Genomic DNA, 69,720 nt, shown 5'->3' with positions numbered 1-69,720 from the left:
GCAACAAAGTGAGACTCTGTCTCAAACAAAAAAATTATTTGTAATCAGCTATAGTCCAAAATTGCTTTTCATGGAAAATAATAAGTATTATTGAACAAAGACATTCTGATAACTTTAAGATCCAAATAAAAGATTAGCTAAATAAAAATTTCCAGAATTCTCATTAAAAAAACTGATGGATTCATAAAACTGTTACTGAAGATCAAATGGAACAATTTATTGTATGAAAACAATTAATTTCTAAAGATGTTTTATGACTTTAATTTAAAACATTGTTGTTTCTTCACTTAAAGTTTTATAATTTAAGAAAATATTTCTAGATTTAAGAATAATTTTTCCTAAGCTATCTATAGTTTACAATAATTTAGTAAAGATACTTTTATAAACGAAAGTGGAAATATTTGCTTTTTTCTCCCTAGTTGATTCGTCCAAAATTTGGAAACTATTCATGAGCATTCTTTTTTTCTGAGACAGAGTCTCAAGGTGTCACCCTTGGTAGAGTGCCATGGCATCACAGCTCACAGAAACCTCAAACTCTTGGGCTCAAGTGATTCTCTTGCCTCAGCCTCCCAAGTAGCTGGGACTACAGGCGCCTGCCACAATGCCCAGCTATTTTGATGTTGTAGTTGTCATTGTTGTGTGGCAGGCCTGGGCTGGTTTTGAACCCACCAGCTCTGGTGTATTGGCTGGTGCCCTAGCCGCTGAGCTACAGGGGCCAAGCTGAGAATTCTTATTTTTTATGACAATAAAATTATTTACATAAGTGTAGGAAAAATATATTCTCTCTTTATAAGCAGAGTATAATTAGAAACATTGGTTGTATTACAAAAGCTTTGAGTGAAATGTCATATTTGAGAATGTGCATTAATTCCCTGGCTTTTAGAGTTCCCAACCTTATAGTGAGTAGTGAGTGAGTAAAAACTATCTTTTATTGGCAGACCCAGGAGCACTAAGACAATAAGTAAAAATCTAAAGTCTGCTTTGGTTTGACTTCCTAACCTCAAAAGGTTTCTAAATTTGAGATTCCTAAGTGATCAATATGGAGAGAAAAAAGATTTCTAAAGAAAGACTATAATGCACCTGTTATTGGACTATGCATTGTTTTCAAGTTCTTATTATCTACCTGTAGACTAGACTAGATCCTGAATTCTTCTAATTTCCTATAACTCACCAACTAAAAGCACAATCTGTTTTGTTTCTATAGCCCTATAAGGTGAAACCAGATGAATTTTATTTATTTTTATTATTATTATTTTTTTTTGAGACAGAGTCTCATTTTGTCACCCTTGGTAGAGTGCTGTGACATCATAGCTCACAGCAACCTCGAACTCTTGGGCTCAAGTGATCCTCTTGCTTCAGCCTCCCGAGTAGCTGGGACTACAGGTGCCTGCCACAGCACCCAGCTATTTTGAGAGATGGGGGTCTTACTCTGGCTCTGCTGGTCTCGAACCTGTGAGCTGAGGGCCAGGTCTGAGCCTGGGCCTCACCGGCTTCGGCCTCCCAGAGTGCTAGGATTACAGGCGTGAGCCATCCTGCCCAGCCCCAGATGAATTTTAAAAAACAAGTCTTGTTGGGTGGCGCCTGTGGCTCAAAGGGGTAGGGCGTCGGCCCCATATGCCGGAGGTGGTGGGTTCAAACCCAGCCCCGGCCAAAAAAAAAAAACAAGCCTTGTAGCTGCTGTATGAGCCACACGTAAAGCTTACCAAAGTGCTAGATGCCAGGATCAGAGACATTCAAAAGAAGTTCACATTTTCATACTGTACATAGCTTTGCTCAAGACACTGGAACAAGTATCAATATCATAATGACTCTCTTACCCCCACAGTAAATGATGTAATTGAAATTTCACAATCAGTAGTTTCTGCTAATAAGAAATACTGAGAAATCCTTTAGTATCCTTTGGTTTAGTAATAAAATGTCTGTGCTATTGCTAATATTACGTTTCACCTAGATGTATTCTTCTGGAAAAGTTGAGACCCATATATACAAAATAAGGAAACAGTCCACATGGGCAGAGCATGGTGGCTCATACCTATAATCCTAGCACTTTGGAAGACCAGTGCAAGAGGATCTCTTGAGCCCAGGCTGTGCCCAGAGCTTCTTCTGACCCCTCCTCAAACCATCAGGACGGAGCAGTCTGAGTCGGCTGTCCCTGTGACCATGTTTTGTAAGATACTATTAAACATGCAGTATTTTTGTAGCCAATCACATTAAATAACTGTTTTAAAAAAAAAATTAACACCTATTAAGAGCTGCGTTGTGTGCTAGGAATTTGCTGGTATTTATAGTATTTATTTATAATCTATGTTTCCCTCACTCCCCCACTGTCACATGCTCACATACACATATACATGAGCTGTGTGACTTTGGGCATGCTACCGCCTTTCTTTAGGCTTACTATTATCATCTGTCAATGTGTGAGTCAAACAAGACAATCTCTGAAAGGTCCCTTGACTCCAGACCCTGAGGACACTCCAGCACCAGGAGAGAGGACAGAGATGGCCGATGTTTCAGGTCTTGAAAACATGGGTCTTGGGGCATGGATCTAGGGTGAGACAGTTCCACAGTCACTGCTCATTCTGGCGGCCTTACCCCAGGAAATGCCTCCTCACCACTGTGACCACATCCCCTCAGGTTGCCTTGGAAATAAACACTCCATGGGGGCAGGGGAGTTGGGGTGCAGTTGCCCAGCAACAGGTGGAGCCCTCCCATCCGCCCTCACCGAGGCCAGGCCTCTCTGTCTGAACCTTTCAGGCTACCCAGCGCCCTCCCGATCTGATCTGCGCAGGGGACAGTGGCTCTGGGAGGAAGAGGAGCCGGGACTGACCCCAGGTGAGGTGAAGGGTGAAGCAGTCCCTTGTAGAAGGGAGTCTGGGGACAGAGAGAGGTGGGCAAAGACAAACAAGGGTGACAGAGAGGGGCCACAGACCAGGCCATGTTGGCGAGCTTGGGCAGGTACAGAGGTGGCGCCTGAGACCTGGCCAGAAGCAGATTCATGGAGCCTAAGAGAGCAAGACCAAGTCCAAGGAGAGTGTCGAGGGGGCAAACAGAGCCAGGGTGGGGCGGTGAGGGGGGGCAGGAGGGGGTCACACAGGCGGAAAGGGACTGTAGGGGAGTTTATTTCCTCACCACCACTTCCTCTCTAGGCAGAGCAAGACCTTCCAGCCAGGGGAGAAGCCCTTGGGGCCCTGACGTTCTTGTCTGAGGCACCCTGGGGTCTGGGAGGGAATAGGGCTTCTGGAAAGGGCTGGAGAGCCTGGCACGAGGGCCTGGCTCCAGCCTACGGTAGGCTTTGCAGTTTTCTGGTACCACCTGTCCGTTTTTGCCCTTCCTGGGTCCCCTTTGCTTTGTCCCCCAAGCCCTACACAGAGTCCTGCAGGCCTCTGGCTCTCGCGGGCTCTTGGACGCTTCCTTGCCTCAGTCTCCATCGCGTCCCCTCTGCCTCACTGAGCTCCTCTCCCTGCCCTGTGTCTCCCAGATGCCTGCGACTCCAGAGCAGCCAGCTGGGCAGGCCGAGGGGCCCCCAGCGTCGGAATCGGCCGCGTGGCCCCCACTGCCCTGCGGGCCCTGCATCCCCATCATGGTGGGCCTGGCCTCGCTGGCCGCCCTCTTCATCCTGACCACAGCCGTGCTGGCAGAGCGCCTGTTCCGCCGCGTGCTCCGCCCGGACCCGGGTCGCTGCGCCCCCACGCTGGTCTGGCGCCCTGGAGGCGAGCTGTGGATCGAGCCCGTAGGCACCCCGCGGGAGCGATCGGAGGACTGGTACGGCTCCGCGGTGCCCCTGCTGACCGACCGGGCGCTGGAGCCCCCCACCCCCGGCGGCACACTGGAGGCCCGAGCAACCGCCCCGCCAGCCCCCTCAATTCCACGCTCCGCTCCCAGCTCCCTGGGCCCCCTGACCCCGCAGTTGGCCCCAGTCCGCAGCACCTTCTGGGGGCCCCATCCCTGGGAGGGGAGGCCCCCAGCCACCGGTCTGGTGAGCTGGGCCGAGCCGGAGCAGAGCCCCGAGGCTGAGTCCCGCACGCAGTTTGGGAGCCCTCAGTCCCCGAGGCTGCGGGCTGGGAGCCCTGAGCCTGACTGGAGCCTCCAGCCTCGGGTCACCCTGGAGCAGATTTCAGCTTTCTGGAGACGTGAAGGCCGGACCAGCGTGGGGTTCTGAATCCCCAGTCCCTGGAGGACTAGCCCCACAGAGACCCCTGAGGAAGAGCCTGCGCAAAGGGACTGCAAGTCTGAGCCGATCCTAAGGCTGACCCTCCCCGGCCTTTTAAGTCTAGGTTTCAGTTCCCCTGGGTGTAAGCAGTGGGTAGGCTGAGTGAGCGCAGAGCCTGGGCGGAGGCCGCTCCGCAGTGCCTCTGCTCGGCTGTAGAGGCTGTGGCTCAGAGAAGCAGAGGCGGGGTTGACTCTGAGCCAGAAACCTTCAAGATCTTATCCGGATTAAGAACTCAAGGTACCAGACTGGCAGGAAATAGCATCAATCCAGCCCTTGCATCTTCCTACAGTGCTTACCTAAGATGCCAAGATCAATCTTGTGGATGCCTTGGTGTGATGACAAGTGACAGTTGTGGGTAGCAAGAGATGGCAGGACTCTAGTTTCCCATAGCCACAAATCTTATTCCTCCTCAGCCATCCTTAGTTCTCCGGGAAAATACACAAAGAGCATTTGATCACAAACGAACTGTGGCTTTCACCCCCAAGTGGCAAGAAAAAATTTGTTGAGCCAAGCTGGAGCAGCGGCCCTCTCTTGCCTGGGGTCCTGGGACCTAATGTCACAGAAGACTAACAGGCTCCTCAGCCCATCCTGTATAGCTGTACACTTCTTAGCCCTCCCAAACCTGCCACTTTATGGCAGGGAAGGCCTGAATCAAGGAGACCTGAGTTTGATACAATATGGAAAGAAGCATTATCCCAGGGCAAGGCAACTTCCAAAATGCAGCCTCTAGCCATCTCCTGTCCCAGCTTGCTGGAGTGGTCCCAGAGAGACAGATCTGCCACAAGACAGGGTTACGTATAGGGCTCACGCCTTTAATCCCAGCACTTTGGGAGATGGAGGTGGGAAGATTACTTGAGACCAGGAGTTTGAGACCAGCCTGGGCACAAAGTGAGATTTCATCTCTACCAAAAATTTAAAAATTAGCCAGTTATGGTGTCAAAATCCTATAGTCCTAACTACTTAGCAGGCTGAAGGGAGAAGATTACTTGGGCCCAGGAGTTTTAGGTTGTGTCAACTTGCTTGGTTTATCATTGTTGCTGGGAGGACTTCCTTTGTTTCCATCCATGCAAATTTTGTTTCTTGATTTTTGTGTTCCTCAAAGCTTTTGTAATGATCCATGAAGTGAGCTGTGATTGCACCATTGCCCTCCAGCCTGGGCAACAGAGAAAGACAGACTTACATAAACTGTTCCATCCCATAGAAATGAAGCCCCAAACACCTTTAGCCCTAATTCCTGTCTGTACTGACCTCCCCTTTAGGAGAGGAGCCAGGGTGGGGAAAGCCAATGGAGTTTCCATTTCCTAGGGATCTGATTGCCCAAACTCCAGACATGAATGTTAGGATTTTTGCCATATCCATTTACCGTCTGTACTGTAATTTACTTTATATTTTTCTTTAAATTAGTCCATTATTCACTTAATAAACTTATTTTAAAAGGAGTTTTTGTATCACTTCTGTAAATAGAAAAACCTTATCACTTGCCATAAATAGAAAGTAGAACATGTAAATAAATACAATGTCAGCTAAGCTGTTAGTTCTAAGTAATGCTCCCTGTGGGATGCATCGAGCCAAAACTCAGCTTTTTGTTGAAAGAAAAGGGGATAGATCAGCAATTCAGAAAAGTGTTAGAATAGTCTAGCACCAGACTGAGACTTTCCCCTGGAAGTTCTCAGGCACAGAGCTCTGCACAGAGGAGTTGTTTACTGCTGGCCAGCAATCTCCCAAGTTCATCTAACCCAGGCACACACTCTGCTCTTCCTGCTCAGGAGAGCTGAGGAGCACTTGGAGCCTCTCCTCCAATACCATAGAAGTTGAAGCAGCTGCCAGGGAATGAGACACTCTTAGACGGAGGGACCAAGAACCCACCTACTTATCTATCCCATGTCCTGAGCACCTTCTCTGAGCTAGGCACGGGTGGGAGACCTGGTCCTGGCCTCAAGGAGCTCACAGTGTCTCTAGTGGCAGGTATTGAGCCATAGAGGCAGGGGTGAGATAAGATGCGGACACAAAACTGATCCCAAGAAGCAATCCAGGCTCCTGGCCCATCTCTGTCACTCAGGAGCTGGATAACTGTTTCACTTCTCATTGTCATCATCAGCTGCCAAGACAGGGTTGTGAGGACTCTACCCACAAGGAATGAGCAGTCCACAGGGAAACAGAAAAGAGAGGCAGGTTAGATGCTTCCACACCAAGCGCTCAGGGGAGGCAGCGCAGTGCAGCAGGGACATTAGGAGAAAAGGCCTCTGGCTCTCCATCTGGCTCTGTCACCCACTTACTTAGAGACTTCAGAAAAGTGGTTTTTATATTATTGGGCCTCATGTTTTTCTCTCTGTGCAACAAGAGAACTACAAATTGAACAAGATGTTCTGTTGGGGTACATTTCTTTTTTTTTTATTAAATCATAACTTTGTACATTGATGGATTTATGACGTTCAGGGTACTGCTTCAATACACCATGTGAAATGCTTACATTGAACTAAGAAACACATGCATCACAATTATACTCATTTCTTTTTTCTTTTTTTTGAGACGGAGTCTCATTTTGTCACCCTCGGTAGAGTGCCGTGGCATCACAGCTCACAGCAACCTCCAGCTCCTGGGCTTAGGTGATTCTCTTGCCTCAGCCTCCCGAGGACTGGGACTGGAGGCACCTGCCACAACGTCCGGCTATTATTTTGTGCAGTTTGGCCAAGGCCAGGTTTGAAACCACCACCCTCAGTATATGAGTCCGGCACCCTACTCACTGAGCCACAGGTGCCACCCAAGATTTCCTTCTTAATCTCATCTTTGACCCAGCTATCATTAGTTTCCATGACTGTATTTGAGTATGAAGATTCCTGTTGCTGTTGAGTTCAACTTTTATTCCATGGTGGTCTGAGAAGATACAAGGAATAATTTCTATACTTTTAAATTTGCTGAAGTTAGACGTGTGTCCTAGGATATGATCTATTTTGGAGGATGACCTGTGGGCTGATCAGAAGAATATATATTCAGTTTTATTAGGGTGAAATGTTCTGTAGAGGTCTGTAAAGTCCATTTGTTCTAGGGTCAGGTTTAAGTCTAATATTTCTTTTTTTTTTGTTTTTTTTTGTAGAGACAGAGTCTCACTGTACCGCCCTGGGGTAGAGTGCCGCGGCGTCACATGGCTCATAGCAACCTCTAACTCTTGGGCTTACGCGATTCTCTTGCCTCAGCCTCCCAAGCAGCTGGGACTACAGGCGCCCGCCACAACACCCGGCTATTTTTCTGTTGCAGTTTGGCCAGGGCTGGGTTTGAACCCACCACCTTCGGCATATGGGGCCGGCGCCCTACTCACTGAGCCACAGGCGCCGCCCTAAGTCTAATATTTCTTTGTTTGGCTTCTTCTTGGAGAATCTATCCAAAACTGTCAAAGGGGTGTTAAAATCTCCAACTATTATAGTGCAGGAAGATATCAAGTTGTTCATATCCATTAGCATCTGCTTTATGAATTGAGGAGCATTCTGGTAGGATGCATAGATGTTAATTATCGAAATCTCTTCATGTTGGGTGTTTCCCTTGACAAATATGTAGTGCTTATCTTTCTTTATCTTTGTTGGTTTAAAGCCAATTGTATCTGCTACTAAAATTTCAACCCCTGCTTTTTCTGGTTTCCATTTGCCTGTAATATACAAGTCCATCTCTTCACCCTGAGTCTATTTTTATCCTTTAAGGTAAGGTGAGATTCTTGTATACAGCAGATATCTGGTCTGAGATTATGTATCCAGTCATAATTTTTTTTTTTTTTTTTTTTTGAGACAGAGCCTCAAGCTGTCACCCTGGGTAGAATGCTGTGGCATCACAGCTCACAGAAACCTCCAACTCCTGGACTCAAGCGATTCTCTTGCCTCAGCCTCCCAAGTAGCTGGGACTACAGGCGCCCCCCACAATGCCCAGCTATTTTTTTTTTTTTTTTTTGAGACAGAGCCTCAAGCTGTGGCCCTGGGTAGAGTGCTGTGGCATCACAGCTCACAGCAACCTCCAACTCCTGGGCTCAAGTGAGTCTCCTGCCTCCACCTCCCAAGTAACTGGGACTACAGGCACCTGCCACAATGGCTGGCTATTGTTTTGGTTGCAGCTGTCATTGTTGTTTGGCGGGCCCGGGCTGGATTCGAACCTGCCAGCTCAGGTGTATGTGGCTGGTGCCTTAGCCACTTGAGCTACAGCGCTGAGCCAATCTCTGCCTCTTTAGAGGACAATTTAAACCATTCACATTCATTAAGAGAATTGATAAGCCTGGTTGTGTTTTGGGTGTCATGATTTTCAGATGTCCAGTGCACATTTTTAATCCTGTCACTGCTGTGGAAGTTAGGTTTTGTTCAAAAATTTCTGGATGAGTTTACTTTGGAGGTAGAGCTTTGCACTGGTCATTTTGAAGGATGGTTCTGAGAACATCCTGGAGAGCTGGTTTAGTTACGGCAAATTTCTTCAACATGTGTATGTCATTAAAGTATTTGATTTCTCCATCACAAATTAAACTCAGTTTAGCTGGATTCAGGATCCTGGGCTGGAAGTTATTTTGTTTTAGGAGACTGAAGGTCGATGCTCATCTTCTGGCTTGAAACGTTTTGGCTGAGAGATCTGTAGTCATTTTGATACTTCTCCCTAAGTATAACTTTCTCCATAAGAAAAGGTGATGCTTTTCTTATGGCTGGCTGCTTGCAGAATTTCCTCCTTTGTCTTAACTTTGGCAAAGTCAATCACAATGTGTCTAGGAGATGCTTTATTTGGATTGAGTCTTGCTGGGGTTCTGAAACAGTCTGCTATCTGAAGTTTTGTATCTCTTGCAATGCTTGGGAAATTCTCCTCCAAAATCTCTTGGAGTAGAGCATCTGTACCTTTAGGGCCATCCTCTTCTCCTTTGGGAATTCTTATAAGATGAATGTTTGATCTCCTTTTTTTTTTTTTTTTGAATGTTTGATCTTTTGGAGCGATCCCACAACTCTCTCAGGGTATGATCAGTTTTTGCTCTCCATTTGTCTGCCTCTTTGAGTGTTTTGGAACATTCAAAAGCTTTGTCTTCAGTTTCAGAGATCCTTTCTTCTGCCTGGTCAACTCTATTACTGAGGAATTCTACTTATTTTGGAGCTCCTCAACTAACTTTTTCGTTTCCTTGAGCTCTGCAATCTCTTTTCTCATTATGTCCATATCTTTGCTGATTTTGTCTTTGAATTCATTAGTTTCTTGAGACAATCTTAGGAATTCAATTTCCATCTTTTCTTCCATTCTATTTATTTTATTCTGAATTCAGTTTCTGATATTGCTGTCAGTTGTCTATGCATGGCATCTTCAGTTGTATCTCTTTTGTCATTTCTTGGGGGGGGGGCATAGATCTACTCTGGTTATTTGTGTTGCCAGAGTTCTTCTGTTGGGTCTGCACCATGTTTATTTTCTACCGTTTGGTTATTAGAACTGGTAGGATGAGATTGAATTGGGGTTCCCAGGTAGTAGAGATAGCCCCTTACCAAAGCGCTAGACTTTGTAATTGTGGCTTATCTCCTACAACCTTACAAAGGCTCCTTTCAGAGTTTTGGCCAGAGACTCTGAGGACCTACTTGGTGAGACAGCACAAGCTAGCTCTGTTTTGATATCAGCCGACCTCTACCCTATCCTAACAAACCACAATATTAGGTTTAAATCTCGACTGTGAAGAGATACAAACAGCTGCGGCACCCAGCCCCCCACCCTTCAGTTCTTTTCCGCTACAGAACTTCGAAGGTCAACCTCAGAATGTCCCCGAGTGGACAGCCCCAGACATGGGTTCCAATTAAATTGTCTCAGGCAGTGCAAACCCTGCTCAACAGAGAGGGGTTCGAGGGTCTCCAACAGCACAATTGGAGCCAGGGAGCCACACTCCCGCCCACCAGACTCAGTCCGCACTGTTGTTCACTTCTCTGCTCACAGGCCCAGTTGGAGCCAGGAGCCATGCCCCTGCCCACCACTCTCAGTCCACACCCCGCTAACCTCTGCTTGCCAGACCAGCTGGAGTCAGAGGACCACACCCCCACCTGCCAGTCTCAGTCCACTGCCTGGCAAGCCTCTGTTCACTCTGTTAGAGTCAGGGCACCACACCCACCCGCAGGTCTCAGTCCTCACCTGGTAAGCCTCTGCTTACCAGCCCCGCTGGAGACAAGGGATCATGCCCTAGCCCTCAGGTCTTGGTTCACACCCAGCAAGTCACTGCTCGAGGGTTCTGTTGGAATCAGGGGACCACTCCCTTGCTCTCAGGTCTCAGTCCACACCTAGCAAGCCTTTGCTCACAGGGCAGCCACTCTCCTGCTGTGGGTGCCATCAGAGCCAGGGGTTCTGCACCCTATCCCACCAGACACAGCCTGAACTGAGAGTCAACACCACCACTGGCTGGACATAGTCATAACCAGGGGACTGCTCCTCCTCCCTCTAAGTGTCCCTTTCTTCCTTGTTAGTCACAGATTCCATCCTGATGGTTGGCAGTCCACACTATGCCCAGAGCTCTCAGGACAAGACCAAATACTCTGTGCTCTGCAGGGGGCAGAACTGAAGTGCCATGCAAGGGGGAAAGGGTAAACTGGGAGTTTGGACTTGTGGGGGAAAATATCTGTTCAATTTTATAAGCCTGGCACGATAGTGTCTAGGTTCATAAGTGGGATCTCCCTGGAGAAAGAGACCTGGAGTTTAGCAGCTCTCTCCTGCCAGGTAAAATGTTGTTCCCTGCTCATTCGCAGATAGCCTGCAGCAGGCCTTCTGCATGGGGGAGGGGTCTCCTGTCCTCTAATCAATAGGCTTTGTACCTGCAATTTGTTTTCTTGAATGTTCTTCCTTGGAGCTACAGCTTGCTGGACTTCTTTCTTGGCTCAGCTCCCCACCTTTGGCTTCATAGAGTCCAATTCCATCCAGTTTTTCTTCCTCTGCTCAGGAGCCTCTGCCGAGGGTTGCTATCAGTCAGGCATCTTCTCAGAATTCCTCTATCCCTCTCATTTTTAACACCATCTTATTATTTTCTCATGCTGATTCCTACTTTTATGTCTAAGTATTTAAAACATGCTTTCTGTATGGCCTTTTCCCCAATAATTCTATTTTCTGGAGTTCTAGGATGGGAGCTAATCCTGTTGTATGTTGTGTCTGCTTACTTTCATTCATGACAGATTGTTCCTTCTTATGTTTTATAATTGTGGACTGTAAACTCAAGTTCAGCAGGAACTTAGCAGTGGGAATCCACATGACCAGGTCTGAGGGTCTGTCTCTCTGGAGAGATTTTGTGTCTTCTCTGCCAAGAGTAATTCAGGGATATTACCAATCCTGGACCACATTATTTGTTAATTTTATTTGGGTCCCCCAGACCATGAAGATGGTGTAAATATCAACGTCAAGTCTAATTGAGGGCAAGTTTTTGGTTATAAATTAACAAGGGGTATCTTTTGTTGTCATCAGGTATCAGAGTGAGACAGACAAGTTTAGGCTACTTCCTAGGCTGAAGGCAAATTTTTTTTTTTATCTATTCTTTCACTGAGAGTATCATCCTTTAAAGGTCCACGCTTTCTTTTAGAGTCTCAGTTTTCAACCCCCCAGGCAAGGCCTCCCCTTCAGTCTCTAGGTGGGTGTAAGACTCAAGCCGTTTCAGTGCCAAGATTCACAGCCACCCAGCACCTCACAGAGCTCTGGTGTTCATTTCCTCTTCGTGCTTCCTGGGGATTCCCCTTACTTTCTTGCAACCCAGAACTTTTGTTTTTGAGGCCCTCATTTCAGGATGCCATTTTCTGAGCCCCATAATGTGTGTATGGATGGATAGGTGGGAGGATGGATATGTGTATGAGCTAATGGGTAGATAAATAAATGTGAGGATACATGCATGAATGTCTGTGAACTTCCTGAGGTAAGGTCCAACTTGCTATTCCAGAGTTATCTTGATATTCCCAGACCCAGACCATGATCTAAAACATAATAGGGACTGGGCAAGGTGGCTCATGCCTATAATCCTAGCACACTAGGAGGCCAAGGCAGGTGATTGCTTGAGCTCACGAGTTCAAGACCAGCCTGAGCAACAGCAAGACCCCCGTCTCTACTAAAAAATGAAAAAAACAACAACAATAATAAAAAACTGAGGCCAGAGGATTGCTTGAGCCTGAGTTGGAGGTTGCTTTGAGCTATGACACCACAGCACTCTCTCCGGGGCAACAGCTCGAGACTCTGTCTCATACTTGATCTTAGCCAAAAGGCCGAGAAGTGATGAAACTCTGTCTCAAAAAAATAAATAATAATAATAGTAATAGGAACCCAGTGAAGGGATAAGGTTTTTTTTTTTTTTATTTTTAAAAGACAGAGTCTCACTTCGTCACCCTCGGTAGAGTGCTATGACATCACAGCTCACAGCAACCTCCAGCTCTTGGGCTTAAGCGATTCTCTTGCCTCAGCCTCCCAAGTAGCTGGGACCACAGGCGCCCGCCACAATGCCTGGCTGTTTTTATTTTTATTGTGTTTTTTTTGTTTGTTTGTTTTTCTGTAGAGACAGGGTCTCACTTTATTGCCCTCGGTAGAGTTCTGTGGCATCACAGCTCACAGCAACCTCTAGCTCCTGGGCTTAGGCGATTCTCTTGCCTCATCCTCCTGAGTAGCTGGGACTACAGGCACCCAGCACAACACCCGGCTATTTTTTTGTTGTTGCAATTCAGCCAGGGCCAAGTTTGAACCTGCCACCCTCGGTATATGGGCCTGGCGCCCTACTCACTGAGCCACAGGCACTGCCCTGCCCAGCTATTTTTGGTTGCAGTTTGGCCGGGGCCAGAATCAAATCCCCCACCCTCAATGTATGGGGCCAACTCCCTACTCACTGAGTCACAGGTGCTGCCCCTGAATATTTTAATCAAAGGATACTCTTAAGCCTCCTGCAGGCAGCATTAGACATTTCTCTTCTCTAAACTTTGTCTTCCTGGGGCCTCTGTGACTCTGCGCAAGCCTGTTTCTTCCTCCCTCTCCCTGGCCATCCTCTCTGACTCTTCCTTTGTTGGCTGCCTTCTCAGAGGTCAGTTTTACCATCCCTCCAGACTCTTTCTGGGAAGTCTCACCCATGCCCCTGGCTCAATTGCTATCTCATATCCTGATGATCTCCATGTTGCTACCTTCACCTGTGGCAGATACAGTTTTCCTATACTATTCTCCTTTTTTTCTAATAGAGGATACATGCATGAATGTCTGTGAACTTCCTGAGGTAAGGTCCAACTTGCTATTCCAGAGTCGTCTTGATATTCCCAGACCCAGACCATGATCTAAAGCATAATAGGGACCAGACGAGGACCATTTTTAACTAGCCTTGGGGTTGCCCAGAAGACAGTTTGCATTTCCCAGGCTCCCTTGCAGCTAAGGGCATCCATGTAACTGGGTCTGGCCTCTCTTCTCACTCCTCTTTTTCTCTCCTGCTGGTTAGAATCCGGACATGATGGTGAGACACTGTGGATGAGGGCAAGATCCAAAGGATGGCTGAGCAATGAGACAGAAGGAGCCTGAGTCATGGGCTGTGCACGCCAGCCCCGAGCTACACACCTCAGCGTTATCACATGATAGAAAGCTAATACTTTCTTTTGTATAAACTACTGTCCTTCTGGGTCTCTGTGAAGCCAAACCTATTATATCTTAACTAAAACACCATGTCAGGTCTCTCCTGATTTCAAGACCTATCTATCTCTCTAACAGCTGCCTAATATTCCCCCCCAAGAATGTCTCAAAATGATCTTAAGATGTGTGACCACTCCTCACCAAGCCTGGTCTTCTCTCTCCTTCTTCCTTGACTCCTTCTTGCCCCCTCCCAAATGTCCCTGGGTTTGCCCACTTCTCTCCACACCTATTTTTACAATCTTGGTTCTGTTCCATTCACTACCCTTAAACTGTATCCAAGTGGTCTCCCTGTCTCCATTTACTTTTTCTTTTTTTTTTTTCTTTCTTTCTTTCATTTTTTTTTCTTTTTTGAGACGGAAAAAAAAAAATTATGTCGCCCTTGGTAGAGTGCCATGGCATCACAGCTCACAGCAACCTCAAACTCTTGGTCTTAAGCTATTCTCTTGCCTCAGCCTCAGTGATTCTCTTGCCTTAGCTGGGACTACAGGCACCCGCCACAACACTCAGCTATTTTTGTTGTTGTTGTAGTTGTCATTTGTTGTTTAGCTGGCCCAGGCCAGGTTTGAACCCACCAGCCCCAGTGTATGTGGCTGCACCCTAACCACAGAACTACTGATGCCAAGCCTCTTTTTTTTTTTTTTTTTTTTGAGACAGAGTCTCACTTTCTTGCCCTCAGTAGAGTGCAATGGTGTCATAGCTTACAGCAATATCAAACTCCTGGGCTTAAGTGATTCTCTTGCCTCAGCCTCCCAAGTAGCTGAAACAACAGGTGTCTGCCACAACTCCTGGCTATTTTTAGAGACAGGGTCTTGCTCTGGCTCAGGCTGGTTTTAAACTCCTGAGCTCAAGCAATCCACCCACCTTGGTCTCCCAAAGTGCTGAGATTACAGGCATGAGACACTGCTCCCAGCCTGAAACTGAACTTTTTAGGTGCCACTTGTAAATGTTACCTATACATCAGTATTTGGAAAATATTTCCTTTCTTAACCTATTAATATTAAGGAATAAAGTATGTAGCTGGGCATTGTGGTGAGTGCCTGTAGTCCCAGCTGCTCGGGAGGCTGAGGCAAAAGAATCACGTAAGCCCAAGAGCTGGAGGTTGCTGTGAGTCGTGTGACATCATGGCACTCTACTGAGGGTGGTAAAGTGAGACTCTGTCTCTATAAAAAAAAAAAAAAAGAGGAATAAAGTATGAAATATTAAACAAAAAGCCTCACTTTAATAAAAACTTAGATATTGCAAAAAATTCTATTAATAGAAACAAATATGGACATTTTAAGTAGAATAAGAATTTTTTTTTTATTTTTATACTAGCAAAATCTTTCATGGGTTTCTTTCTTTTTTTTTGCAGTTTTTGGCCAGGGCTGGGTTTGAACCCGCCACTTCCAGCATATGGGGCTGGCGCCCTACTCCTTTGAGCCACAGGCACTGCCCCAAGTTTCTTTCTTTTTTTCCTTTTTTTTGAGATAGGCTCTAGCTTTGTCACCCTGGCAGTATCATCATCATAGCTCAATGCAACCTCAGACTCCTGGGATCAAGTGATCCTCCTGCTTCAGCCTCTCAAAATGCGAGGATTACAGGCTTGAGCCACCACACCCAGCCCCTTTGATGACTTTCATAACTTCCTTTTCTCTGTACTCTCCCCCAACTATTGGGTTCCTCTGTTAAACAATGCTAGTTCTTCACTAAAGGACTACTGTCTCAAAGTGTTCTTTCCAAAGTTTTAAACTAGTTTTGATTTGGAAAGAGAACATTCTGTGGTAGATAGTGCTGAAAAATTAAAAAATCAAAATAATAAAGGACTTATTTTATGGGAAAACTTGCATTCACATTGTAAAGTTTTATATTAACTGTAACAGGATGTATAAGACCATTTATTAGCTAGTTTCTGAGATCAAACATTAGTACACTTTTCTAGAAGACAGAAAATGGGTGGCCATCATATTGGCAAAGAATGCTGGCCCAGAACATAGATAGGAGAAGGTGGGAGGCTTCACAAAGGAGATGCTGGCCTCAACGAGACCCATAGGAGAAAGAAGAGAAAACAAATGATTAATTAAGGGAGAATCTCTCCACTGCCATTCCTGGGTACGGTCAGCATTTGCTCCCAGGATAAAACTGGGAAGAAGAGGACGGTGCCTGTGGCTCAAAGGAGTAGGGCGCTGGCCCCATATGCCGGAAGTGGTGGGTTCAAACATAGGTGACATAGTGAGTGAAATGGACAAGGGGATGGAGGTGAAAAGAGACCAAAAGTCCAACTATAGGTGCGGCTGTTACTCAGCTCCACCATGTCCATTCATCTGGTCTTCCAGGAGAAGCTAAAAATCTGAATTTTGGGGTGAAATCAATCAAAATGTTGATAACCTATAAATATGCATAAATCTATCTATTTATAAAATCCAAATGAAATGAACCTGGGTCGGCTTGGCGCCTGTAGCTCAGCAGCTAGCGCACCAGCCACATACATTGGAGCTGGCTGGTTTGAATCCAGCCCAGGCCTGCCAAACAGCAATGACAACTACAACCAAAAAATAGCCTGTCATTGTGGCAGGAGCCTGTAGTCCCAGCTACTTGGGAGGCTGAGGCAAGAGACTCGCTTAAGCCCAAGAGTTGGAAGTTGCTGTGAGCTGTGATGCCATGGCACTCTACCCAGGGCGACATAGTGAGACTCTGTCTCAAAAAAACAAACAAAACAAAACAAGAAATGAGTCTGGGCCACATGTGGCTCATAAAACATCAACTGAAGTTTCTTCTAAACAAAACTGAGCAAGCCACCTGGGAATTTTCCTGAAGTGGTCTTTGGTGGTGAGAGAGTAATTCTTCATTGTGGGAGGCTTTCCTGTACATTGTATTATAGAATTTATTTAAGTATTTATAGACAAAATCTCACTCTGGCGCCCAGACTAGATTGCCATGGCATCATAGCTCACAGCAACCTCAAGTTCTTGGGCTCAAGCGATCCTCTTCCTCAGTTTTTCTATTTTTAGTAGGTGGGGGTTTCGCTATTACTCAGGCTGGTCTGGAACTCCTGAGCTCAATCAATCTACCTGCCTTGGTCTCCCAGGGTGCTAGGATTACAGGCATGAGCCACCGTGCCCAGCCATATTACAGAATATTCAGCAGCATCTATAACCTCTACCCACTAGGTGCCAGTAGCACCTCGCTGGTTATGGCAACCAAAAATGTCTCCAGACTTTCCTAAATGTCCCCTGGGTGGGGGAGAAGAGAACAAGAACTACTGATCTCAATGGGGCACTTTAACCAATTAACACATCTGCCTACAGAGCTTGCAACCTGTTCAGGAATGGATGTATTGGGGAACCAAAGCCACTCAGCTGCCATGGAGAACCATATGGCCCTCTTATTTTGGTGGCACCATAAAAGATTAAGATGAATAGACAGGCCAGGTGCAGTGGCTCTCACCTATAATCCTAGCATTTGGGGAGGCTGAGGCAGAAGGATCACTTGAGGCCAGGAGTTCAAGACCAGCCTGATCAAAATAGCAAGACCCCCATCTCTACAAAAAATATGAGTGTGGTGGTATGTGCCTGTAGTTTCAGCTACTTGAGAGACTGAAGCAGGAAGACTGCTTGAACCCAAGGGTTCAAGGCTGCAGGAAGCTATGATCACACCACTACACTGAAAAAAAAAAGATAGAAGAGAAAAACATGAGTAAGTAAAACAAGAAATACGTAAGGAAACAAATAAGTAAGATAGTACACCCATGTACCAAGAAGAGGCTTCTAGGAAGACATTGCAATTAGAGAGCAAGAAAAATTTCTGGAAATATAAATATGATTGCCCAAATTAAAACACCTCTCAGGCCACATACACCAAAGCTGGCGGGTTTGAGCCTAGCCTGGGCCTGCTAAACAACAATGACAACTGCAACCAAAAAATAGCTGGGCACTGTGGAGGGGGCCTGTAGTTCCAGCTACTCAGGAGGCTGGGGCAAGAGAATTGCTTAAGCCCAAGAGTTTGAGGTTGCTGTGAGCTGTGACGCTACGGCACTCTACCAAGGGCGACATAATGAGACTCTGTCTCAAAAAAAAAAAGTACTTTATATAATAAAACACCTCTCAAGATGTGGAGCAAAATGACAAAAAATTTCATTTAATTTAATTTAAAAAAAGGGAAAATATGAAAGAAAAGAGATAGAGGATCAATTCATTCAATATTTGCTTAATGGAAGTTCCAGAAAGAAAGAACAGAGAAAATGGAGCAGAGGAAATAATCCAATAAGATACTATTCTATTGAGAAAACATTTCCAACAGAGTAAAAGTTTGTGCAAGTGGTCCTCACTTCAGCTGCACACGGGAATCTCTGGGGGAGCTTTTAAAACACTGATGCTGAGGCTCCTGCTTCTGGCCAAGATGAGGGAGTGGAATCATCCTCCTGCTTGAAGCAATCACTACCATCTTCATCACAAGGCCAAAACAGCCCCAATACATGGAACAGTAGTGTTCAAAACACTGGACATGAAGCAATGACATTAATGAAAGCAATAAAATCCCAGAAGGAAGGAAAAGCCGGGTTTACAGGTAATGTCCTTTCAGGAATTTGCAGCTTAACACCTTTGAGAGAGTTTCCCAACAGTGGGGCAGGGACAGGGAAGTGAAGGGGGGCCCCAGACTTCCTGAGTTGAGGAAAAGAAACATGGAGTCCAAGGAAACCACCGCAGCTAGAGCTTACAGGCTAGAACACTGGAGAAGAGAGGGCTGCCAGAGAACCTCAGAGAACTCAGAGGGTCCCTCTCAAGTACTCTGCAAAGAATTAATCAGCACGTCTGTGAGGCAACCATCCAAGGCCAGGGAAAGAACCATCTGAAAGGATTAGAGGAACAGTGCCAGGACTCACACAAGGCTAGGGCCAGGGCCTTTTCCCACCAGCCAGGCTGGAAAAACTCATAATTCACAAGGCATTGGGTAGAGTATACAGGAAGGTTTGGCCTCAATAATAGCAAATAATTAACCCTAGGACCCACCTAACGAATCATAAAGATTACACAAATACCTCATGCTCAACAGGGTAAAATTTACAATACCTGTCAAGCAATCAAAGATTGCTTCAGGCATAATAAAGCAATTAACAGAGTAAAGAGACAATCTGCAGACTGGGAGAAAATATTTGCAAGCAATACATTTGATAAGGTGTTAATATCTAAAATATATGAGGAACTCAGGTCTGGTACAGTGGCTCATGCCCGTAATCCTAAACACTCAAGGAGGCTGAGGCCGGGATTGCTTGAGCTCAGGAGTTGGAGACCAGCCTGAGCAAAAGTGAGACCCCTAAAAATAGAAAAACTAGCTGGGCATTGTGGCGGGCACTGGTAGTTCCGACTACTTGGGAGGCTGAGGCAAGAGGATTGCTTGAGCCCAGGAGTTTGAGGTTGCTGAAAGCTATGATTCCATGGTACTCTACCCAGGGCGCAGAGTGATATTCTGTCTCAAAGAAAAAGAGGAAGGAAAACATGACTTATTTATAAGGAGAAGAATAATCAATCAATCGAAATCAACCCAGAACTGACACAAATGTTAGAATGAGCAGAGAAGGGCATTAAAAGTTATGATAACTGTATTCCATATGTTTAAAAAGTTAAGTAGAGATCCAGAGATATGAAGAAAAAATAGAAGTAGAATGCTGGTTACCAGGGCTGAGGGGAAGGGGTAAAGGGGAGTTATTTAATGAACAGGTGGAAAAATTTTGGAGGTCTGTTTTGCACCAATATGAATATACTTAAAACTACTAAACTATACACTTGAAAATATGGTAAAATGGCTCAAGCAGCTAAGGCACCAGCCACATACACCTGAGCTGGCGGGTTCAAATCCAGCCCAGGCCTGCCAAACAATAATTACAGCTGCAACCAAATCAATAGCCGGGCATTGTGGCAGGCACCTGTAGTCCCAGGTACTTGGGAGGCAGAAGCAGGAGAATTGTTTGAGCCCAGGAGTTGGAAGTTGCTGTGAGCTGTGATGCCACAGCACTCTACCTAGGGAGACAGCTTGAGGCTCTGTCTCAAAAAAAGAAAAAGAAAATACGGTAAAACCTCCATAGTTGACCACTTCCCTACACTGACCACCTCCTTAAGTTAACCTAATTTTCATAGACCAGACTTAATCTAATTTTCATAGACCAGACATGCACCACATATACATATCAGTACAGCAGGCCTAGGTCCTTATGTTGACCAGTTTGTTATAGTCTCTTGGGTGGTCAACTTACCTAGGTTGTACTATATATGTAAGTACATAAAAAGATGCTCAGTCACTAAGAAAATACAAATCAAAACCACAATGAGAAATCACTTCACACCTATCAAGATAGCTATAATCAAAAAGACAGACAATAATAAATGTTGACCAAAATGTGGAGGAATGGAACCCTTGGACGTTGTTAGTGGAAATGTGAAATTGTGTGGTGGCTTTGAAAAACAGCTTGGCGGTTCCTCAAAAAGTTAAACATGACTTTTTAATTCTATTCCTAGTATGTATCCAAGAGAAACTGAAAATATACGTCCACGCAAAAACCTGTACGTGAATTTTCATAGCAGTGGTATTCATAATAGCAAAAAGGTAGAAACAACACAACACGTCCATCAGCTGATGAATGGATAAACAAATGTGGCATAAATACACTATGTACACTGGAACAGTATACTGCCATTTAAAGGAAGAAGGACAGACACATGCTACTACACGAATGACCCTTGGAAATAGGCTAAGTGGAAGATGTCAGACCCCAAAGGCCAGACATTGTATGATTCCATAAATTTTATTTTATTTATTTATTCACTTTTCTTTTCTTGAGACAGAGTCTCAAGCTATTGCCCTAAGTAGAGTGTGTGGCGTCATAGCTCACAGCAACCTCAAACTCGGGCTTGAGCGATCCTTTTGCCTCAGGTTCTCTATTTTTAGTAGAGATGGGGGTCTGGCTTTCGCTCAGGCTGGTCTTGAATTCGTGAGCTCAAGCAATCTACCTGCCTCAGCCTCCCAGAGTGTTAGGATTACAGGCATGAGCTACTGCATGGGGCCTATAAATTTTATACGAAATATCTAAAATAGAAAAATTCATAGGTACAAAAAGTAGAAAAATGGTTATCCTTGGCTGAGGAGAGGGAGATATGGACAATGACAAGTAGGGGGTTTCTTTGGGGATTATTAAAATGTTCTAAAATTATACAGCAATGGAGATTGCACAGTTCTATGACTGTACTAAACAATACTGAATTCAACACTTTATCTTTATTTTATTTTATTTTTCTTCAAACACAATTCAAATTATTATATTTTTGTCTGGAGTACAGATCTGAAAATGGTACAAACTGTACCCAAATATTAAACCATGAATTAACCAAACAGAAAGAAAAAAATAATTCTCCTGAATTAGGTTTCCGTCTTCACTCCCACTTGCCTCTAACTCTTGCTCATTGAGGATATTTAATTAAATCTTTAATGGACCTGTGATAAGAAGATCTGCCAGAGCTAATGTGACTGCATCCCAGGCCCCAGGCAGGGTACCATGGATGCTGAAATGGTTCACTTCTTGGTGGAAGCCAACCCTATTTTCCATTTTGTTTCAGTCTAGGCCTGTTGAAATGAAATACCTCTCAGTAGGTACTGACCAGTTCGGTACGGAGAGAAAAGCAAAGTACAAAAATGATTTTCTCTTAGAGAAAAAGCAAATGGAAGACACCAACCATAGCTGTGGAGCACAACAGCCAGGAGAGGGAAGGAATCCCCTCCCCCAAAGTCCCCTGTTTGTCAGTTTCTCACTTCCTTGACCCTCTTTGCTTCAGGCACTATGCCTAAAGGTGCCACAGTGGCTTCACAGAAAGCACAAAGTTTAAGAAACTGGAGGTTCTGCACGACAGTTATATTCTGTTTATAGAAATACACACATATGTGACCCACACCAAGGCCTCACCCCCTCCCTCCATCCCTCTTTCTGCTTTTCCTCCCCTCCCCATAACCTTAATTGTCATTAATTGTCCTCATATCAAAATTGAGTACATAGGATTCATGCTTCTCCATTCTTGTGATGCTTTACTAAGAATAATGTCTTAGTATTTTATAAGGGGGCCTTGGTGTGTGTCACACTTTATGGGGGCAAGACATGATTGCAAGAGGGACTTTACCTAACAACTGCAATCAGTGTAACCTGGCTTATTGTACCCTCAATGAATCCCCAATAAAAAAAAAAGAAAAAGATGCACAAAAAAAAAAAAGAAATACACACACATGGTATGGACTATTGTTAACACTGTTGGCCTGCTTGCCACCAGCTCTGCAGGTTTCTTTTTTTTTTTTTTGTAGAGACAGAGTGTCACTTTATGCCCTTCGGGTACAGTGCCATGGCATCACACAGCTCACAGCAACCTCCAACTCCTGGGCTTAAGCGATTCTCCTGCCTCAGCCTCCCAAGCAGCCGGGAGGACAGGAGCCCGCCACCATGCCCAGCCATTTTTTGGTTGCAGTTCAGCCGGGGCTGGGCCTGAACCCACCACCCTCGGTATGTGGGGCCGGCGCCCTACCGACTGAGCCACAGGCACCGCCCGCTCTGCAGGTTTCTAAAGGAGACTTTTTATTCAGAGAGACCCTGCTGGTCTGGGAGCAGCACAGGATGATGAGGCTGACTTTTAGTAGTAACAGAAATGATCCTCCTATACCATACGGCCAAAGAACAGCTGTCCATCCCAAGTCTACAGGGATCAAATTAACTGTGGAGTTTGGTTGGTTTTTTAAGTCACCGAATACATACATACATGCAGCATAGTTTAATAAAATGCTTTTCTTATGTTCCATTGCTTCATAAAGTCGCACCTCATAGACAGTCATTAAAACTCACTGACTACTGGTACCAAAGGTAGAAGGCCTCGGCAGTATAAAGCATGTCAAGGAATTATGGATCCGAAGGTAAATTTGAGGATGGGGCAACTCTGACGTTACACACTGTGTAGTATAGGCACTGAGTGCTTTCTAGTTATGTCTGAGAGGAGAGGACTTCACTCATGAGGACTGTCGCTCAATCACCAAAGAGGAACAAAGGCTTCTCTTGGCTTTGGCACCTTCTGTTCCCTGGAAAGGCTTCTGACTGGTAGAGGATCCTCAATGTCCTCTCTATCAAAGTGGATTGATAGTGCTAGATGGGCCAACAGGACCCAGAAACAGAAATTAAAAGCTGCTGTCAGTCATCTGGGTCCTCATCAACACACAGCAGCATGACCCATACCTTCAGGCCTTTCCTCAATCTAAAGCCCAGCAAGAGGGGAAGCTCTTTAGGACAGAAGAGAGCTGGTGAAGGCCATGCTCTTTCACAAAGGCTTGATTTTCTAGGCCTATGGTTCCCAATGCCCAAACTGCAGACCAGTACTGGTCTGTGGCCTGTTAGGAACTGGGCCACAGAACCAGTGAGGAGTGGCAGGCAGGCAAGCAAGCAAAGCGTCATCTGTATTTACAGCTACTCCCCATCACTCATGTCACTGCCTAAGCTCTGCCTCCTTCAGATGCTCCCTGACCACATCCATGAGAACTGCTGCTCTAGACCACACTTAGCTATATTGTCAATTTGGAATGTGATCCCACCTCAAAAATGAATGGCACTAATTTAAGAGTAGAGCATCTTGGGGAAATTCGGGACACTTTAGAATGTGGAAACCACACCAGTATGCAAGTATATTTATTTTCTAAAAGTCTAAAGGGATATTTTGGTTTCCAAGCACCAGATCAAACTTTTTAAAAAGTTCAGTCACTTATAATAGTACACATGTTAAGTAGCCTTTAAAGAGACCCTATATCTTGAAAGGGTTAAGCAATCCTTTATAACTATCTTCATGAAATATGGCCACCTCTGGGTTTTTCTGGTAATATCTGACATTAAACATGGAACCAAATTGCCTTTCACTCAACATATAACTATCTAACCTAATGTGCAAGTCTGGGTTCAGGCAAAAGTCCTGACAGAATTATGTTCTGCCTTTCAAATTGCATGCATAGGGCCACTTGTCATCCCGTATAGTCTACCAAGCAACAGCAATTTTTCTACTTCAGTACGATTATGGACAGACACACTGAGACGTAAAATAGAGGTCCTTTCATAAAGTTTAAGATTTAGGGTAGAAATAGAGAAGTCAAAAACTAAATTCTCAAGAAAGCAAAACAATTCCACGTTGGACTTGTACTCCATGAAACCCGGAGATGAACTGTAGTCCTCCACACCTGCGCTGGGATGCAGGCCCTCCAGGACACTTCAGTATGCTTCCAACTGGCTCATCATCAACCTCTGGCTGTATTCATAGGCCAAAAATAGTGCCCCATTGGCAGGGCAGGCTGCAATCATAGTAGGCTTCAGTCCAGAATATAAGGCGATTATTCCTTCATTTTTCACAACATTGATAAAGGTTTCAGTAAATCCTTCCTCTTTTCCAGACATGGAAAGAACTTGAATTCTGGATTTGATACAATCCACTGGGTACACAGCAAGCCAGAGGCAAATTCCACCAACTCCACCACTTAACATCAAAGGGACAGGGCCTAGTTCATCTTTTTTTTTTTTTTAAAGAGACAGAGGCTCACTTTGTCGCCCTCAGTAGAGTGCTGTAGCGTCACAGCTCACAGCGACTGCCAGCTCTTGGGCTTAGACGATTCTCTTGCCTCAGTCTCCTGAGTAACTAGGACTACAGGCGCCTGCCAGCCACAAAGCCCGGCTGTTTTTTTGTTGCAGTTTGGCCAGGGCTGGGATGGAAGCTTCCACCCTCAGTGTATGGGGTTGACGCCCTACTCACTGAGCCACAAGGCGCTGCCCCCTGGTTCATCTTTTGGTCTTCTGGATGCAAAAAATGACCGGCTCAGTTCATAGCCACCGAAGAAAAAGAAATAGCCTGGTACCTCTCAAAGTAAAGTGCTTGAGAGTCCATGTAGAAGCCCAAAGGGCCATCCTTTCTAAGGATACTCTTCACAACAGACCAAACTGTATTCTGGCTTTTGGTTATCTTTCCGGATGTCTCCATCTCATACATGGTCTGCAGCCGGCACTTCACAAGCTCTGAGGGACACAGCACCAGCGTAGCAAGGGCAGAGGCAAAGGAACCAGCAACTGCCTTCTGCAAATCACTCAGCTTTGCCTGCTTGTCCGATCCAACCACCTTCCGTGCCACCTGTTGGCAGAAGCCATAGCACATGAAGAGGACGGAGTTCTCAGCAATGTTGGCGGTTTCCAAGCTGTGGGAAACAGCTTGGGCTGGTGCCCTTGTAGAAGCCATGAAGGCCCACCTGGGTGTAGGTCTTAAAGCAGCAGTCAGTAAGGCCCGGTACAGGTCGAGGAATGTCTACATCTTCACTTTCATGGTGTCGAAGGGCTGTCCGGTCAGGACACATCCGTCCCCCCTGCGGCCTCTGCCGTGAGGTCAATGGCAGCTTGGATAGCGACATTGGACTTCATGTTTGCCCACTCCTCTGTTGATCTCTGTGCAAGGTAACTCTCTATGGCTTATGAAGGCACTGCATATCCCGCCACCCGCCCCGGGCTCTGGGTCTGCGGCCCGCACAGCAGCTTTACACCATGTCCGCTGCCGCGGGCTCTCAGCCAGCCCTCTGCGCAGTCAGCCCCGGCCTTACTATTATTATTTTTTTTTCCCCACTTTTATTTTATTAAGGCTGATCAGTGGGTCCAGGGAACCTCTGCCTGTGACTTTCATATAATTGCTTATCATTACTTGATTAGTATTTTCCTAATTACACTTATTTTGCTAAGAGTTGCATAACAGCAGTATTCCAATTCTATTATAGCCTCTGCATGTAGTTCTCATTCTTCCATTAAGAACTACATTTTCTCAATTGGCACCAATGATCATCCACACTTCCAATGCATTTGCACCATGGCTTCCTTCTGGGGCTACAAAAAAAAAAAAGAAAAGAATGATAATTGCATTTTTTTGTTTGTTTTGAGGCAGAGTCTCACAATGTTGCCCTAGGTGGAGTGCTGGGGAGTCACAGCTCACAGCAACCTCCAACTCTTGGGCTTAAGCAATTCTCTTGGCTCAGCCTCCCAAGTAGCTGGGATTATAGGCGCCCGCCACAACGTCCAGCTATTTTTTTCTTGTTGTTGCAGCTGTCATTATTGTTTAGTTGCCCTGGGCCAGGTTTGAACCGGTCACCTTGGGTGTATTTGGCTGGCACCCTACTCGCTGAGTAATGGGTGCCACCCACAATAATCACATTTTCTTAATAAAAGTTTCTATTCATGTCACTGACCCAACATTTTTTTTTTTTTTTTTAGACAGCATCTCACACTTATTCTGCATTGAGTGCCCTAACATCATCATAGCTCACAAGAACTTCAAACTCTTGGGCTCAAGACATCCTCTTGCCTCAGCCTCCTAAGTAGCTGGGAACACAGGCACCTTGCCGCAAAGCCTGGATAGTTTTTTTCTTTTTTCTTTTCTTTTTTTTTTCTTTTTTATCAAAGATAGAATCTTGCTCTTGCTCATACTGGTCTTGAATTCCTGAACTCAAGGGATCCACCCACCTTGTCCTACCAGAATACTAGGATTACAGGAGTGAACCACTGTTTCCAGCCCAACTTTTCTATTTTTAGTAGAGACATGGCCTTACTCCTGCTCAGGCTGGTATTTAAGTCCTGAGCTCAAGCAATCTGCTCTTCTCAGCCTCCCAGAATGTTGGAATTACAGGCATGAGCCACTGCACCCAGTCTCTTGTTCAATTTTTAATGGTAACATTTGATCTTATTGAGTTCTTTGTAGATTCTGGTTATGAGTCTATTTTTTTTTTGAGACAACATCTCACTACGTCACCCTCAGTAGAGTGCTGTGACATCACAGCTCACAGCAACCTCAAACTCTTGGGGTTAAGCGAGTCTCTTGCCTCAGCCTCCCAAGTAGCTGGAACTACAAGCACCCGCCAAAATGCCCAGCTATTTATGTTGTTGTTGTTGTTATTGTAGTTGTCACTTTTGTTTGGCAGGCCTGGGCTGGGTTTGAACCCGCCAACTCTGGTGTATGTGGCTGGCGCTCTAGCCGCTGAGCTACAGGCACTGAGCCACACTTTATTTTATTTTTAGAGAAAGAGTCTCACTATATCACCCTCAGTGGAGTGCCATGGTGTCATAGCTCACAGCAACCTCAAACTCTAGGGCTGAAGCGATCCTCTTGTCTCAGCCTCCTGAGTAGCTGGGTCTATAGGCACCTGCCACAATACCCAGTTATTTTTAGAGACGGGGTCTTGCTGTGGCTCAGGCTGATCTAGAACTCCTGAACTCAAGCAATCCACCTGCCTCGACCTTCCGCAGTGCTAGGGTTATAGGCCTGACCCCACCATGCCTGGCCTGAATTGAACACTTTAAAGGGGTGAATTGTACAGTATGTAAATTATATCTTAATATTTAAAACAAGGCATCAAGAAAAGGGAATTAGACACATTTAAAGTCATAAAGATAACCAGTAGAAAGACTGTCAATAAGAATATCACTAACAAAAATAAAGAGGAGAAAAAAATGTGAGTGAAGTAAATTCTTTGTCCTTCATATCAGGGAACCAATGGTGCTTCAAGCTATAAATGATTATCTTTACAATTCAAGAGGTGGTTGCCAGAATTAAAAACAACTCTATCTCCCAGTGAAGTAAACACTTTTAAGGAGCTTTGTTTTTAATTCTGAATAGAGATTTTTTTCATTTTATACCCTGATAACTAAATTCATTAACAAATGAGAAAGAAGGGGGATAAATTAACTCTGTCAGAAAATTTATGGATGGAACTTTTTTGCTTCTATTTTAATCACTGTTCACAGAGTATCACTGAATTGTTAACTCAGACGTTATACAAACAGTTCTATATTTATATATCTTCTATATTTTTCCTAATGGAAAATTTATTGGAATTCATTAGGTTGGAATAAAAAATGAAAGACTTGCTGTAGTCCCTGAAATCTTACATTCATTTGAGTAATTATTGCTGCAGTTACCACCTTAAGTGTATCCAAAATTGTCTGATTTCATTTGGGTAGTTAATATACCAATGATATAAAAATGTATTACCTACCCAATTGTGGTTTTTTTTTTTTGCAGTTTTTGGCCGGGGCTGGGTTTGAACCCGCCACCTCCAGTATAGGGGTCTGGTGCCCTACTCCTTCGAGCCACAGGTGCCATCCCAAACTACCAAATTGTTGATGAAAAAAGAAAAAAAAGTATTAATTACAATTCTCCACCTAAAAAGTGGCCAAACCTCCAAAAATTCCCCTTCTGGCTCATAATATATTGAGAAAACAAAGCAGATCATACAAAAAATTAAAAAATATTTTTTGGTTCTTAGTGAGATTATAGTTAAAGGCTTTTATTGTTCTTTTCTTTTTTTTTTTTTTTGTGGTTTTTGGCCGGGGCTGGGTTTGAACCCGCCACCTCCGGCATATGGGACCAGCGCCCTACTCCTTGAGCCACAGGCGCCGCCCATATTGTTCTTTTCTTTTTTTCTTCCTTCTTTCTTTCTTTCTTTCTTTCTTTTTTTTTTAATGTGGGAAGCATGATTTGTAACCACCTTTTAAGAAACCATTATTGGGGCTCGGCGTTCTTAGCTCAGTGGTTAGGGCACCAGCCATACATACTGAGGCAGGCGGGTTCAAACCTGGCCTGGGCCTGCTAAACAACAATGACAACTACAACAAAAAAATAGCTAGATTTAGGAACAAATCTTGAATATGGCTTGCAAAGCCTTTCGTACTTGTTTAGCCTCATCTGCTGTTACTCCCTGCCTCGATCTCTACGTGCCAGCTGCAGTGAGCATTTATGAGGTCCTCAAATAAACCACCTTCTCTACAGTGGACTTTAAGACTCACAAGAAAGATAAGCAGTGTTGTGGGAAGTCAGCTTGAGAACCCAGGATTTGGTATGCTGTGTTCTGCTGTACTGGCATAAATGACGCATTCGTATTTTAGTCTGTGGAATACATTTAGACCTTATTAGCTACTTATAAAAAACAATACCTGGGAGTTGTGGTGGGTGCCTGTAGTCCCAGCTAGTTGGGAGACTGAGGCAAGAGAATCACTTAAACTCAAGAGTTTCAGGTTGCTGTGAGCTATGATGCTATAGCACTCTACTGAGGGCAACATAGTTAGGCTCTGTCCCCTGCTGCCCCAAAAAAGAAAAAAATCATTATGGGTGGCGCCTGTGACTCAGTGAGTAGGGCGCTGGCCCCATATACAGAAGGTGGTGGGTTCAAACCCAGCCCCAGCCAAACTGCAACAAAAAAATAGCTGGGCATTGTGGCGGGTGCCTGTAGTCCCAGCTACTTGGGAGGCTGAGGCAAGAGAACCACCTAAGCCCAAGAGCTGGAGGTTGCTGTGAGCTATGATGTCATAGCACTCTACCGAGGGTGGGCAAAATAAGACTCTGTCTCAAAAAAAAAAAACCATTATTGGGCCAAACCTGTAGTAATCCTAGCATTCTAGGAGGCTGAGGTGGGAAGATCCCTTGAGCTCAGGAATTCAAGACCAGCCTGAGCAAGAGCAAGACCCCGTCTTTACTAAAAATAGAAAACCTAGCTGAATGGTGTTGTAGATGCCTGTAGTCCCAGCCACTCAGGAGGCTAAAGCAGGAGGATCACTTGAGCCCAGGAGTTTGAGGTTGCAGTGAGCTGTGATGCCATGGCACTCTAACCAGTACTACAGAGTAAGACTCTATCTCAAAATAAATCAATTAATAAATAAATAAGAAAAGAAAGAAACCATTAGTGTTCTTCATATATTGATACATTATTCCAACAAAGATGCTTGCTTTTTCCTTTGGTTAAAAAGCATCCAATTTACCTAGAAGAATGCAACTTGTGAGATAGCTCCATGTTGGTGCTGTCTTAAGCTCCTGAATCCTTTAGCTGAAGAACTAACAAAGAGAAAACAGGTTACTCAGGGACCCACCAAGTATCTATGACAATCTCTTTGTCCCTGATAATTTTCTGGGTGTGCTGTGCTAGATTCCAGTGACCTGAAGAGCAATATATGCCAGAAATGAGAAAGCCCACATTATCTGGGGTAGACTGGCATGTACAGAGATTGATAGAGATGTTATTCTCAGCTTCAGTGTCAGATTTTCTTCAGTACTTTGTATTTGATCTTACAAACTGAGCTACTTGGGGCCTCTGAAAGCAAGTCTTAGATGTTGGCTGAGTTCTGCCAACATGATCTATTATTCAGGAAGTCCTTAGAATAAAGTATAGAGATGCTGAAACATTTATGGAATTTTACCTACCCTATTGTTTTGAAGGGCTGGCAATAAATTAATATACATGTCCACTGCATAATACCACAGTGGGATTTTTTTAAAGATCCAAAGTGGAATTATTTGCAGCTACAATTTGGTTTGCTAATGTCTTGCTGGTTTTTAATGTTTTCACCTTTTGTAGCCTTGGCACACAAAAAATCATGCCCACTGAGGCAGTGCACTGACTCTGTTGACCTGGTTTGACCTCTTGCTGTCCTAGAACCTTTAGACTGACTGCCCCACCTCTGGGCTTCCATAGCATCAGTTGGTGGAGGGCTGAGTTGATGGAAGCACCAGGAGAGAGAGCAGCTGGACGGAGAAGGGTGGGTGGATGAGAAGGAAGATGGGATCTGCTGAAAGGGTGGATAAGGGAAGTGATAACCAAAGAGAGTATATGGAAGGGGTGGGTGGGCAGGTTAGTAATTTGAGCTGCTGGTGAACTTGGAGTACTCAGGGCTTTGAAAGGTCACTGCAGTACCTTGGGCAGTTGGACAGGGATCTGATGAGGAGATTAAGCTTCTGAAAGTGGATGGAAGAAAGAACCACTGCAAATTCCTTCCCAGCTTTCATGCTTTAGCAGCTGCTATCCAGTACTCATATTTCCTTGGCTATCGTCTTTGGAATTAGAAGGGAGATGGAAGCAGAGGAGAATGGGCGGCGTGTGGTAGCAGTGTCCCCTGGTGGCCATAAGGGGAGTTGACATAGAGTAGTCCCCATATTATCCTTAAGAATTTTTTCATTGTCTATTCTTCCACCTCAACCCCACCCCCACAGTAGAATAAAACTGCATGAGGACAGGGATTTTTTTATTTTTTTTTTTTGTTTTAGAGAAAAACAAAACACTTTGTCACCTTCGGTAGAGTACTGTGGTGTCACAGCTCACAGCAACCTCCCGCCTCTTGGGCTTATGCGATTCTCTTGCCTCAGCCTCCTGAGTAGCTGAGATTACAGGTGCCTGCCACAATGCCCGGCTATTTTTTGTTGCAGTTTGGCCAGGTCTGGGTTCAAACCTGCCACCCTCAGTATACGGGGCCGGTACTCTACTCAATGAGCCACAGGCGCTACCGGATTTTTGGATTCTTATCTGTTTACTCATTGTTGTATATCTACCTTCTAGACTAACGCCTAAAACATAGTAAGTGTTCAGTAAATATTTACTGACTGCATGAATAACAGATTTCAAACTCTGCTGCATGATTTCATTGATATGTGAGACTATGCAGCTCTCTCAACGTAGTAGAGCCTCAGTTTCCTCATGGGTAAAATGGAGATGCTAATAGCCACCCTTCATAATCATTAACAGGGGAAAAAGGCCTACACGTGCTGGACAAGGGCACTGAATCATTGCTTGTTCCCTTCTCACCCACAAGCCAGCACTGACAGTGCATCACATACTAGGCGCAGCATACTGTCTTCACTAAAAAACCAATTTGATGGGCACATTTGCCAAAGGGCCTCTATGCCAGGCATGGGGGAGCCTGGGGAATGACCTCAGCATGGTCCCAGGCTGGCCAGACAAGGAAGAAGTATAGCCAGATGGACAAGAGAAGGCCAGGTGAGGGGTAAGATCCCTCTTCAACCATCCATGTCCCATTCCCCACCCACACACACCCCCAACTCTTCTGACTGTCTTGAACCAACAAACTCCCTCTGCCCCCTTTGCCTTTGCAGATGCTGGACCCTCTGCCTGCATTCTCTTCTCTCCAACCCATGGCCCCATGTTCAACCCTCTAGAACAGCTGCCTCCAGCTCTGCTCATAGCCACTCTGACCCCACAAATGCATCTTCCTGCAAATAGACTTAATTTAAATTGCAAATATGTTTACCTACTTTCGAGCTTGAATCAGATTGTTCTTAGGACAGATTCCAAATTCTCTGACCTACCAATTTTGTGGTCTGGATCCAGCCCATCTTTCAGCCATCTCACCTTTCCCAGTCCTGGCTTCAGATCTTACACCAAACCCAAACCATTTCCTACTCTGGGCCTTTGCCATGCAGCCTCCTCTGCCTGGAAATCCACTCCCCTGCGAGGAGGGCATGTGTTGTTCTTGCCTGCCCAGGATCCATTTCCTTTTCTTCTGGTAATGGAATCCCCTCACCAGCTCTCAGATCTGGAGGTTCCTATAGGGCTGACTCATTTCTGGGTTCAAGGGGGAACCTCAAGACAAAGCCTGACATGTTTTTTTTCTTTTTTTCCTGGCATGTACTTTTTTAACTGGACTGCAGTGCGTGTAACATGCACTCTCTAGGTGGCCACAGCCCACTCCCTTTTGTTTTATTCCAGATTCACCCATTTATTTTATTTGCTTGAGTCCTGGACACATTGCAGTTTGCAGTTCTTTTTTTTTTTTTTTTTGTAGAGACAGAGTCTCACTTTATGGCCCTCGGTAGAGTGCCGTGGCCTCACACAGCTCACAGCAACCTCCAACTCCTGGGCTTAAGTGATTCTCTTGCCTCAGCCTCCCGAGTAGCTGGGACTACAGGCGCCCACCACAACGCCCGGCTATTTTTTGGTTGCAGTTTGGCCGGGGCCATGTTTGAACCCGCCACCCTCGGTATATGGGGCCAGCACCTTACCTACTGAGCCACAGGCGCTGCCCTGCAGTTCTTTTTGTTGTTGTTGTTTTGTTTTTGAGACAGAGTCTCACTATGTCACCCTGGGTAGAGTGCCGTGGCATCACAGCTAGCAGAAACCTCAAACTCCTGGGCTTAAGCGAGTCTCTTGCCTCAACCTCCCAAGTATCTGGGACTACAGGTGCCCACCTCAATGCCCAGCTATTTTCTTTTGTTGTTGTTGTTGTAGTTGTCATTGTTGTTTAGCAGGCTAGGTTGGGTTTGAATCCACCAGCCCCAGTGTATGTGGCCAGCGTCATAACCACTGTGCTACGCTGGGCACCTCCCAGTTTGCAGTTCTTGGTACAAACTCCTCAGTTCTGCCTCCATCAGGCTCTGATTTCCTCCTGAATCCTGTGTGCTTCACTTTTCAGTTCCCAGATCAGCCTAGGGCCCAACTTTCCTGCCCTGATGTTCAAAATTGCCCCTGGTTCTGTGGGAATTTCATTCTCCCCTTCAGGTATGAGCTGGGGTTCTCCTGAGTGCATCCATGTTTCTCCTGGAGGAAGGATGATAACACAGGGTGGAGGTGGAAACTACAGAGGACACCCCAAGGAGCACCTCTGGGCTATATCCTATGGAAATGGCCCCTTTGGTCCAGCTCAGCCCAGCATTCCTGCCCAATGATTCTTCACCTCCCATGTGCTCAGAGCCTGGCCACGGCAGGTGCTCCGTGCGGGTTTGGTGCATGAAGGATGAAAACCTTGGCCTGTCTGGGGCTTTTGCCTCTGAGATTAGCTCATTGTTTCCTTTAGTTGTCACCTTCCGAGGCTGCTAGACTGTCTCCAGGGCTGAGGAAGGGACAAAGGGGTAGGGTACCTCCTCTAAGGGAGAGTGATACCTCCAGGACCCCTGGAGAACAAGAGAGCTGGTTTTCTCTCCTGGCAAAGAATAAAGAAGGGGGTGAGTTCTGGGGGAAGGAGGCAGTTCCAGGTGAGGTCCTGTAGGAAAAGTCACGCTGGGGACCACCTTCACTTAAGGACCCCTCCTATCTCCACTCCTTTTGAAGTAACCCTAGAAGAGCTAGAGCGAGAGAACCCGAGGCTTGAAGTGAGGGTAGGGGTGGCCATGGAGGTGAGCAGAACCTCAGGTGTATGTATATGTGTATGTGTGGAGAGCTGGCCTTAGCCCTCTGCTTATATCCCTGAGTCCTGATTATCAAGAAAGGAAGTTTGACATTTGAACATTGACAGGGCCCCCATCCTTCTCTCCCTCAACCAGACCTTTGTTCTGGCCTCAGCAGCTCCACACCCATCATCCTCCCCCAACAGATATCAGCCCCGTGGAACCAGACCCCAGAAAGCCTTCAGTGCTGAATGGGGGTGGGGTGTCCTTTCATTTGAGAGAGGGTGCATGATGGAGTCTGTCAGACACCATAGAAGTGGGAATGGAAAGACCCTCACCTCTACCAAAGAGCCAACAATAGTTGCCAGAGCCAAGAGGTAAAATTCTCAGTAACTAGTACAACACGGTCATTGGCCAAGTGAAGACTAGACCTGGTGCCATTTGGCTTCAAATATAAGATGCCATTGATAGGGTGACGCCTGTGGCTCAGCGAGTAGGGCGCCGGCCCCATATACCGAGGGTGGCGGGTTCAAACCCAGCCCCGGCCAAACTGCAACCAAAAAATAGCTGGGTGTTGTGGCGGGCGCCTGTAGTCCCAGCTGCTCGGGAGGTTGAGGCAAGAGAATCACGTAAGCCCAAGAGCTGGAGGTTGCTGTGAGCCGTGTGACGTCACGGCACTCTACCGAGGGCAGTAAAGTGAGACTCTGCCTCTACCAAAAAAAAAAAAAAAAGATGCCATTGATAATAACACATAAACATAATATCTCAAATTGTCAAACTATGCCTAAGGCTTTCTTGTGGCTTTCAATTTCTGGTATGTGTTGAAAGAGGTCTTTTGTCCTATTTCAACATGGATTTTTTTTGTTGTTTTGAGACAAAGTCTCACTCTCTTGCCCTAGCTCACAACAACCTTAAATTTCTGAGTTCAAGGGATTCTCCTGCCTCAGTCTCCCAAGTTGCTGGGACTACAGCTGCCCAACACAATGCGCAGCTAATTTTTTCTATTTTTAGTAGAGCCAGGCTCTCACTCTTGCTCAGGCTGATCTCAAACTCCTGAGCTCAAGGGATGCTTTTCCTCAGCTTCCTAGAGTGCTAGGGTTATAGAAATGAGCCACCACACCCGGCCTCAACACAGATTTTTATCATGTATAGAAGATTCTTGACTTACAATGGGGTACATCTGATACCCCATCTGGTGAAAATATCTTAGGTTGAAAATGCATTTATAAGGTGCAGTGGCGCACACCTGAAATCCTAGCATTCTAGATTGCCTTGAGCTTACATGTTCGAGACCAGCTTGAGCAAGAAGGACCCCATCTCTAAAAAAAGTAGCTGGATGTTGTGGCAGGCACCTGCAGTCCCAGCTACTTGGGAGGCTGAGGCAAGAGAATCACTTTGAGCCCAAGAATTTGAGGTTGCTGTGAGCTATGATGCTCGGCACTCTACTGAGACTCTGTCTCAAAAAAAAAAAAAAAGAAAGAAAGAAAATGCATTTAATACATTTAGCCTGCCAAACATCATAGCTTAGCCTAGCTCAGAACACTACAGTTGGGCAAAATTACCTAACACAAAGCCTATTTTATAATAAAGTATTGCATATCTCATGTCGTTTACTGAATACTGAAAGTGAAAAACAATAATTTTGTGGGTACTTGAAGTGAGGTTTCTACTGAATATGTATTGTTTTTGCACCAGGGTAAAGTCAAGAAAACGTAAGTTGAACCATGAATATATAAGAGATGCATGACCAGGCCACAATGACTTCCTGAGGACAGAACCTGACTGACAGTGATTGTCTGACACCATTGATTAGGCAGGCACCCTGACTTCTAAGAAGGTAACACGTGAAAAAAAATTGCATCTTAGAATACGTGAACTATGATAATTTTTAGCATTTACTGATCACTTACTACATGTTAATTATCACCCCCCAAGTCTCATGAAGCTAATCATTTTTAGACCCCCACTTTGCAGATTAGGAAACTGAGGTGAGCCAAGGTGAAGTCAACCCTGCTAGGACACACAAGCAGCAGGTGGCAGAGCTGGAGTTGAGCCCAAGCTAACACCAAGTGTGCCCTGCTAGCCACTGACCCTAAAGGGAGTGACCTCCAGGGTCTCAGCAAGCCACATTAAGTATTATCCTCTTTGGCTTTAAGACTGGTGGATTTGAGAGGGCAGTGAATGGGACACTTCAGCAAGCAGTTTGAGGGAGAAATCGAGGGCTGGAGCAGCCTGAGTCAGCATGCCTAAAGAGATGACATCGATGTGGGGCCCACAGAACTGAGGGAGGTTGCCCAGCGTGATGCCTCCACTGGCTTCCACAGTCACACATGGGAACCGGGCCTTCAGCGCAGCAGCTGTGACATGCAGCTCCTGTGGGACACAAACCAAGGAAAGTGAGAGGCCCCCACATGTCCCCTCCTGGGAAGCAGAGCCCCCCTCACCTCTGGCCTGAAGTTGTCCAGCATGATGAGGTCGGCCCCAGCCTCGGCTGCCTGCACCGCTTCCTGCAGGCTGCTGCACTCCACCTCCACTTTCAGCGAGAAGTCAGCCGCCTGCCGGGCACCCCGAACAGCCTATAGGCAGCAGAGGGTGGGGGTGAACATGGTTGGCACCTGGCCCGAGGGTGCAAGGAGCTGGGCCTTCAAAAGGTCCCAGATGGTAACTGAGCTTGGGGCTCATGAGGAAACTGGACATAGGGATGTTTTATATTAGGTTATACCATGTGAAATAAACACATTAGTGAGTAAAAAAAACAGCCACGTATTATCGATAGTTGCCATTTGGACCCAAGTTCAGTTTGACTCAGAATATTAAAACTGGAAGGGATCTCCCAGAATACTTTACAGATGGAGAAAAAGGTGCAGAGGGTTGGAGAGATTGGCCCCAGGCTGTAGCACCATCAACTGGTTTCCCAGTGGTTTGACCTTTGCTCTTGAACATCATCTAAAGCTGCAGAAGAGCAAAGGTAAAGAGCAAGTCCAGCTGCCACATTACAGATGGGGCAGCTGAGAGCAGAGGAGTCTTGCTCCTCTGACTCCAGGTCATCACTCTACACCAGGTGGTGGCAGGGGGATCTGGTGGAAGGAAAGTGTGAGGAGGGAAGGGCTGGACCAGGGCCAGGGCAGGGGTTCAGCAGGGCAAGCACCTTTTCCACACCACCAGCTGCCAAAACGTGATTGTCCTTCACCATCACCAGCCCTCCCAGGTTGTAGCGGTGCGAGGAGGCCCCACCCACGAGGAGCCCATACTTCTCCACCAGCCGGAAGCCTGGTGTAGTCTTCCTCGTGCCGGCCACATGCCCCGTCCAGCCGGTCCCCTTGGCAGCCTCCACAGCTGCTGCAGCAGCACTGGCCACACCACTGCAACGGGCCAGCATGTTAAGGGCCACCCGTTCCCCCAGCAGCAGGCAGTGGGCAGGGCCCCGGACTTCAGCCACCTTGGCCACTGGCACCAGCTTTGATCCCTCAGGGAAGAACCAGGACACCTGGCAGTTGAGTTGGGCAAAGATGGCATCAAAGAAAGGGCGCCCCGCAAGTACCCCAGGGGATTTGGCCCACAGCACAGCCTGTGAGGGGGCTGCTCCAGCAACCCAGGCTGCATAGTTGAGGCCTGGGCAGTCCTCCTGGAGCCAGCTGTCTGCCAGGGCTGCCAGAGTGGTTGGGGGTAGCAGGAGTGCCAAGCCTGGGAGGGAGAAAGAGAACAGTTGTTGCATTTGGCTGCCCCTTGCAGCCAGGGGTAAGGGTCAAAATATTAACAACCGGTTCAACTGGGCCCTAGCCCATTGGGGTGAAGATCTAGGGGTCCCAGGAGAGGGGCTGAGGTATGGGGTGGGCCCTGTGGACTGGATAAAGTTGCTGAACGCCTAAATATAAACTTCTGATAGAGATCAAACAATTTTTTTTTAAGACAGAGTCTCACAGGTCGATAGAGGGAGGTTGGTAGGGGGACCACACCTATGGAGCATATTTCAAGTACAAGTTGGGTCTATCAGGTGTAGAACACAAATGTCTTAATCCTGTAATTGGGTAAAAGAGGTGAAGGCTATGTTGTTTAGTAGGATGTAAGCACTCCAATATGTACAAATAATGAAAACATTGAATCCCATAATGGCATAAATGTATTTATGATCTATGTACAAAAGATTTAATTTAAAAAAACGAATAAAGGGCAGCGCCTGTGGCTCAACGGGTAGGGCGCCGGTCCCATATGCCGGAGGTGGCGGGTTCAAGCCCAGCCCCGGCCAAAAAAAAAAAAAAAAAAAAAAAAACAAATAAAATAAATAAACAAATTAATTAATAAAAAAAGAAAGACAGAGTCTCATTATGTCACCCTTAGTGTTGTGGCATCACCGCGCATGGCAACCTCAAACTCCTGGGCTGAAGCAATTCTCTTGCCTCAACCTCCCAAAAGCTGGGACTATAGGCATCTGCCACAATGCCCCGCTATTTTTTGTTGCAGTTGTCATTGCTGTTTAGCTGGTCCAGGCCGGGTTTGAATCCGCCAGTCTTGATGTATGTGGCTGGTGCCGAAACAACTATGCTACGGGTGCCGAGCCAAGATCAAATCATTTTTATTTTATTTTGGGAGTTTTGTTTTGTTTTGAGACCAGATCTCATGGGGGTCTCACTCTTGTTCGTGCTGTTCTCAAATGCTTGGCCTCAAGCAATCCCTTCTTCCTCAGCCTCTCAAAGTGTCAGGATTACAGGCATGAGCCACCACATGGCCCTTAAACATCAAATAATTTTTAGTACAAATATGTCCAAGGTGATATTACTTCATGCTTATATTTAAAAATTGCCTGTTTATCTGAAATTCAAACATAACTGAGTGTCCTTTATCTTATCCGGCAAACCTAGTGCTTAGTCAACAGCTACTTATCAGCTAGAAGTATTTCAACATTTCAACCACACATACTACCATCCTGTGCACACAGCCTCAAGGGTGCCTGCAGCCGCCAGGGTGGGCCTTGCCTGGGAAGAACAGTTGTGCACCAGCTGGAGCTCCACCAGCAGAACGTAAGCTCGTATGTCTTTTTCATCCCAGTCTTCCCTACAGCACAAAGTACCTATTTTAAAGTCGGAAGTTCAGCTTCTTACTTACTTATCTATTTATTTATTCATTCATTTATTTATTTTTGAAACAGAGTCTCACTTTGTGGCCCTTGGTAGAGTGCCGAGGCATCATAGCTCACAGCTACCTCAAACTCTTGGGCTTAAGCGATTCTGTTGCCTCAGCCTCCCAAGTAGCTGGGACTACAGGCGCCCTCCACAACACCCGGCTACTTTTTGTTATTGTTTTTGCAGTTGTCACGGTCGTTTAGCAGGCCCTGGCTGGGTTGAACCCAACAGCCCCGGTGTATGTGGCCCACGCCCTACCCACTGAGCTACAGGCGCCACCACTACTGGCTATTTTTTAGAGGCAAGGTCTCACTCTGGCTCAGGCTGGTCTCGAACCTATGAGCTCAGGCAATCCACCCGCCTGGGCTTCCCAGAGTTTTTAAACGAGGAGACTGAGGACCACAGAGAAAAGGCCAATCGGCACACAGCGGACTGGCAGCAGAGGCACGCCCGCGGTCATGGCTCTGTCTGCCCTTCAGCCTTTGCTCTCCACCCTGAGCTCCTGAGCAAGCCTGAAGCTTCCATAAAGCTTGGGAAGAGCACGGGAAAACGGTCTGAGCCTCTGTTCTGTGAAAGTCCTTTGCCTGTAAAATAGGCGTTATTGGATATGGTGGTTTCTGAGGTCCTCGGTCCTCAGACTCAGCGTGCAGCAACTAACGGTCATTTGGGGGTTTTGTTGTTTGTTTTTGAAACAGAGTCTCACTTAGTCACCCTCGGTAGAGTGCTCTGGCGTCACAGCTTACAGCAACCTCAAACTCAGGGGCTCAAGCGATTCTCTTGCCTTAGCCTCCCAAGTAGCTGGGACTACAGGCGCCCGCCACAACACCCAGCTATTTTTAGAGATGTAGTCTTGCTCTTGTTCAGGCTGGTTTCGGAACTCCTGAGCTCAAGCAATCCGCCCGCCTTGGCCTCCCAGAGTGCTAGGATTACAGGCGTGAGCTCTTTGTGACTGTCCACCGGGGTGACCACCCAGGCGGAAACAGACACGGTGCGACGTCGCCACCTTTCTGCCAGGGGAAGAACTGCAACCTCATATGCCCCTGACAGCTGCGAATTTACCTTCCCCCTTGAAGGGAAGGTGTTGGGTTTGGTGGGTAGGCACACACATACTTTGCTCCAAGTTGAACTTAAGGCCAGATATTCTTGCACGCTCTGCTCTCAGAAGTAGACTGTCTCTTGTCTGACCCTCCTTCCGTAAGGCCAAACTCCCAAGCTCCAGCCCCTCATTCCATTTCTTCTGAGCAGCAGTCTGCAGTGACTGCACCAGGCCCTCCTTCCCCATATTCTCTCCTACACCTGCCCCACCCCCCAACCCCAAAGGCTCGGTTCCTCCAAGGAGAGCCTGCTGCGTCCAGGCTGGCTACTGAGAACAACAACCAGCCATGGCACATGTGTCGCTCACGCCCAGCTAGGGAAAAGGCCTGTGAGCAAGCAGCAGCGTTGCAGACCCTACCCCCACCTCACCTCACTGCATTCAAACTAGGTGCAGTGATTTCTTTTTAAATCGAATTTTAATCCATCAACTGGTAAATATCAGATGAACAAACTATAATGCAGCTATACAATAGAATTCTACTCAGCAATAAAAAAGGAATTAACTACTGATATACACAGCAATAGGGACGTGTCTCAAATGTATTATTCTAAGTAAAAGGAGACCGATTCAAAGGGCTACTACCCCGTTTCCCCGAAAATAAGATATCCTCCGAAAATAAGACCTACTTACAGGAAAGATAAGACGTCCCCTGAAAATAAGACCTAGCACATCTTTGGGAGCACACCTGAAAATAAGACGCTGTCTTATTTTCGGGGAAACAGGGTAGCTGTTCGATTCCATTCCTACACGGCGTCTTGAAAAGGGAAACTTGCCTGGGGCGTGGGCAGGGGTGGCCACCAGGGGGCAGCACAAGGGAGCTTTTTGGAAGTGATGAACTGCTCTGTATCTTCTCTGGGGTGGGGTACATGCAACTGATGCATATGTCACCACTCAGAACTGCACACAAAAAAAGTATGAATTTTACTGCCTTAACTTCATTAAATTTGTCTTTAAAATAAAACCATGAAAAAGTAAATTTGAGTAGTTCACTCAAGGATTCTCTCCTTGACAAAATTCTACTCAGGTGCCCCTGAACTCTTTTTCACCTAGGCTTTGGGCTTCCGTGTTCACCTCTGCATTGTCCAGCTTTAGCAGGAATCCTGCCAAGTCAGTTTAGCCAAAATCCCCCATCCTCCATATCTGACCACCCTCGATATCTGATCTAGTTCCTCATCCTCCACCTTCCCCCAGGTGACATCTGATCCCCTGGCCTGCCTTCAACAAGACTCCAGTTAGGCTGGTCTAGCCAGAATCCTCCTTGCTCTTGACATTTTTTCTTAGTAATTTTCTACCTACTGCCCCCCCCCACCTTGCTCCTTGGCTGTAATCCTCACTTGTCCTTGTTGTATTCAGAATTGAATCTAGTTCTATCCTACTGCAATAATCTCAAATAAAGTGTTTTCACTGCTGTAACTATTGTCGTACTCCAGTTTTCTTTGATAACTTTCCTGCTGAAAACTCTACCTTCATGGCATTAGTTCCAGCTCTGTTGACTTCTTTCCATTTTCATCGAATTCTTTTTCCTTTTTTTTTTTTTAAGCCGATAGCACCCATTATTTTAGGCAGTCTCCCTTTCATGTACTAACCAGGCCCGATCCTGCTTAGCTTCTAGGATAAGACAAGATCAGATCCAGGGTGATATGGCCACAGATGGCAAATCCTTATTAAGCACCTGCTCTGTGCCAGCTGCTAGTTGCTGGGACACTCATGGGCAGTTCTTTCACTTTTCAGCCCTTAGCCTACACTGTTCCAGAGTTGTGCCTTCGCCTGGAATCTCCTGCTCTTACCCTGATACCCTCATTCCTAAACTTTTGCTCTTTTGAGTCCTCTCTCAAACATCTTCAGCAGGGTCCTTCATGGACCCTCCCCACAAATTAGGTCCTAGGCTTTCTCAGCTCCCCGTTCTTCCCCCACCTGTCCTACTCTACAGTTGTTCCCTCTCAGAGGTCAAAGACTGTATTTATCCATTGACTGTATCCCAAGTACCTAGCACAATGAATCATACAAACTTTCTGCTTTTATAGGTCAAAACAGCCAAATATTGGCAATTTTATATTGTTTAGCTTAATAGCATATGATTGATGAGACTTATCCCATTAAAGAAGACATGTAGCAGAGTCAATCCAAGCCCAAACTCTGGGGCCGCACTCCTGGATTCCAATACCGGCCATGCCACTTTTTGCTAAATGATTATGGGCCAGGGACTAAACCTCAGGGGCCTTAGGTTCCTCATCTGCAACAGAGATTATAACGATGACCTCATAGGGTTGTCATGAAAATAAAAGAGTTTGTATTTTGCAAAACCCTTAGGAACATTGTCTGGCACAGGATAGGCGCGTTTGCTAAAGAAATTACTAAAGCATTTCCCAAATGTGGTAGGTGCATGGAAAAAGAAATGACTAAGTGTCCCTGAGGGAGGATGAGTGATGCTTGTCAGGCAGAAGTGAGAGCAGGACATTGGGGCTGACAAAGAAGGTGTATAGGGCTCAAAAGCAAACTATGGGCGTATGTGTGTGTGGGGGGGGGGGTAAGTGTAGGATTCACAGGAGAAATGGAGGGAAGGGAGGCCAGAGGGCGAAAAGACTAAACTACTTAGCTGAGTGATCTGGCCAGATCCCAGGGGCCATCATAGAATTGTAAAGGGCATGATATGATTGTAATTTTATTCCAAAAGGGTCTCTATAGGCTCAGCGCCCGTAGATCAGTGGTTAGGGTGCCAGCCACATACTCCGAGGTGACCAGGGCTAAACAGTAACAACTGCACCAAAAACATAGCCCAGCATTGTGGCAGGCGTCTGCAGTCCCAGCCACTTGGGAGGCTGAGGCAAGAGAATCACTTAAGCCCAAGAATTTGAGGTTGCTGTGAGCTGTGATGCCATGGTACTTTATCGAGGGTGACATAGTGAGACTCTATCTAAAAAAAAAAAAAGATCACTGTAGCCACCAACTGGCAAAAGGAGGCTGAGGTAATTGGCCAGACAAAAAGGGAGAAGGGCTGGGAGCGATGGCTTACGCCTGCAATCCCAGCACTTTGGGAGGCTGAGGCAGGAGGACCACTTGAAGGTCCTCAGGATGCTCCTCAGGCGGGAGTTCAAGACCAGACAAAGCAAGAGAGAAACCTTGTCTCTACACAAAATTAAAATATTAGCTGGGCATGGTGGCTCAGGCCTGTAGTCCCAGATACTTAGAAGGCTGAGGCGGGAGGATCGCTTGAGTCCAGTGAGCTATGATCACTCCACTCCACTCCAGCCTGGGCAACCGAGGGAGACTTTGTCTCTAAAAAATAAATAAATACAACTGAAAAAATAGGGATGAAGACTGAAGCTTCAGCAGTTCATTAGGGGCAAATGTGAGAGCTGTTTCTTAGGAAGAATCTACCAGGGTTAGCAGCCAATGAGATGTGGAAGCCTGGATTCTGTCCTGGGTAGCTGAGAGCTAACAGAAAGCATCGTTCCAAGAGAGGAGCAGGTCAGGGTGCAGGAGGGGACAGCAGGAGGTGACTGCCCTAAGTGCTGTGATGTGCCAGCTGCAGCCACTTGTATGTCCTCTCATCTGGAACTCAGCATAAGCGATTGTTTCTGCTTCACACGTATAGAAACTGAACCCCAAAGAGTTTCCCAAATTGTGCCCTGGAGATACAGCTTATCAGCAGCAGAGCTGGGGAGAGAATGAGCTTGGTGTTGCAGAGGTTAAGATTGAGAGTTGAGCAGGAATGTCAGTGGTACTGTCCAGAGGGTGGGTAGGAGAACAGTCTTGGAGTTCAGGAGAGATGCTGGGTGAACAGCAGAGATTTGGGGGCTGCCAACACACGCAGATGGTGACTGCGCTTGGCAGTGACTGAGCATGGCAGGGGATGCGATCACCCTGGGCAGGGAGGAAGAAGGGGAGGACTCTGAGAAATGTCAGTAATGAAAGGACAAAGGTGTGGCCATCACAGAGAGAAGCAGCACCAGCAGTGGGTGTCTGGGAAGGGGAAGATGGTTTCAGGAGGTGGGGGGTGAGCAGAAGCAAGTAGAAGGAAGACTGAAAACAGACTTAGTGACTGGGAGGCCTTTGCTACAGCAGTTTCGGTGCTGTGTGGTGAGCGCAGAAGCCACGTTATCACTGCCGAGGAGTGCATGGGAGGTGGGGAAGTGGAGGCAGCGGTCATAAACCACTCCTTTTGGAAGAAGTTGACAAAGCAAGGCCTTCAATGTGGCTGCAGTTAGAACCATCTGGGGAGCTTCTCAAACTGTCTGATGCTCAGGCCTATTCTAGACTAATTGAATCAGAATCTCTGGGGGATGGTTCCCAGGCAACCATGTTTGGAAAGAGCCACCCCCTCCCATCTCCATGACTCAGATGGAAATGAGGGTTAAGAACCAATTCTCACATAAGCCCATATATAGTGCCTCCACTGTCATGACACGTCCAGAAAAAGCAAATCGATAGAGACAGACAGCAAATTAGTGGTTGCCAGGGGCTGGGAATTAACTAAAAATGGCGTTAGATCTCGCTGGAGTGATAGAAATGTTCACAACTCAGTAAACTTACTAAAAATCATTGAATTGTACACTTAAACAAACAGGAACAAGTGCTCTAATGAAAGGCACGAGCCATTTTCCAGCTCTAATGAACCAATGTGTCCAGGCCTTGAGCACCAAGAAGAAAGAAGAGCTTGGCGGCACCTGTAGCTCAGTGGGTAGGGCTCTGGCCATATACACTAAGGCTGGCGGGTTCAAACCCAGCTCAGGCAAGCTAACCCACAATGACAACTGCAACAACAACAAGAAAAAAAAAACATCCGGGCGTTGAGGTGGGCACCTGTAATCCCAGCTACTTGGGAGGCTGAGGCAAGAGAATTGTTTAAGCCCAAGAGTTTGAAGTTATTGTGAGCTGTGATGCCACAGCACTCTACCCAGAGCAACAGCTTGAGACTCTGTCTCTATTTAAAAAAAAAAGAAAGAAAGAAAAAGAAAAATGAGCTGGGTGCTGGGGCTCACACCTGTAATCTCAGCTATTCGAGAGACGGAAGCAGGAGGATTGCTTGAACCCAGGAATTCAAGACTAGCCTGGGCAAACGACATAGCATGACTCATTTCTTTAAAAAAGGAGAGAAGGAGGAGAACATACCACCACCTGTGAAAATCTCTTGCCAAAACAGCTGAACCTGAGTCATCAGAAGCAACTACCAATTTATATAACAAGAAAACTAGAGGATAGAAGAACATGTTAAACTACACCATGGGGATACAACCAGCAAAATTCAGACCCCAGGAAACTCTGCCAGAAAATGGACTAATTTCATCAACAAATAAATCACCAGGAAGACAAAAGATTGAACAAATCTTTACTAACCAAGTACAATGTGTGGATCTTATTCCGGTCCTAATTCAAACAAACAAACTGAAAACAAATTGGAACATTTATAAGACCATTGAAAATCTGAACCCTGGATATTTGATGACATCAGGAAATTTTTTAAAAATTTAGTTGTGACAATGGTATTGTGGTTTTAGTAAGAAGAAAAGGTCATATCATTTAGAAAAAAACATGTTGCGATGTTCATGTATGAAAAGATTTGAGAGGCGGTTAGCTTTGAAACGCCAGAGGGTGGGAAGGAGGAGCGTAGGAGGGGCCGGGCTGCCCGGATGCTGCAGGTTGCTAGACGGATCGTAGTTATACTGGGGTTATTCATGCTTTTCTGTCTGCCTTGTGTGTGTTTGAAATTCTCTATAATTAAAAAGTGAAAAAAACTATAAGTAAGTAAAGGAGAGAGTGAGCCCCCACTTGAGATAGGATCACAGAAAGATTTTCTTGTTAGGATAGCATATCTGAAAAAAAAAAGGACCGTGTTTCTTTTCTATCTCTCTCAACACAGAACACTTTTGTGATCAGAGTGTGGGGTTTTTCCCACATGAACCAGTTCTCTGACATTAGCTGGGTGTCCTACAATTCAGCTCCCTTCTCATTAACCAGAGTGAATAGAGACCCCACAGATTAAGGGCTCAGTCCCACAGCCTGCCCCCTGCTTCAAATGCCAATGTCGAATAGTAGTTTCCCAGGTGACACACAGCTTCTGTCTGACCTGGCTACAAACCACAGGTTCTCACAACCCTCACCTTTAATCATTTTCTACAGCAGCCTCATAGATCCCAGGAAACCAATTTTACTATTGCTGATTTATTACAAAGATTTTTTTTTTTTTGACAGTGTCACTCCATTGTTTAGGCTAGAGTGCCAAGGCATCAGCCCAGCTTACAGCAACCTCAAACTCCTAAATTCAAGTGATCCTCCTGCCTCAGCTTTCCAAGTAGCTGGGATTACAGGTGCCCACCACCATGTCCTGCTAATTTTCCTATATTTAGTAGAGACAAGGGTCTTACTCAGGCTGGCCTCGAACTCATCAGTTCAAGCGATCCTCCTACCTTGGCCTCCCAGAGTGGTAGGATTACAAGTGTAAGTCACTGTACTTGGCCACAAAGAATATTTTAAAGGACACAGATAAGCAGCCAACTGGAAGAGATGTGCAGGGCAGGTACTGGAGAAGGGGTGCAGGTCTTCCATGCCCTCTTTTGGCACACCATCCTCCCCACAGCACCTCCACGTGTTCTGCAAGCTGGAAGCTCTCCAGACACCATAATGCAGGGTTTTCTATGGAAGCTTCATCACATATTATTAACTCAGTCTCCAGCCCCTTTTCCCTTCCCAGAGGATGGGAAATATAGCTGAAGGTTCTAAGCTTCTAATCATGGCTGGTCTTTCTGGTGACCAGCCCTCATCCGAGGCCCACCAAGAACTGCCTCATTAGCATAAAACACTCCAATCACCCAGGAAATTCCAAGGGATTAGGAGCTTTGTGTCAGGAACCAGGGATGAGCACCAAAACATATATTTCTTATTATAAGTCACAACGTCATGGGGTGGGGCAGTGGTTCTTCACTTTGGCTCCACAATGGAATCATGAGGAGCTTTGGAAAATGCTGATCCCCAGCCCCCGGGCCCTATCACTAGAGATGCTGATATAACTGGTCTAGAATGTGGTAACATAATTCTAATTTGTAGAAGAGTAGAGAAATTCTGAATTACAGGAAAAGAATAATCACTACCATATTGGTGCCTACGACATGCCAGGCATTTTCCAGACATTGTCACAAATTCTCCCTGTAGTTCTTTAAGGAAGATGTCATTTAAGTTTAAAGATGGCCAACCAAGGCTTGGAAATATAGAGGGAAATTACCAGAAAGCGGAGCTAGGAAATGCTAAAACTGGACAATGACTCAGGCCTGACCTCTCCACAGTTGGGTGCTTTTAGAACATCACAGCTGCTGCCACTAGCAGGGGCCACTCTCTTGCCCGCTTCTTCAAGATCAGTTGTTCTGATCACCAAATGTGGAGGGGAATGCTGAGTGTCTCGTGTTCCATTTGTGAAAAATAAATAAATAGTTTTCTTCAGGCCCCAACTCTCTCAGGCATTTCCAACAAAAGGGATTCCTGTGGGTCGCTTTGAAAATACAGAGCTCTCGTACTTAGCAGCTGTTACTGAAAGGACTCTGGAGAGGGGAAGGCTGCTTGTGTAGCTGTCAAAGGAAAGATGCCTTATGGAGGGCAGCTGCCCCCAGAGGAGACAGCTGCACCCGCCCTGTCCTGTGTCCTGTCCTTGTCCTTGTAGATGTAAAAGTTCTTCCAAGATCCCTGGACTTTGGAAATTAGAGTTTATCTGTGAGGTTTTTTTTTAATCTGTGGGGCAAGTTTTATCTTGCTCCCTCAAGGTGATACCTTTTAATTGGTTGTCCAGAGTTAATAAAACTTTAATAAAATTAACATCTCTGTTTCCTTCTTTTTCTTTTTTTTTTTTTTACTGTTAAATCATAGCTATGTACATTAGTGCAATCAAGGGGTACAATGTGCTGGTTTTTTTTTTTTTTTTTTTTTTTTTTTGGCCGGGGCTGGGCTTGAACACGCCACCTCCGGCATATGGGACCGGCGCCCTACACGTTGAGCCACAGGCGCCGCCCAATGTGCTGGTTTCATATACAATCTGAAATATTCTCATCAAACTGTTCAATGTAGCCTTCATGGCATTTTCTTAGTTATTGTATGTAGACATTTGTATTCTGCATTTAGTAAGTTTCGCCTGTACCCATTCTAAGATGCACCATAGGTGTGGCCCCACCCATTACCCTCCCTCCACCCTAACCTCCCCCTCCATTCCCCTTCCTTGGCCCTTTCCCCGTATTCTTGTGCTATAGTTGGGTTATAGGCTTCATGTGAAAGCTATAAATTAGCTTCATAGTAGGGCTGAGTATATTGGATACTTTGTCTTCCATTCTTGAGATACTTTGCTAAGAAGAATATGTTCCAGCTCCATCCATGTAAACATGAAAGAGGTAAAGCCTCCATCTTTCTTTAAGGCTGCATAATATTCCATGGTATGCATGTACCACAATTTGCTAGTCCATTCGTGAGTTGATGGGCACTTGGGCTTCTTCCATGACTTAGCAATTGTGAATTGGGCTGCAATAAACATTCTGGTACAGATGTCTTTGTTATATTGTGATTTTTTGGTCTTCTGGGTATATACCTAGTAGAGGAATTATAGGATTGAATGGCAGGTCTATTTTTAGGTCTCTAAGTATTTTCCAAACATCCTTCCAGAAGGAACGTATTAGTGTGCATTCCCACCAGCAGTGTAGAAGTGTGCCCTTTCCTCCACATCCACGCCAACATCTCTGGTTTTGGGATTTTGTTATGTGGGCTACTCTTACTGGGGTTAGGTGATATCTCAAAGTAGTTTTGATTTGCATTTCTCTGATGATTAAGGATGATGAGCTTTTTTTCATGTGTTTGTAGATTGTGTGTCTGTCTTCTTTAGAGAAGTTTCTCTGCAAGTCCCTTGCCCACCGTGACATGGGATCACTTGTTCTTTTCTTGCTAATACGTTTGCGTTCTCTTGGATTCTGGTTATTAAACCTTTATTGGAGGTATAACCTGCAAATATTTTCTCCCATTCTGAGGACTGTCTGCTTGCTTTACTTACTATGTTCTTGGCTGTGCAGAAGCTTTTTAGTTTGATCAGGTCCCAGTAATGTATTTTTGATACTGCTTCAATTGCCTGGGGAGTCCTCCTCACAAAATATTCATCCAGGCTGATTCCTTCAAGAGTTTTCCCTGCACTTTCTTCAAGTATTTTTATAGTTTCACGTCTTAAGTTTAAATATTTTATCCAGTGAAGAGTCTATCTTAGTTAATGGTGAAAGGTGTGGGTCTAGTTTCAGTCTTTTACAGATCACCAGCCAGTTCACCCAGCACCATTTGTTAAATAGGGAATCTTTTCCCCACTGAATGTTTTTACTTGGCTTGTCAAAGATCAAATAACTGTAAGTAGCTGGATTCATCTCTTGGTTCTCTATTCTGTTCCAGACATCTACTTCTCTGTTTTAGTGCCAGTACCATGCTGTTTTGATCACTATTGATTTATAGTACAGTCTCAGGTCTGGTAGTGTGACATCTCTGTTTCTGAGCGGTTCTAAACATCTTGGGATATTTTCTATATTTCTTCTCTCTTTACAAGTAATGTAAAGTGATCCACTGAACTAACATCTCTGGCAGGACAGAGGGTGTTTCCCTCTGACACGTTTGCTGCTCTCTTTTAGATTGTTCATTGACTTTTACTGTGCTTCTGTGTTACCCTTAACCTACATGCTAGGTGACCTCGAGTGACTCACTAACCTCTCTGAGTGTCAGTTTCACAAGGAAATCCTAGGGATGCCTGGAGGACAGAACAAGGCCATTCACATAAAGCGCCTGACAGTGCCTGGCCAGGTGTCTTTATACCCAGGCATCTCACTCTGGCAGCTCTGGTCCTCCATCTGTTTATTTGTTGATTCATTCAGCAAACACCAGATGGAGACAGGCTGATCAGCACTGCGGCTTCTGGATAAATGTTCTTTTCCTTCCCCCTTCACTCCCCAAAGAAGAGAAATGACCTTCAAGTAGGGCCACATGTGACCAACCGCCCGTTCCACAAGTGGTAGAAGGACCCCCCAGAATTTCTGAGTGGGGAGAGATGACCTGTCATTAAGCTATGAGAGTGAGAAGAGAAGCTGGGAAAATAGGCTAGAATTTGAGAGGGGAAAGGAAAGCTTGCCAGGCAGGGAGCGGGGAGAGCATAAGTCAGGGAGCAGAGCCTCAGGACACATGAAGCTGATAATCCTGGCTTTGGGCATGAGGACAGAAAGCTGAATTGCACAATAGGGCCAGACAGTAGGCTGTGGGTAAGAGGAAGAACCAGGGTTCTGCTCACTGGACAAGGAGAAGTCACTACAAAATTTCAATCAGAAATCACTCGCATCCTGCAAGAACCCAATAAACAATTTTTGGGTTGAGAGGCTGTTGCAAGGGCCTGAGCAAGAAGCACCAAGCAGAGTGAGCTGTAATGGGGTGGGGATGGGGATGTCCCTCCCAAGGTCATAGGAAAAGGCCACCACCGCCACCTGCATTCCTCACCCAAGAGATGCTGAGACTGGCCCTGCCACCCCTCACAGGCCCCATGTGGGCCACCCTGGGACCACACCTTATTAAACATCAGATGTGGACACATGCAGGAAGGCAGAGAGGCAGAGGATTCCCCCAAACAGGTGGCTGCTGCAGAGGGAAGAACTGGTGGATACAGAAAGGAAAGAGGGTCAGGTGGTGCCTCAGACGTAAGTCTGAAGGAAAACTGGCAAGTCTTTAAATTTGGGGGTATAAGGGAGAGTAAGCAGTCAAAGGTGACCCTGAGATTTCCAGTCTGAGTAGGAGGATGGTGAGGCAAGAACAGAAACAGAGAAGTCAGAAGGAAGAGCTAGCTGGTGGCAGGGGAGGACTTTGAGTTTGACATGACAGAGAGATATCAGATAGAAATGGACAGTTGGGTTTTACAAACAGAACTTGGGCCAGGAGTACCCTGTTTCCCCAAAAATAAGACATCCTCCGAAAATAAGACCTACTTACAGGAAAGATAAGACGTCCCCTGAAAATAAGACCTAGCGCGTCTTTGGGAGCACACCTGAAAATAAGACATTGTCAGGGAAATAGGGTAGTAGCTCATGCCTATAATCCTAATATGCTGGGAAGCCAAGGTGGTAGAATTTCTTGAGACCAGGAGTTCAAGACCAACCAGAGCAAGAGCAAGAGCAAGACCCCCCACCCCCCGAACCCCGCTCTGACTCTACTAAAAACAGAAAGGCTAGCTGGGTGTGGTGGGTGGTGGCATGCACCAGTAGTCCCAGCTACTCAAAAGGGTGAGGCAGGAGGATTTCTAGAAGTTTGAGGTTGCAGTGAGCTAGGATGACACCACTACACTCTACCCATGATGACAGAGCAAGACCATGTCTCAAAAGCAACAACGACAACAACAAAAACGGAACTGGAACCAGGGAGGATACAGAGCCAGAGAGACAGATGTGAGGAACCAACAAAATCACCAGCAAAATTGTCACCATGTAGTTTCACTGTGACAGACTCTTGACGCATATCATCTCAGTGAATCTTCACCACCTTTTACATTTACCAACGAGGAAACAGGAACAGAAGGCAAAGCATCCTGTTCGAAGTCACCCAAGCTACCAGGTGGCAGGGAGGGGACTTACTAGAATCCATGCATCTGAGGTTTAGAAATGACTCTGAAGCAGGCGAGGCGGCTCAGACCTGTGTAATCGTAGCACTCTGGGAGGCAGAGGCAAGTGGATTGCTTGAGCTTGGGAGTTCAAGATCAACCCGAGCAAGAGTGAGACCTCATCTCTATTAAAAATAAAGAAACTGGGGTGGCGCCTGTGGCTCAGTGGGTAGGGCGCCGGCCCCATATACTGAGGGTGACAGGTTCCAACCCGGCCCCAACCAGCTAAAACAGCAGTGGCAACTGCAACAAAAATAGCTGGGTGTTGTGGCGGGCACCTGTAATCCCAGCAACTCAGGAGGCTGAAGCAAGAGAATCGCCCCAGCCCAAGAGCTAGAGGTTGCTGTGAGCTGTGACGCCATAGCACTCTACCAAGGGCAACAAAGTGAGACTCTGTCTCAAAAAAAAAAAAAAAAAATAGAGAAACTGGGTGGCATCTGTGGCTTAGTGAGTAGGGCACAGGCCTACGGGTGGTGTATACCAAGGTATATACCAAGGGTGGCAGGTTAGAACCCGGCCCCAGCCAAACTGCAACAACAAAAAAAAATAACCGGGTTTTGTGGTGGGCACTTGTAGTCCCAGCTACTCAGGAGGCTGAGGCAAGAGAATTGCCTAAGCCCAAGAGCTGGAGGTTGCTGTGAGCTGTGACGCCATAGCACTCTACCGAGGGCAACAAAATAAGACTCTGTTAAAAAAAAAAAAAAAATGAGAAACTAACCAGGCATTGTTTCACGCACCTGTAGTCCCAGCTACTTGGGAGGCTGAGGCAAGAAGATCACTTGAACCACCTAGGAGTTTGAAGTTGTTGTGAGCTATGATGCTATGGCACTCTACTTAGGGCAGCAGAGTGAAACTGTCAAAAAAAGAAAAAGAAGGCTTGGCGCCTGTGGCTCAAGCGGCTAAGGCGCCAGCCACATACACCTGAACTGGCGAGTTTGAATCCAGCCCAGGCCTGCCAAACAACAATGACAGCTGCAACCAAAAAATAGCCGGGCATTGTGGCGGGCGCCTGTGGTCCCAGCTACTTGGGAGGCTGAGACAGGAGACTCGCTTGAGCCCAGGAGTTAGAGGTTGCTGTGAGCTGTGATGCCACAGCACTCTACCCAGGGCAACAGCTTGAGGTTCTGTCTCAAAATAAAAAAAAAAAAGAAAAAGAAAAGAAAGGAAATGACTCTGAGATCATTTCTAAACTACCTGGTAAGCTTGGCCAGTGACTCCCAACGCATTGAGAGGCCAAGGCCAGAGGATTCCTTGAACCCAGGAGTTTGAGACCACTCTGGTGATATCAAGCAATCTCATCTTGGCTTGGCGCTTGTGGCTCAAGCGGCTAAGGCGCCAGCCACATACACCTGAGCTGGTGGGTCCGAATCCAGCCCAGGCCCGCCAAACAACAATGACGGCTGCAACCAAAAAATAGCCAGGCATTGTGGCGGGCACCTATAGTCCCAGCTACTTGAGAAGTGGAGGCAGGAGAATCGCTTGAGCCCAGGAATTGGAAGTTTCTGTGAGCTGTGATGCCATGGCACTCTACCCAGTGCAACAGCTTGAGGCTCTGTCTCAAAAAAAAAAAAAAGAGATCTCATCTCTACAAAACATTAAAAAAACAAAACAAAACAGAGTGTTGCTCTGAAAGGCTGAAGTAGAGATTGGACATGCCTTCCAGTGGCTTTCAAATGTGTGGAGATTGCAAAAGAATCTCTCATGGTTTTTAAAATCTCATCCATCAAAGTGCTTGAGGCTGGAGGTGGTGGCATCTGCAGTTTTTGGTCGGGGCCAGGTTTGAACCTGCCACCTCCGGTATATGGGGCTAGAGCCCTACTCCTTTGAGCCACAGGCTCCGCCCATGGCTGATTTCTTTTAATATTCTTTTCTTCCGATACTAAGAATGGTTTTATTTTCTTGGAGAAACAAAGTTTCATGTGAATCTTCCACGTTGGAAAGTTTTTTTGAGTTAAGACTTTCTGGAGATTGTAATATACTATTTGTTAAGTTTTGGGAGAAGCTTCTAAAAAAAAATGTTTTCAGTCACAAGAATGGCATTGCTTAGAAATTGAATGGCATTGATGGCAAGATAAGCATTTAGGGTAATGTTTTATTTGCATATTTGTAAGTCTTATTCATTGTGGAAACATATACTTGATGAAAACAGTGTGTGTCTGTGGAAGTCGCTTTTTTAAAACATTTTCTTATACAGTGTTTTATTTTTACCTTGATATGTTTTTATGTTGCATTCAGTATAAATCAAAATGAAATAAAGATCTGTTTAATTGGCTCAGAAAAGGGACATGTTGGAAAAAAAAAAAAATAGGGCAGCGCCTGTGGCTCAAAGGGTAAGGCACCGGCCCCATTATATGGCGGGTTCAAACCCGGCCCCGGCCAAATTGTAACAAAAAAAATAGCCGGGCATTGTGGTGGAGCCTGTAGTCCCAGCTACTCGGGAGGCTGAGGCAAGAGAATTGCCTGAGCCCAGGAGTTGGAGGTTGCTGTGAGCTGTGTGATGCGATGAAGTGAGACTCTGTCTCTACAAAAAAAAAAAAAACAAAAAAAACAGGGGCGGCACTCGTGGCTCAAGGAGTAGGTCGCCGGCCCCATATGCCGAGGGTGGCAGATTCAAGCCCAGCCCCGGCCAAAATCTGCAAAAAAAAAAAAAAACCCAGCCCTAAAAGAATCAGGTCAAGACACATTAACATTTGCTAAAGTATTTAATTCCCACTAAAACTCTGTAAGAATGGTGCCATTGTATCCATTCTCCAGATGTGGAAACTGAGGCTCCTACAGATTAAGTAACTTGCCTGGGGTTCCCACAGCTGGCGAGCAGCAGTTGCGTTTCAAATCTAGGTGGTGTTATTTCAAAAGAAAAGACACAATGGGGATTGAAAAGTGTCCATTGTGTCACCCTGCAGGGAACCCCCAAGACCTAACTCCACAGCCAACAAGAGGGGCTGGATATGAGGGGCCCACGGGTACCCCAGAAAGAGGAAGGGAGTCAGAGGCTGGGGAGGGAGAAGCCTGGGTAGAGAAGGTGAAAAGGCAGGAACTTAAGGACACCTCAGACACCCCAAGCCTCCTGTCTATCCTGCCTACAACCTTGTGAACAGGGAACTATTATTGTCATTTTACCAATACAAGGAAATGAGACTCTGAGAAGTCAGGGGCCTGCTCAAGGTCACACAGCCTATCCCTGGTGGAGCCTTTCAACCCCAGAGCCTGTTCCCTCTGGCTCCTTCCGGAGGTCATCCCACCCCATGGCAGGGAACACCAGGACTCAATCCCTCCCCCACCAACGTGGCCTGGGACTTTGCCTCTGCTCCTCCCCTGTGACCAGTGACTGCCAAAGTGCAGAACTGCTCCCCTGTCCAGCTTCCTCTACTGGCCCCTTCAGACCCCAGGGAACACTGCCTCCCCAGGCTGCCCCTGCCCTTTCTGGGTTCAAGCCCCTTTCTTCCCTAGAATTCTCTGGGGACACAACATGAAAGGAGAAAGAAGAGGAGAAGAGGCCTGTTGGGCGGTGAGACCAGAGGGGAGATAGTCTTTCCAAGGATGGACAAGGGGCTGAGCAGGTCAGGATGGGGAGAGGGACAGGCAGGAGGGGAGATGGGGATGCAGGGACACAGGGCAGAGTACCCCTTTACCTTTAGCGTCCATGGTGACTTGGAGCTGTCCGGCTGCTGTGCTGCTGTGTCCGCTGCTGAGGTCCAGTGCGAGAAACCAGGCTGAGGGTGGGGGGTGGGGCTGCAGTGGGGGAGGCCGGCCTTGCAGCCAGACCAGCCCTTCTCCTTTCCTCTGGACCTCCCTCCTGCCCTCCTCCAGGACCCTTGGACTGTACAGACCTCAGTGTGCTCCCCTCACTCAGGGAAGGCTCTCAGCTGGGAAGCCCCAAAGTCCTCTCTCGTCTGGCTCCAGCCAGTGAAGGGAGCTGGAGGCCCTGTTCTCTCCCCACACCCACCTCTCCTGGCCCTACCAGAGTGTGAGCTGCGAACTGAAGAATGTGCTCCCTTGTGAGGTTAAGAAAGCCTTCTGGGCGATGCCCTGGGAAAATCACAGGCCTCAGAGCTAGGTTCAAATCCTAATTCAAAAATCACAGGCCTCAGAGTTAGGTTCAAATCCTAATTCTTTTTTGATCTCAAAACAATTTTTACCTTTTTCTGTGCCTCAATTTCATTAGCTACGAAATGGAATAACACCCACCTCAAATGAGAATCAACTGAGAAAACTTTCAGTTTTCTGAAAGTGACACCAAGTCAACTACTTAACACCTACTGCCCTTTCCTTCCCCTTCCCGAGGAACATTAAGGGCACAGGTAGCTCAGAGTTCCGCTTCTAAACAGGAAAACTGGGAAACTGCCAATAGTCAATACTGGAACTTCATGCAAGTTCCTGTGCTAGTACCACCAGGACCTTCATTTCTTCATCGGAAATCTTTCTTGCTAAAGTCACTCACAGGGACCGCTGGTTGCCAAACCTACTGGCATCCTCCTGGGGTTCTCCCATTTCTTCCTCTGTGGCACTTGACTGCCAGGACTGGGGCTAGGGTAAGGGGAGCCAGGTAAGCAGGGCACAGAATTTAAGGAGGCTTCATCCTAGGCTCGCTTTTGCCTCACTCCAGCCCTCCACCTTTTGCCAGCCCTCTTCCAAACTTTATTCTCCTTTTCTCTCCCAAATGTCATTTTTCTCCGGGTTTCTTTTTTGAGACTCTTGTCTGCAGGCCTTTCTTCCTACATCCATCCCCCAGATTTTGGTGTTCCTGCAGTGTGGTGAGGGCTGTTGCTCTTTTCCTCTGGGGCACCTGCTAAACTACATTTCCCAGCATCTTTTGCATCAAGGAAGCCCTGCGACTGAATTCTGGCCAATAAGATATGGGCAAAATGAGGCCTGAAGTTTCCAGACCTGGCCCATGAAACTCTTCACAGGAGCCCACTCTCATTTGTCTCCCGTCAGCTGGTTGAAAGCAGAACACTCCAAAGCCCAAGGAGAATGACAGAGCCACAAAATGGAAGATTAGGTCCCTGAATGACCTTGTTGAAGCGATAAACTGTTACATAAGCAAGTAAAAAACTTCTCTGAAGTTACACCACTGAGATTTTGGAGTTGAATTTTACAGCATTTAACCTGCCCAGACTATTACATTAAGATTCTCTCTATAGCTCTCTTCTCAATTTACATAGTAGATGATGTAAGTTATGTATTAATCCATTCATACTATTACTTAAATTGCTATCTATAGTCAGATACTCTTATTTATTTATTTATTTTTATTTTTTATTTTTTTTGAGACAGAGTCTCACTTTGTCACCCTCAGTGGAGTGCTAAGGCATCACAGCTCACAGCAACCTCAAACTCTTGGGCTTAAGTGATATCCTGCCTCAGCCTCCCAGGTGGCTGGGACTACAGGAGCCCGCCACAATGCCCGGCTATTTTTGTTGTTGTTGTTGTTGTAATTGTCATTGTTATTTGGCAGGCCCAGGCTGGGTCCGAACCCACCAGCTCTGGTGTATGTGGCTGGCACCCTAGCCACTGACCTACAGGCTCCAAGCCTATAGTCAGATACTCTTTTTTTTTTTTTGTAGAGACAGAGTCTCACTGTACCGCCCTTGGTAGAGTGCCGTGGCGTCACACGGCTCACAGCAACCTCTAAGTCTTGGGCTTACGCGATTCTCTTGCCTCAGCTTCCCGAGCAGCTGGGACTACAGGCGCCCGCCACAACGCCCGGCTATTTTTTGGTTGCAGTTTGGCCGGGGCTGGGTTTGAATCCGCCACCCTCGGTATATGGGGCCGGCGCCCTACTCCTTGAGCCACAGGCGCCGCCCGTCAGATACTCTTAAATCTATTATCTCCAGCCCTAAATTCCCTCCCAAGCTCCAGGCCTCTATTTTTATTTATTTATTGGAAACAGAGTCTCACTCTTTTGCTCACAGCAACCACAAACTCCTGAGCTCCAGCAATCCTCCTGTCTCAGCCTCCTAAGTAGCTGGGACTATAATGCGTACCACAACACCCAGCTAATTTTTCTATTTCTAGTAAAAATGGGGTCTCACTGTTGCTCAGGCTGGTCTGGAACTCCTGAGCTCAAGTGATCCTCCTACCTCAGCCTCCCAGAGTGCTAGGATTATAGGCATGAGCCACTGCACCTGGCTCAGGCCTCTATTTCTAACTATCTCCAAAACATCCCTCCTAATAGTTCTCAAAATGAACTCACTGTTTTTGCAAAAACTGCTCATCCCCCTGCATTTCCAGACAATGATAATCAGCATGTTGAAAATCTAGTCCCTGGCCTTCCATAAAACAATTTAAAAATGAGCTGAGCGTGGTGGCATGCATCTATAGTCCCAGCTGGTCAGGAGGTTGAGGCATGAGGATCATTTGAATCCAAGAAGCCAGGATTACAGTGAGCTATGATTGTATCACTGAACTCCAGCCTAGGCAATACAGCAAAAGACCCTGTCTCAAAAAAATGCCTCCTTGGTGGATTTTTCAGTTATTTTATTATTGAACCAGAAGACATATTGGAAGATCTCTTGGGTAACATGTAAAATACACTCCATGAGCGGTCCCTATAGACAGACACCTGTCATCGGGGGCAACCTTCATTTTTGTAAGGGTGAAAATTTTTGTTAATGTGAATAATATTCTCAGAGGCTTTCTAAATGAGAATTATCTGATAAAGCTTTTTGCCTGAAAGTTGAAAAGTTGTTAAATTCTCACAACAAGTTGACTTTGGAAAATAAACTGAAATTGCGCTAAGGCTGTTAATATGGAAATACATTTCTAATTTTATAATTTCTCATTTATTGATTAAATTAATATATGTTTTCCATGTTAAAAATGTTATATACTTCTCTCATTTGGTGTAATTTCATGATGTTTCGTTGTGTTGATAATATATTATGTATGCATCTATTTCAGTGCCTTAAACTATTTTGAAACAATTTTTTGCTAATGGTTAAAGAACTGTTCTCTTAAAGATGAAATACTATTCATTAAAAGGATCTGTGAAATAATTTACACTTGTTATAAAATAGTTACATGCGGACACATTTGTTATTTTTGTCAAAGTCATTCCGTTTGAGAATTAACAAACATTAGGTGCCTTCACTTTAACAGCGTTACTTTCATTTAATACTTAGAAATGTAAAAATGTGATACTTTAAATACTAACTCTGTGGTTGTGTTTATTTTTAAACCATCTTGTGTGTCATGAATTGAACTAGCATGGAAACTCTTTAATAGGGTTTATGCCTTTGTTCTCTGTCTTCCTAAGTACAAACCACTTAATTAAAAATTGCTAATCACACTAAATCCTCAAAAAAAAAAAAAAAAGAAAATCTAGTCCCATTCTTCTCCCCATCCCCTCAATAGCCAATAAAGTTCTGAAATCTTTTTCTCTGAACAAATCTATTTCAGACCTGACTTCTTCGACCTTGGGCCACCTTGCTCTCATCTTGGGCTGCACTTCCTCAGGCCATTTCCTGGATAGCAGGGTTAACTCGAAAGACAGACCTGATCTTGCCATACATTTATTTTAAAACCATTGTTTGTTATTTCATTTGTCTTTCCATTCAGTAAACACATACTAGACCTAGACTCTGGAGTGAAAGAGAGGATAAGTGGCCTAGGAAAGGCTTACACTCTACTAGTGAAGGACGCTCTCGGATCAGTACGGCCCAGTTACTCATGCTGTCACATACATATAGAAATGGAGAAGAAACACTAAGTCTGTATGGGGTGGGGACAGCCAGGGCAGCTTCACAAAGCCAGTGACACGTGAACTAAATCTTGACGGTTGAGTAGGAGTTGGCAAGAAGTCAAGACCTGCGTCTTGTGGGGCCAGCTGGGGCTGGGCTGGCTCCAGGCAGAAGAGTGTACAAGTGCAGGGGTGAGTATGTGGCTCTCTCTGTGGCCAGCTCAGACTCAACTTTGCTTAAACTGGGATCTTGGCAAGGGCTCAGACGAGCTGTTCTGATGCCACAAGCTAGGTAGGCAGGCTCTGAGCACCGCACCAGCACTCATTGCTAGGAGCAAGTAAATGGTCTCCTAAATGCCCTGTGTTTTCATTGTCTAATGGCTCTACCCCAATCTGGTCCTACCCAGGAACTGGGCAGTCACCACTGTGTCAGCTCTTCCACTTTTTTTCCTTTTCTCTTTCCTTCCTTCCTTCCTTCCTTCCTTTCTTTCTTTTTGAGGCAGAATCTCACTCTGTCACCCTTGGTAGAGTGCCGTGGAGTCATAGTTCACAGCAACCTCAAACTCTTGGGCTCAAGTGATTCTCTTGCCTCAGCCTCCTAACTAGCTGGGACTACAGGCACCCACCATAATGCCCAGCAATTTTTTAGAGACAGGGTCTCGAACTTGCTCAGGCTAGTCTTGAACCTGTGAGCTCAGGCAATCCACCCACCTCGGCCTCCCAGAGTGCTAGGATTACAGGTGTGAGCCACCTTGCTGGCCCACTTAAACACTCTCTTAGGAGTTGAAAATTTTCTCTCTACTTTTATTCAAGTCTGATTCTGTTAATACTTTGGGGATTTAGAGATTTTGATTGTATTCCTCTCTTGTTTTGTTAACAATGATTTACCTCCTGACACAGTCTGAGTTTGGTGGCTCAGGGATGGGATCTGTTTCTTGTTCCTCACCTAAGGGCGGCAGGCTCAGAGCGCAGCTCCCTGGAGTCACCTGTTCCTGCAGCCCTGAGGTGTCCTATCCTCCTTCAACAGGCTTTGCCTACCCAACTAGATATGGTTGGTTTCCTCCTACAGAGGTAACGTAGGTGCAAATGAACATTTTCAGAATGGAATGTTCTTAGAACCATGCATTGAAGCCCTTTTTCTAGCTTTAAAAGTAAACTGGATTGGGTAGCGCCTGTGGCTCAGTGGGTAGGGTGCCGGCCCCATATGCCGAGGGTGACCGGTTCAAACCCAACCCCAGCCAAACTGCAACAAAAAATAGCTGGGCGTTGTGGCGGGCTCCTGTAGTCCCAGCTCCTCAGGAGGCTGAAGTAAGAGAATCGCCTAAGCCCAGGAGTTGGAGGTTGCTGTGAGCTGTAACATCACGGTACTCGCCAGCTCCTGGGGAGTCTTATACTCTGTGCTAAGGAATGAGGGGAGGGAGTTGCAGGACTAACATCTGGACAGGAGAGCCTAATACAAGGGTCCCTGGAGGGCCAGGCATAGTGGCTCACACCTGTAATCCCAGCACTTGGGAGGCCGAGGCAGGTGGATTGCCTGCACTAACAGGTTGGAGACCAGCCTGAGTCAGAGCAAGACCTCATCTCTAAAAATAGCTGGATATTGTGGTGGGCACCTATAATCCCACCTACTCAGGAAGCTGAGGCAAGAGAATCACTTAAGCCCAAGAGTTGGAGGTTGCTGTGAGCTGTAACGCCACAGCACGCTATAGAGAATGCGAAAGTGAGACTCTGTCTCAATTAAAAAAAAAAAAAAAAAAAGAAGGATCCCTGGGACCATTGTTAACAGAGGATGGAAGGGAAGGGGTCAGGAAACCAAAACAGAAGTCTCAGGTCTCAGCAGGTCCTAGCAAGGTGTGAAGTGGCCTGGAGAGAAGGAAGGGACCCAAGAGATGCTGGAAGAAGGCCCAGCTGGAATGGGGATATGGGAAGTGAGGACAGGGAAAGACTGCGACTCCCCCACAATTTTAAGGTGTTTTGCCTCAGCCACCGGATGCATGATGCTATTACCTCTGCTGAAGCCCAGAAGACAGGGGTGGAGCAGACTTGGGTTTCGCGGCTTCCTCACTACTTTCAGAACTAAACCCAAACTCCCCAGCCCTTCACAGCATGGCTCCAGCCTCCCTGGCAACTAACCTCACCACACACAGCCCTCCTCAAACCAGACACCCCACGCCACCTTCTTGAACATCTTTTTTACCAATACTTTTTCAAACTGTAAAAGTAATAGATGTTTATTGCAAAAAAAAAAAAAAATTTGGAAAATACAGGTAAGTATAAACAAAATACAAAACAGACACCTTAGAGATAATAACCACAGCAAATATTTAGAGCATATACTTTTATTCTCTAAGGGTACATATGTTCTTGAATTTTTGTTACGAAACTAGAATCATATGTATTTACAGATTAGCAATGTGCTTTTCCCCTTCTTAACATTATATTGGTGGCATTTTCCAAAGTCATTACATAGTTTTTGAAAAGATGATTTTGTGATTGTGGCAAGTACAATAAGCCATTTACATTTGTTTTCATAACTGGTATATTTGATCCTTTCACTGTATTTTATATTTCCTTATCATTTCTCACTCTGTCTTCTTTTTTGTCCCCCTTTTTGATTTTACAATATCTACTGTCTCCTTTGTTTTTCTTTTCACTAGAGAATCTAAAGGCATACGTTACTCCACTTTTGTCTGAAAAAAGAATCCACATTGCCCTGCTCTGCTTCCCTTGTCACGTTTTTTTTTTGCACCTGCCATCCCCACTACCAAGAATGTCCTTCCCCTGTCAAAATCCTTCTCAGCCTTCAAACCTCTATGAAGTCCTCACATTCATTCATTCATTCAATGCATCTTCTCTGAGGACCCGCAGCAGGCCAGGCACTGTGGCCACCAGGAGTAAAGCAGTAGCTATGACTAAGGCCCTAACCCAGACAAACTCAAGTTAAGCCTCTCAATTTTTCCCCAGGTCGCTCTTCCTTTGGTGTGCTCATAAAATTCTGTTTGTCTGTTTTAATTCTTACAACATATTTTGATGTTTTCTGGACTCTAAAAGCCCTGTTGGGTGCCTTACCACCCCTATCCTTCAGGATTCACCCAGAAACAGGTCACAGCTCACCAATGACTGCATCTGTCCATTAAGAGATGGAGCTGATGTCATCATCCTTAATCATCAGAGAAATGCAAATCAAAACTACTTTGAGATATCATCTAACTCCAGTAAGATTAACCCACATCAAAAAATCCCAAAACCAGAGATGTTGGCGTGGATGTGGAGAAAAGGGAACACTTCTACACTGCTGGTGGGAATGCAAATTAATACATTCCTTCTGGAAAGATATTTTCAGAACACTTAGAGATCTAAAAATAGACCTGCCATTCAATCCTATAATTCCTCTACTAGGTATATATCCAGAAGAACAAAAATCACATTATAACAAAGATTATTTGTACCAGAATGTTTATTGCAGCCCAATTCATAATTGCTAAGTCATGGAAAAAGCCCAAGTGCTCATCGATCCACGAATGGATTAATAAATTGTGGTATATGTACACCATGGAATATTATGCAGCCTTAAAGAAAGATGGAGACTTTACCTCTTTCGTGTTTACATGGATAGAGCTAGAACATATTCTTCTTAGCAAAGTATCTTAGGAATGGAAGAAAAAGTATCCAATGTACTCAGCCCTACTATGAAACTAATTTATGGCTTTCATATGAAAGCTATAACCCAGTTATAACCTAAGAATATGGGAAAGGGGGAGAGGGAGGGGAGGGAGGCGGGAGGATGGGAGGAGGGAGGGTGATTAGTGGGATTACACCTAAAATAAAAAAATAAAAGAGAGAGATGGAGCTGATGACCTTGGAGTTCAGTGGCAGTGTTTTCTAAACCTGAAAGTGGGGCACTTGGTTTGACAAATCCAAGACAACACTTGCAGAATCTCTAAGAGACTTTGGAACTCATTTCTATCATTCTGGGGCTATAATTAGTCCAAACAGCACCTTGTGAGAAGTAGGAAAAGGTGCCTAGACCAGACATAGCCACATGGGTGCTCAGTCTGGCTGGGGGAAGGCTGGGTTCCATCCCAGCTCAGCCCTCCACCATAGACCAGGACACTTTCCGCCCTTCTCTCTCCTCCCTCCTCCACCTCACAAACTGACCTACCTGGCTCTTTCCTATCTCCATCCAGGGCACAAGGCAGTCACACACACATGGGTCCCATGTCTCTTTTTCTAGGTCAGTCTGTCTGCTCTCAGCCACTGCACCCTCTGACTCAACAACTTCCTCTTTACAAATTTCCTCTTTGCCCTGAGGAAACATCAACCACCTCTGGCCCATGCTTCCTTGGACACAGTCTAGGTGGTTCTCAGAGGAGCACATTTAGGGCTGGTGGGCCCCCTCCCCTCCACCCAAGACCCACAGGGGAAGTCCCTGCTCCCTGGCTGTCTTCTCTTATTTAACTCAGTCTTGCTGATTCCCCTGGAGGGGCACGATGCTCAGCCCCTGAGTGGAAAAGGAGACACAGACACACCAATTAAACACAGAACCAGGGGAAACGCGTCAGCAAGACCAGTGGTTTTTGCATTACCCAGTCCCCACTACTGGCAAACTCCTCTCCCTGTGTGTGTATGAGCATGTGAGGTGTGTACACAGGTGTATACTGGAGAGACATTGTGGGAAAGGGATATAGTATCTGAGCTGAAAACCCCCCACTTGGGTCACGCATGTGGACTTTTTATCAAGATGGGAATTCTTTACTAGACTCAGACAGAGATATATTTTCTGCTGTGTCCACACCATCTGAGCAAAGATGAGAACATGTGACATGTTCTCAACAGTCCTGTGTCCCCCCACTCCCAGGCTGGCATCTACACCCCTTCCTGCCCCCTCCGTCACACTGTACTCACCACTACCCTTCACAAGCATCGTCACATCCTCACTTCTTACACAGACTGCACCTATGGATGGACTCATGCAGGTGCTGGGGCTTCAGAGAACGACAGAAACTCTTCCCACCTCGGCACTTAGGAGGAGACTTAGCAAAGCCTCTGGCTGCCTCAGCCCATAGGTGGGGGAGAGTATGGAGGTTTGAGGCAAGGACCAGTCCCAGAGTCCAGGTGCTCTGGGAAACGTCACAGGCCCACCTGAGAGCACAGGCAGACGGCCCCACTGGTGCTCCCGGCTGGCCCACAGCCCCGAGCTAAAGGAGGTTCTGGACCCCATAAGACAGCCCTTCTAACTACAGGGCCAGGTGAGCTTTAGAAAGTTAATTGTACATGGGAGTTTGCTGGGTTGTCTTTTCCTCCTTCTTTCCAGACTCTGAGACCTCTGGGGAATCCACCAGGAAATCATAGGTCAAGTAAGTTTGGTGTTATGGAGTCTTAGTACCTAGCTCCAAAAGGGGGAGAAAAAAAAAACATGGAAAAAAGGCGATGGGGAGAAGTAGGGTTGCTGAGAAAAGTTGTTTTTTTTTTTTTTTGGCAGTTCACAGAATTTTATTAGAATGGAATCACTGCTTATTACATAGAGTTGGCTACTTTCCTAAGCCAAAATGCATGAGGTTTGTATGAAGTTAACAGTTATACAAATTAAAAACAAAGGGCATATTCAAAACCATAAGGAAGCATCCTGATGCCAAGGTGATGAAGGCTGAGGTGAATGAGTCTGCACATTTATTTCAGGCTGTTGAAGAATTTGTGGGCCACACAGTGGTCCCTTGCATGCAAGAAGTCAAAGAGCTCCTCTGTGCAATCCTCTTCTGTATGTGATCTGGCGGAGACACGCTCATCACAGAGCTCTAGCCGCTCACGAGCCTTTACACATTTTTCCAGCTGCTCGCACTGCTCTCTCACTGTTGTTAAGGGATCCGTGCAGAAGGCCAGCTGGCAGAGCCACATTGCCACCAGACATGGCAGAATGGGGTCTCCCATTCAATTCTGATGCTAAGTAGTAGGGAAAAGTTTCACATCCCTGCCTTCCAAGGTTGCCAGTGTGCACTGAGAGCCTCACTCCTATCGCTAATTCCTCCTCTTCTTCTTCCTCCTCCTTGGGATCTCCGGACCCGGTCGGCATGTTTTTTTCGTCCTCCAGACCCATGTCCAGCTACAATTCTTGATTCAACACGAGTAGCAATACGGCACCTAATACAGTTCAGGATCAAAAAGGTGAGAAAAGTTTTTTCCCTCAACTCAGGTTACAGAAGGCCGGTGATGCAGGCCCTGGCCCCGTGCTAAGTGCAGTGCTGGGGCAGGATGCTGCAGGAAGGCCCCGGGTGGAGAAGCTGGGTGAAGATGCAGAGCAGGCTGCAGGGAAGCACTAGGGGCCGGGGCTGGAGGGGATGAGGAGAGGGAAGGTGATAGAAGCTGGCAAGCATTCCACCCTCCACTCCTGCTCTTCATGAGCACTGCAGTGCGGCCCCATCTCCTGCCTCTGACCCATCAGAAGAGGGAGCCTCCAGAGCCCTCTCCTCGCTGCCCATCAGTGGCTCTTCCTCCCCCTTTAGGCTGGGGTCTGGCTCAGACTTCAGCTCCTCCAGTGCCACAGAGCCCTGGCGAGATTTTCGTCTGCCAAAGAAAGTAGTGAGTGTGGGCCGCTGGCCAGACCCCTCCCCGTTGGGGACCCCAGAGCCCTTGTCATCCCCAGACCCTCCCATTGTCACTGCCACAGCCCCCTCATCAGAGACCTGGGCAGGCCCAGCCCAGGCATCTGCCACCCCGTTGCGCTTTCCATCTCTGTTTAGCGTCAGTGCCCCTGTGCGCCGCTTCTGCCGCCGGCGCCATAGTAGGAGCAGAACTATGAGAATCATAACCACCAGTAGGGCCACCAGCACAGCCACTAGCAGCATTTTGTTTGACCCCTCATCTGGATTTGGGGAGAGCCTAATGATAGGAGTAATCACTGTGGATATTTTTACACCGGCCCCATGGGAAGTCTCCACAGAACTAGTTGTCATGCCGACAGTAGGTCCACTGGCCTCATGGGAGGTCTCCAGAGGGTTAGTTGCCATGGTGACAGGGGGTCCACTGGCTCCATGGGAGGTGTCCAGAGGATTAGTTGCCATGGTGACAGGGGGTCCACTGGCCCCATGGGATGTCTCCAGAGGGTTAGTTGCCATGGTGACAGGGGGTCCACTGGCCCCATGGGATGTCTCCAGAGGGTTAGTTGCCATGGTGACAGGGGGTCCACTGGCCCCATGGGAGGTCTCCAGAGAGCTAGTAGCCATGGTGATAGGGGGTCCACTGGTTCCACTGGTGATTTCCAGAGAGTCAGTTGTCACGATTCCACCAGTCGTGGTGTGGGATATTGTTGAGGAGACAGCAGAGTCACTGGCTACATTAGAGGTTTCCAAGAGCACTGATGAATTTTCAAGGGAAACATTTTGGGTGGAAAGTTCCTCATCAATGGAAGTTCCAAGAGAGGACACCTCATTAGTCATAAAGGGAGTTGAAGGTGGGTTTGAGATCAGCCCCCCAGTGCTCCCAACATTAGAGTCCTTTTCTGAGGTGAAGGCCTCATAGTTATTCAAGGCTGAAGAAGCAAAAGTCCCTCCAGGGCTGAGTATGACTGGCGGCAATGTTGTCCGGCTGCCCAGAGCCTCTGGGCTCACCACCAGGGCCCAGAAGAGGAGAAGCAGGGCCATTTCCAGGGCAACAGGAATGAGCAGAAGTTGGGACCTGAGGTGAGAGGGGGTTGAAGAAACAGAACACATGGGAGCTGGGTTGGGGGGACCTGGCCAGGCCCTCCCCTCCTGCCCACTTCCCTGCCAACGGCCATGCCCAACTTGTGGTTTAACGGCTTTTTCCACCCTTGCTTTTACTATTATCAGAAATAACAAGGGAACAGATGTTGGCAGCTGCCCCGTCAGCCCCATACCAGGGCCCCTCCAAGCCCTGGCAGCTCTCGACTCCAGCAACAGCCACCCCTCCTGGTCTCCCCTGCTCTTGTGCAGCCCCGTGTGACATCTGATCCTCTTTTCCCATCACCTGTCAGGGCCTTTTCAAGCCACAGGCACCTTCCCAGGTCCACTGTGGCCCCTGCCCCACCAAGTAGCACCACCTTACCAACTCAGTTGATTAGCACACAGGGCTGGGTCCAGGCCACTCCAACTCCTCCTGAGGCTGGTGCAGGACTGGGGCAGATAGGGCCCCAAGGGGAAAGGAAGTGGGCCTGGCTCCACCCACCCCACCCCTGCATCCTGCCCTACCCGCCTTGCTCCCGCAGCTGCCATGTGAAGAGAGCACCCTTACCTGCTCCTTCTGGGGTCTGGTATGGTGCTGGGGGCTTCTGAGGCTCACTCAAGGCAGGAGAGGATGTAGGGGGGCTGGAATAGGGATTCCTGGGTCTTAGTTGGGGAATGGGATAGCAAGGAGTGACTCTGGGGCAGGCTGGAGTCAGAGCTGGGATGATGAGAATGTGCACTTGAGAACTCGGGGTGCAGAGGAGGAGACAAGAGGGTGGTTTCCTTTGCATTTGTGGTCCCCTGTTAGGACAGGACCTGGGTGGCACCATTTCCTGTCCCAAGAGCTCCCAGGAAGTATCAGGGCAGGGGGGAAAGCCCTGAGCCTAGCTGGGGGCCGTGAGAGCCTTCACAGACTGGTGAGGCCTTGATTGCGTCATAAGGAGTTATGGGTCACCCTGATGGCTCTCGGTAGCATGCTTCACTAAACCAAGGTGGTTACTAAGCACTGTATATGCTGTGATCTTATTTTTGTAAAAAATATGAAAAGAGGAGGCCAGCGCAGTGGCTCACACCTGTAATCCTAGCACTCTGTGAGGCCGAGACAGGTGGGTTGCTTGAGCTTAGGAGTTTGAGACCAGCCTGAGCAAGAGCGAGACCAAGTCTCTACCAAAAATAGAAAACCTGAGAAACCGAGGCAAGAAGATTGCTTCAGCTCAGGAGTTTGAGGTCACTGTGAGCTATGATGCCATCGTAGTCTATCAAGGGTGACAAAGTGAGACTTTGTCTCAAAAAGAAGAAAAGAAGGAAGGAAGGAAGGAAAGAGGGAAAGAAAATATGTAAAGATGTGAGGATCTAGATGGGAAATAAGAAATATGTCTTTTGACGGGTTAACCAAATAGTTTTTGGATAGGTGAGAGTAGGGAGTTCTTTATTTTTCTCTTTGACTGATTTTTGTTTCCTGACTTTCCTTTAATTAGTAAGCTTTAACACTTGATATGAGTATGTCTTGGGTCTTTGCCTTTTAAAAACAAAAACAAAAAAATCAGGCCAGGTGCTGTGCTCACCTCTGTAATCCTAGCACTTTGGGAGCTGAGACAGGAGGATTGCTTGAAATTAGGAGTTTGAGACCAGTCTGAGCCAGAGCAAGACTCCTATCTCTAAAGAAAAAAAATAACAGGTGGCGCCTGTGGCTCAAGGAGTAGGGCGCCGGCCCCATATGCCAGAGGTGGCGAGTTCAAACCCAGCCCTGGCCAAAAACTGCAAAAAAAAAGGAAGAAGAAAATAAAAAAAGCATCCAGGCATGGTGGCACTGCCTGTAGTCACAGCTACTGTGGAGGCTGAGGCAAGATGATCGCTGAGCTCAGGAGTTCAAGACCAGTTTGAGCAAGAGCAAGACTCCGTCTCTACTAAAAATAGAAAAACTGGGCGGTGCCCAAAGCTCAGTGGTTAGGGCTTCGGCCATATACACCAAGGCAGACCTTAGCTGAAATGTCTTTGCCTGGCCACCCTATTTAAACTTGCACCCCCTCCGCGGGCCTGCACCCCTGCTATCTTTCTGTTCACCTCTTACCTTCTGGTATACTGTGATTGACTTCCTTTCTCTGTCTTTCCCCTCACTCTGGAATGGCCTAGTGCTGTGCAGTCTGCTCACACTGTGCCCACAGCACCTGGAAAGTACTTAAAATACAGTAGGCACTCTATGATGTTTATTATGGACTGAGGATTTCTCTGGCTGCAAGAAGGAAGAGACCATCAGGTAGAAGAACTGTGTGAGGGCTCCATGCCCGTAGCTCAGTGGTTAGGGTGCCAGCCACATACACCGGGGATGGCGAGTTCGAACCCGGCCCCTGGTCTGCTAAACAACAATGACAACAACAACAACAACAACAAAAATATAGGCGTGGCAGGCGCCTATAATCCCAGCTACTTGGGAGGCTGAGGCAAGAGAATCGCTTAAGCCCAAGAGTTTGAGGTGGCTGTGAGCTGTGCCATCATAGCACTCTATAGAGAGCAATATAGTGAGACTCTGTCTCAAAAAAAAAAAAAAAAGAAGAAGAACTGTGTGAGCAAAGGTGAGGAGACAGCATGGGGAGTGGGGAGGCTGGGCATCCCTGGACTGTGAAAGCCCTGCCAGGCCAGCCTTGCGGAGGTCCTCAGAGGTCACCAGAGGTAACCAGAGGTTTGCAGGCCTCCTGAGATAATAGCTCTGTCCTCCCCAGAACCCAGTTCCCTGCAAGCAGGTCTTTGAG

At 46.4% G+C, this 69,720-nt stretch overlaps 4 protein-coding genes and 2 pseudogenes across 8 annotated transcripts in view; 1 reads left to right on the top strand and 5 right to left on the bottom strand.

Annotated features, from left to right (window-relative positions):
• The window catches only part of LOC128562013 (60S ribosomal protein L27a-like), a 19,005-nt pseudogene extending 15,577 nt beyond the window's left edge, over positions 1-3,428 (bottom strand). The window contains exon 1 of the transcript XR_008373362.1: positions 3,366-3,428. The product of XR_008373362.1 is annotated as a 60S ribosomal protein L27a-like (transcript). The remainder of the gene's footprint in view (positions 1-3,365) is intronic.
• On the top strand, positions 2,714-5,643 carry C12H16orf54 (chromosome 12 C16orf54 homolog). Of its 2 annotated transcripts, none has more exons than XM_053555168.1 (2): positions 2,714-2,832; positions 3,479-5,643. In XM_053555168.1, the coding sequence occupies exon 2, from the start codon at positions 3,479-3,481 to the stop codon at positions 4,157-4,159; it is 681 nt and encodes a 226-aa protein (XP_053411143.1). In that variant the 5' UTR covers positions 2,714-2,832; the 3' UTR covers positions 4,160-5,643. The 2 variants fall into 2 exon arrangements, with proteins under 2 accessions (XP_053411143.1, XP_053411144.1); XM_053555169.1 differs by lacking the exon at positions 2,714-2,832 and adding an exon at positions 2,844-3,285.
• Positions 5,644-24,045: 18,402 nt separating this feature from the next.
• On the bottom strand, positions 24,046-25,323 carry LOC128561258 (mitochondrial ornithine transporter 1-like; annotated as a pseudogene).
• A 10,313-nt stretch (positions 25,324-35,636) lies between these two features.
• QPRT (quinolinate phosphoribosyltransferase) lies at positions 35,637-56,673 on the bottom strand. Of its 3 annotated transcripts, none has more exons than XM_053555138.1 (5): positions 55,444-56,673; positions 55,246-55,301; positions 36,908-37,443; positions 36,204-36,335; positions 35,637-36,132 (listed from the first exon to the last, which is right to left on the bottom strand). In XM_053555138.1, the coding sequence occupies exons 2-5, from the start codon at positions 55,256-55,258 to the stop codon at positions 35,911-35,913; spliced, it is 903 nt and encodes a 300-aa protein (XP_053411113.1). In that variant the 5' UTR covers positions 55,259-55,301; positions 55,444-56,673; the 3' UTR covers positions 35,637-35,910. The 3 variants fall into 3 exon arrangements, with proteins under 3 accessions (XP_053411113.1, XP_053411114.1, XP_053411112.1); XM_053555139.1 differs by having other exon boundaries at positions 55,246-55,298; XM_053555137.1 differs by having other exon boundaries at positions 55,246-56,672.
• Positions 56,674-64,753: 8,080 nt separating this feature from the next.
• Positions 64,754-67,430, bottom strand: SPN (sialophorin). Its single transcript, XM_053555104.1, has 2 exons — positions 67,353-67,430; positions 64,754-66,965 (listed from the first exon to the last, which is right to left on the bottom strand). Exon 2 carries the CDS (start codon positions 66,929-66,931, stop codon positions 65,687-65,689), a length of 1,245 nt encoding a protein of 414 aa, XP_053411079.1. The 5' UTR covers positions 66,932-66,965; positions 67,353-67,430; the 3' UTR covers positions 64,754-65,686.
• On the bottom strand, positions 64,965-65,537 carry LOC128561259 (cytochrome b-c1 complex subunit 6, mitochondrial-like). Its single transcript, XM_053555207.1, has 2 exons — positions 65,302-65,537; positions 64,965-65,174 (listed from the first exon to the last, which is right to left on the bottom strand). Exons 1-2 carry the CDS (start codon positions 65,386-65,388, stop codon positions 64,965-64,967), a joined length of 297 nt encoding a protein of 98 aa, XP_053411182.1. The 5' UTR covers positions 65,389-65,537.
• Positions 67,431-69,720: the final 2,290 nt, after the last annotated feature.

Source organism: Nycticebus coucang, chromosome 12, assembly GCF_027406575.1.
Source record: "Nycticebus coucang isolate mNycCou1 chromosome 12, mNycCou1.pri, whole genome shotgun sequence".
NCBI classification, from domain to species: Eukaryota; Metazoa; Chordata; class Mammalia; order Primates; family Lorisidae; genus Nycticebus; species Nycticebus coucang.
This window is presented reverse-complemented; position numbering and strand designations above follow the sequence as displayed.

Excerpts from the sequence above, each read along its gene's own strand:
- QPRT (XM_053555138.1), bottom strand. Across the intron at positions 36,336-36,907 it reads CAGCTGGTGGTGTGGAAAAG|GCTGTTCGGGGTGCCCGGCA; the intron begins GTGCTTGCCCTG and ends TGCTGCCTATAG. Across the intron at positions 36,133-36,203 it reads TGGACAACTTCAGGCCAGAG|GAGCTGCATGTCACAGCTGC; the intron begins GTGAGGGGGGCT and ends TGTGTCCCACAG.
- SPN (XM_053555104.1), bottom strand. The coding sequence starts at position 66,931 with ATGGCCCTGCTTCTCCTCTTCTGGGCCCTGGTGGTGAGCCCAGAGGCT.
- LOC128561259 (XM_053555207.1), bottom strand. The coding sequence starts at position 65,388 with ATGGGTCTGGAGGACGAAAAAAACATGCCGACCGGGTCCGGAGATCCC. Across the intron at positions 65,175-65,301 it reads AGGAGGAATTAGCGATAGGA|CTGGCCTTCTGCACGGATCC; the intron begins GTGAGGCTCTCA and ends TGGCTCTGCCAG.
- C12H16orf54 (XM_053555168.1), top strand. The coding sequence starts at position 3,479 with ATGCCTGCGACTCCAGAGCAGCCAGCTGGGCAGGCCGAGGGGCCCCCA.